Source organism: Pyrgilauda ruficollis, unplaced genomic scaffold, assembly GCF_017590135.1.
Source record: "Pyrgilauda ruficollis isolate IOZ18807 unplaced genomic scaffold, ASM1759013v1 scaffold6, whole genome shotgun sequence".
Taxonomy (NCBI): Eukaryota; Metazoa; Chordata; class Aves; order Passeriformes; family Passeridae; genus Pyrgilauda; species Pyrgilauda ruficollis.
Window position 1 is genome coordinate 10,366,274 of NW_024527710.1, and position 70,180 is coordinate 10,436,453.

The window sequence follows — 70,180 nt, forward strand, 5'->3', positions numbered from 1 at the left end:
GTGGGAACCCGGTACCAGCTGCACAACTGAACCCATCTCTGCAGCTTGAACACAGGTTTTGCCTTCATCACCCTAACAGTTACCGGAGCCCCCGTTTGCTGGTGGAGGGGGTGGCAGGGCAGTCCAGTGGGGCCATGGTCTGTTCCTGGCTCACCTTCGGGGAGCCCTCTCTTGTGCCGGGGGCTCCTGAGCAGGAGGAGGGTCCTCCAGGGCCACAAAGGGGGTGAGGGGGAGTCCGGGGGGCACATGGGCTGTGGGTCTGCCAGGCCCCAGTGCTGGCCTGGGGGGCTCCTGGGAAAGGAAATAGGTGATGTCAGGGGGAGGAGGGTCCTGGCAGGGTGTGAGCTGCCTGGCCATCCCCTCACAAGTGGCACTGGGTGTGCAGAGCAAATCACAGCACTGGTGGGGACTCACCTCCTGCCCCAGTGGCTCTATCCCCAAGTGCAGCAAAGGGAGCTGTTCCCAAATGTCCCTAAGCTGGTACCTCCACACCCGTCATCCTGTCCCAGTTGTCAGCCCAATCCCAACTCCCCTCTCCCCTCAGAGAGCTGGAAATCACTCTGGACTGAGGCTCTTACCATGAAAAGTTCTGGCACAGCAAGGGCTGCTGGCAGTGGGGAGGCTATAGGGTGTGGGAAGACAGGGGGGTGCAGCCATGGCCTTGTCTGCTCTGCGTGGCATCGCAGCATTCCCACCTCTGCCTGGAGCCGGGCCAGTTCCTCCGTGTGCCGCTGGGCTGCCCGTGAGCCTGGGCAACAGGATTTGGTCACTGTGGGCTTTACAGCAGCCATTTTCCTGGCACCTCACCAGGCCTGTGTTCAGGGCCCCAGGGGACTGGGACTGCTCACGGCAGAGAGCCCACCCCAAGCTGCAGCCAGTATTTCTAGGAGCCATCCCCAGCCCAGAGCTCTGATGCTGCAACCACAGAGGCAGCCGGGGGCTGTGGGGTGCAGATGGGGAACCTATTACCTACCAGCATCTGCTCTCCTCTCCCTTCTGACCTTCAGCGCCAGCAGTTCATCTTCCAGACGCCGGTTCTCCAGCTCCACGGCCAGCAGCGCCGCATCCAGACCGTGAGTGCCAGTGCCCGAGGGCTCTGCTGGAACAGCTGGGAGTGCCTCAGGTGCTGTCTGTGGGGCCACGGTTCCTGAGGGGGGACAGGCCTGGGCCTGGTGTTGGCGCTTACCCATCCGCCTGCCCCTGCGCAGCCCCGTGGTTCCTTTCTCCAGCACCGTGGCCTCCAGCTGGAGGTGGAGAAGCTGGTCCAGGATGGCCGGGTCGTGTCCCCCGGAGCGCAGGTAGGACACTCGCAGCGCCCTGCCGGAGCCCCGGATCAGCCATCGCCAGGGCTCGGCTGGGCCCTGCGCTCGGAGCCGCCATGGCCCACAGACCCTCACCTGGCCTCGGCTGCGAGCGGCCCTGCGGGCGGCAGGAGGGTGTCGAGGTGGAGGGTGGTCCTGGGGAGGAGGCAGGCAAATGGGGGGTGACGGAGCCTTGATGGAGGGCACCCCACAGGGCCAGGGCTCTGCTGTGACCCCTCAGGCCAGGGCTCACCTGTGCTGTGCTGTTCGGACCTGTCTGGCCTGGTCCTGCAGGCCTTGGCTCGGCTCGGGCTCCCCCTGCTCGGGCTGGGGGCCCAGAGGTGCCCCGGCTCCCAGTGTCGCCAGCCGCCGGCACAGCCCTGAAGGACCGTGAGGGGCGGGGGGCTCAGCACGGCCCCCACAGCCCCACTATCGGGGGGTTACTGCATCCCACACATGCCTCCCCATCACCCCAAACCATTGCCAGGGCCTACCCTCTCTCTGCTGCTCCAGCTGCCGGGTCCTGGCCCGGATCTCGGCCACCTGGCGTTCGTGGGCTTCCAGCAGCTCCTGCGGCGGCTGCCGGTGTCCCTGCAGTGGGAGCGGCTGCCGGGGGGGCTCTCCCTGCGGCACACGGGGTTCACGGGAAGGAGGGGCTGGCCCCCAGTGCTGGGGAGCTGTAGGGCTGCTGGTGCCCTCCCTGGCATTCGGGATTCACCGTACCTCCACTGGCACCTTCCTAGAAGTGGGGTTGGCCGTGTGGAGCAGGGCCCTCTCACGGGGGGTCAGCACGTCCCCCAGGGGAGCTCCCCATGCCCGGCCTGGTCCCCGCTGTCCCCGCACAGCTGGTGGGACCCCACGAGGCACAAAGGGATGGCGTGCCTCAGTGTCGTCCGTATTTTGGGACATCCCGACCTTGCAGACACAAAGGGAAGAAAAGGGTGACACTCCCACCCTCTCCCATTCCCCCCCCCCATAGCTTTTTCTAGTTTTGGCAAAATAAGCACCAAGGGCTGCCTGTGTGGTGCAGGGATGGGAAGATGGAGGCCTACCCAGCTGAGACCAAGCTGGAGCCAGGATGTGACACCCAATTCCCCAGCCCAGCACCTGTCCCCATCCCCATTCTATGCCAGACCCAGCTCCACGCTACCGAGATGTCCTGTGGTTTCCTTGCCGTGCCCTGTGCTCCTTCCACAGGCAGAGGGTCACCCCCATGGAGGCAGGAGCTGCTGGGTGCTGTGGGCCCGAGGCACAGCTTCTCCATGTGCACCCGCAGCAGCGGTCGGGATCTGAAAGCCAAGTGGCAGCGGGGGCAGAGGAAGGTCCCCATGTCCGGCAGGAAAGCAGAGCGGGTGGAGTCACTCAGGGGGCCACCCTGACAGGCAGAGGGGATCCCCCTGCGGTGCTGGTACCCCGGGACAGGCTGGAAGTGTGCACAGACCTGCTGGTGGCAGCGGTGGCTGCAGTGTTTGAAGCCACTGTTGCTATGCTGGGTGCTGGGCTGGGCAGGGAGGGCCGCGCCCCCAGCCCTGGACATTCCCACTGTTTACCACGGGCACTGGAATGGGGAAAAAATGTCGCTGAGCCACCAGAGCAATCCACAGAAAACAAGATGAGGGAGGCCCCGTTGCCCTGTGTCCCTCTGCGGTTACAAAGTGCTCACTGACAGGCATGCTCGCCCTGGGGCTGTCCAGGAGTGCCCCTTGCCCACCTTGCAGCAGTTCCCATTTAGCTGCTCCTTAGCAGACTTTAAGCTAAGGGGAACCTCCACACAGAGGTGAAATAGCTCCTTCTGCCCTTTCTTGCCACAGGTGTCCAGGCCCTGCCCTTTTTCCCAAAAAAGCTCCCTCCTTTCCATCCTTGCACCCACCTCAGCTCTGCTTGGCAAGTCCCTACAAGCTTTTCCCCTCACCTCACTGCCAGCGGTACCTGCCATGAACTCATTATTTGCTCAGGAAAAAGCTGCCATTTGATGGTTGGGGACTTGCCCTGCCAGGCTCACCCAGGGGCTGCCACTGCCACTTCCAAAATTTCATCGATGTTTAAACCCTGCACAACAAGGAGCTCCTGGCACACACAGGCCAGGCCACGCTGTCCCAGGGCAGGCTGGTCCCACTCCAGAGTGCTCAGCAATCCAATTCCCCCATTCCAAATGGCTGTCAGCAGGATCTGAGGTGAAGGGGTTTTTAAATTTGCCCCATTTCTTGAGATCAGTGCATGCAGATCTGCATAACTTGGTTTAAAGGGATACAGGAAATTAAATTAAAAAAAAACAAAAAATGGATAGGCTCTTCCAGACAAAAGCAGTCGTTGAATATTCAGAAGGAACAAGATGGTTTGTGCAAAGCCATATAGGAGCCCCAGCACTTCCCCAAGCACTATCAGGCAGCCTCAGCCCCTGGACCCTGGTTTCCAGAGCACAGGGATGAAGAAACGCCCCACTGCCCCTCTCCTCTGGGGTTCACCGCAGAGCCGGCAGGAACTGGAGGCACAGGTAGCAGGGTTGCACCTGATAATGCTGAGCGTGTGCCCTTGAATCCAGACGCAAAGATTCAGGACTAAACATTATCATTTTCTTACACCTCTGTCCTCTCAGCCTGGCCAGGAGTAGATTAAGAACACACAGGCACAACCTTGGGACAAACCCCCTCAGGTCAGCAAGACCAGCTTTTGTGTGACTCTGTCCAACCCCCCTGCACAACCCCAGAGCACTTTCCAATCCAAAACATTTGTGCACAAGGTGAACTTACACCAGACACTAAAATAGCTTAGGCCACAACTGAGTTGTTTGTAAAATTCTTTTTAATCTAATAGAAATGTTTTCATGAATTTTTAAAAAAGATTTCAATGAAAACAGCTTTGGATTCAGACATTCCCTTGCCACGTTGTGAACATAAACAGCAGCATTGCACTAGGAACAAGTGACACCGACCGGTCGAGCTTCACCATTTTGTATGAAGCGGAAAAAAAAGCAAACTGCTTTAGTAGAAGATAATTTTGAATTATTTTCTTTAAAAAAAAATCCCCAAACATGGACTGTCATCTCAGCATTGTTCTCTCTCTCCCTTCTTAAAGGAAGAGTTCAGCTCCTGCAGTCTGAGCACTACAGCAATGTTTGCCAAGTGGAAAAATAGAGTGGGAGAAGAAACTGTTTATCCCCAGTGCTACTGAACCCCCAAAGTTGCAGGTCCCTTAGAGGAAAGCTCCTCTTACATAAGAAAGACAATTAGAATTGGCAAACTGATGCAAAATATTTATTCCAAGTTAGTTATTTTTGATGCAGTAGTTTTTCCCCCTCATACAGACTCAATGTGATAGTCACTTTTTAAAATCTGTAAATAATGTTATCAAAATAATCTTAATCTTTGAAATCTCACAAAAAATTTATATTTTACAATCCACCCTGAATATCAAGGCTGCAAGAAGAAGAACACAAACAATTCCTATATCCAAATATTTTACAGCTGTACCCAAAAAAAAAAAAAAAAAGAAAACCACAAACGCCTGGTTAAGTGATGAAGCTCCCCGAGCCGCCAAAAAAAATAAAATAAAATAAAATATTCATGTTATTAGCATTAATTTAACATAATTAGAACTTCAAAAGCCATTTTGTCATCGACAATGATTGTTTTAGCACACCGTTACCGCGCGCTGGGCAATGCGGCGGCACTGTTAGAAGCTTGTTGTTGCAGAGATCAGTCAGCCACTTGTGTCCTGCTCACACGACTGAACTTGTGCACTGCCCCACAAGGGATTTTTGTCAAAATTTGCTAGCTGCACAAACTTCTAGTAAGCATTAGGGCAAAACCAAAAGAAAAAGCTAAAGAAGCCAATTTCTCTCTTCTTTGGGATACAATTATTTCCCTTGTGCATGAAGTATCAACAACAAAAGAAAAAACTGAACAGACTGGAGACAGAATAAACTCTGTTTAGTTTATACAACCCCAAACACGTGTTGAACTATGAACTGAGTTTATTGGGTTGGTTTTATTTATTTTAATTTTATTGTGCCCAGTTTCAGGCATCGTCATCTGACGTTTCGCTGCTACTTGTTTCTGTGTCTGAGTCCTCAATCTTTGTTTTAAAAGTGCTTCCCCAGTGGAACAACAGGCTGGAGCCGCGGCCCTGAAGAAATCCATTCTTCCCAAATCCATTTCTTCTTCGCTGTAGGAATGAAAGTAAGTTTTAAATTGAGCAGAAGTGTGGAGAGTAACTGTCACCAACCCTCTGTGGTGGACATGAATGCCACATTTAACTGTGTATGCACACGGATAATGCAGAATAATCCATTCTACTACAGTCTCCTTTACATGCTTGGTCCTTTTGAACACCCTTAAAAACAAGCCCTTGAGAAGGAGAGGAATAAGAGCAGTCACAAGTAGCAAGAGCTGTAAACATACCTGCTCTGATTTAATCTGGAACTCTTTGAGCTCATCCTCCGTGAGGGGAAGGTAGTTTTCATCATTTTCAGGATATTCCTGCCATCCCATTTCTTTCAATAACCTGATTGTGGAGAAAATAAAAGGGGCATGGGAACTAAAGCAAGGGAACAATGGCAAAGAAAGGAACACTTTGTCCATGAAAAGCAAGGTTTTTGTAGTAAATCACTCCAAATTCATCAGGGAATCTTCTCTATCACACACTTCAACAATCCTTTGTGTTTACCCACCATTTTTCAATGTCTTTTACAAATATTTGACCATCAGCAGCCCTGTACAATGGGTACATAACCAGTCTGGTGGAAGGCAGGGATTTGAAATTCTAACTCAAGGACACTGAAGGAGGACATGAGGCAACCAAGCCAGTATCACAGCTCAGAATCTCCTGAACCTTACTATCTGCTTGCACCAGATGCTCACACTGCTTACTCACTGACGTGAGATACAGCCTGAGATACCAGGTAAATATTTTCCTAACTCTCCTCCACTTTTACACCATGTAAAGGAGCACAGGAGTATTCCAAGTGCAAATAAAGTGTGGTGTGTGTCTTCAAATCATTACATTTAGGACACCTGCTTGCAAATTAACCAGAATCACCCTTGGTTCATGCTGACTCCCACTGTGGGCAGATAAATATCTCTAGGCAGCCTTATTAACACATGGGGATGTGGCATTAAAGAAGCACTGGAATTTAATTACAGACCTTGGTAAAGCCTTGGCTCATCTGTCATTGGTGTCTTGTTTTACTTTCAATAAGACCCCACCCACTCCAGCACTAGTCACAAGGCCCACACACCTCCTTCCCCATACAAACACAGCTACTGCTGCTTCCCAAAAATAAGAGTTTTCTTCAATTTTGTTTCCTTCTCCTCACACAGCCCAAGGATTCACCCTCCTTTACTCCACACACTTTATTCTGCCATTTACTCACCTGTGTTCTGCTTCCAATGAATGGGAGAGGTTTTCCCCCTCCTCCGGCAAAGGGAGAGAAAGGCCATTCTGATGGCAGTTCTCTTCCCAGTTTTCCTTTGGTTCTGGTGTGCTGTTGCTCTCCATCTAAAGAAAAATAAAACCATCAAAGTGTGCTTGCACAGACCGTGCCAACAGCACAGTTCCAAGTTCAAGCTTCTGCCTTTGAAAGTCCAGCCAAGCCTTTCACCTTGAGCCAGTGTTTTCTACAGAAGCTGCAGCAACATGTACCTGGCTGTGACAGGACAACACGGGACGAAGGACATTTGGTGGCCTGTGCTGCTGTGCCAAGGGAGTGAGTGCTGGCATTGCAAAGCCATCACCAGCAGCTCAGAGTGACAGCAAGAAAACGATGAAAATTAAATGCTCCTAAGGACATACTTTAAATACACATTAAGGCACAGATCTATGTATTTGGGGGTCTGAGCCTCTGAGGCTCGAGCCACATTCCTGCAGCTTTCACAAGCACAAAATTCTACTTTTCTGTGAATGCAGTTTGACAGGGAAGTTGGAAAGCAACTTCATGTTAAAAAATTATACTGTTCCTCTCCTTAGAGAATCCTTGCAAAAAAATCTAGATTATTTTCAACATCTGTGACCTTCCCTTCCACCTCATTTATTACTTATCCACTTGCATTTCACTGTGCTACATATCTCCCTCCATCACTGCACTATTTCCACTGGCACATGTGCCAGACCAGTGGGAGTCATTCCTTTCCTCTTCCGGAGCCTGAATTACATACACTGCTCAGGGCTTTTTCAGCCCCAACTCCTTCAATAGTAATGATTGTACACACAGCAAGGACAGCGATCTTACATCATCCAGCTTGTCACATTCCCTGTTTTCTGTTATCTCCCCATTTCTATCATCCTTCAGTGCCTTCAGGAATTCGCTCTTTTTATCAGTGGTCCGGCGCATCAGCTTCGTCAGGCGTGAGGAGCAGATCTCAATGGGAGGGGTGGTGCTGGAAGGACTCTGCACAGGGAAGGAGAACACAGACATCAAACTGCACTGCTGCGAACCTGAGGCCTCTTCAGTGGCTGTGCTTACACCTCTCCAACACTCATCAGTTCCTTGGGTGGCTCTTAACTCCTCAAAAAATCCCAACCTAATGCCAAATTCCCTTCAAAATACTAATGTGTGTTGCACATTCACTTCTCCCATCTATTATTATCGACTCAATTTCTTTTCTTCCCCTAGGGGTCAATTCACATGGCCATGAATATGTTTATTTCGTTCCTTTGTAAAGTAACTCTCTCAGGCAAGCTGGTGCCTACAACAGAGAATTAGGGCAAAAAGCTTCATGCAGAATCCCTGCCCTACAAAAGTTAGCAAATTAAGACTCAGTTCAAATTTGCGTTTTAAGTCATCCTGACAGACTCTACCCTGAAATTAAGCTATGGGGAGGTAATCTCCTTTCAGGGAGTGGTCACATCCTTAACTAACCACAACCGGGTGCAGAACAGGCAGCCACAGCCTTGGAATCCTCCCCTGGAGAGAATGCTGCCAACTGCTGGCTCTGTACACTCAGCCCAGATGGTTCAGTGTGGAGCCAGACACGGACAACCCTGGAGCCTGTGGGAAATCTGCTCAGCTCAATGCAGGAACACAAGGAAACCTCCTGTGCTCTTCCACAACGTTTAAGCTTGCTTAATCTGCAGTCTGTGAACCAGGCCCGCTGGCAGTATCTGGCCATGATCCTGCAACAGGAGCGCTGCTAACCAAGGTGAGCTTTCAATTTTATCTGCTCCATATTTTGACTGGGCATACAAAAGGAATCTAACAACATGTTATGGGAAAGTTCCCAGTATCTTAACCTCCTGCTGGAGTTCATGTTTGGCTACTCTAAAACAATGAGGAATTTAATCATTATTATGGATAACTGACACCAGAATCTTGCATACAAAACTACTTTTTCTTCATGTACATGCTTTGATTTTTAAAAAATCAAGATTAAACCAATAAAATTTCCTGAAGTTTGTAGTATTTTTCTCCCCACACACTTTTTTTAAGCTGCGGGGGAAGGCTGCAAATTCAGGCTCTTCAAAATGAATCTCCTGTGCCAAGAATTTTTATCACACTCAGTGCTCTGAGCAAAGATCAATGGAATTAGACCAAAAACAAGGCAGCAATGGCTGCTTATACTTCTAATGGCTGTTGAATGTGAAACACTGGTGTGAAATAATGCCAGCAAGGAAGTAAGTGCAGCCTGGAAGGAATTTCTCAGGCAGACCTTCCAGATTTTGTCTAATTCAACACAGTAAGAAAGAAATCAGCAGTTGTAACAGACCTGACGAGTGACAGCAACTATCAGGATAAAAAGCCAACACAAGAGTGAAATTAAGCTCTCAACGTAACTGTCAGTCTGACTGCACTGACAGAAGGTAACAATGAACAAAGGAGACTAAAATTAGATGTCTTCTGGTAATCTGAAATACTGAACTTGAAGTCTTTGCCAGTGGCTGTTTTAATCTCTAATAAATTATTGAGGTAATAAACTTAATTTCTACATATCAGGAGAAGACAGTTACAGCTAACGTTTAGTAACAACAGATTTCTGAAATGGAATGAATTTCACCTCAGTTCTGGTTTTATGCATAACTTTCTGCAGAAGGGTTATGTTTTACAAAATATTCTTCTTTAGCACTAAAATAGTAAACTGGCATCTCTTCTAAAGAAAGCTTAGCCCTTTGACTGAAACATCAAGACATCTCAGTCTTTTGGTGTTGCTTTTTTTTTGGGTGTTTGGGTTTTTATGAAGGAGAGCACTACACATCACCTCAGATTTGTTCTGATGTCTATGTAACACGGACGGCTACTCTTGCAGAAAAGTAATCCTGAATTCATTTTAAGAACTCAGGCTGTATTGTAAGCTTGGTTGTCTTAGACTGGCTTTTGGGGACTGGGCCAGTGCTGCCTGGCATCCTTTTAGTTTTCAACACACTGTGGTCTCTTATGAATAAAGATGCTATTTTTACCACTTCTGAAGGAGGTGCATTAGCCCCCTTTCAGAAACAAAAAGCCAGAGACTATGTGTAGTAGTCCTGGACAACCAGTACTATCTGCTGGCCACAGACCTGTGTTTTCATAATCTAAATCTTCAACAGATTCAAAGAAAAATGTATTACAAGTGTCCAGTTTAGTTGAAGTTATTTTTAAGCCCTTTATGTTTAGCTCTCAGGTTGGTACCCAACATCTTCACTGACTGGAGTTTCACAGAAGATCTCCTTGGGGGCAGATAAAGGAAACACTTGCATTACTCCTGTATGATACAAATTGAATGCCTCTCTCCTGTCTGCTGAGGTGAAAGCCCGTTTAAGTTTACATATTTACACTGTCCATACTGTGCTGTGCATTACAAAAAAGGAAAGCTGTCAGCAGCACAAAGAACTTGGTCTAAAGAGAGAGAAAAGCAAGGTAAGGGAAGGAAACAGAGTGTAAGATCTATCTGTCAAAGTGACAGGTGCCTGTGTATTAATTATTGCCTTTAATGACTGCTTGTACACTCAGCTCTGGCTAAGGCAGAAAAGCGCAGGTTGCTGCAAAGTAAAGTCTGCAAAGCAGAAAATCATAAAGATGACAAGGCCTTATTTTAGAAATAATGCCTGTAACAGAACAAGACAAGTGCACAACTAGAAAAATCTCCCAATTCTACAATTAAAACAAGCTCATTTCAGATGTTGTGAATCATCATTTACAGAATCACAAAATCATTAAGGTTGGAAAATACTTCCAAGATCATCAAGTCGAACCTGTAAAGAGCAGCTGTATTGGCCAGGAATTTATCACAGTCTGTTCTATTTTTGTTCTTTTTTTTTCTTGTGCTCTGTCACAGTTATAGCTGAAATATTAAGACATTTGTATTTAAAGGTTCTCACTACACTTCAGACCAAAACTAGGGGCAAGTCAGTTTCCATCTCAGCAGATTACCTCCTTCCAATGTCAAAATTAAAAAGAAACTGTGGCAGAAATATCATATGTACACATGTTAAACTCCTTCAGCCCCCTCAGGTCTGACTGCTTCTGCTGTTGTTCCAGAGAAAGGAAATTAGGCAGATCACCTTCCTTCCCCTTCCTTTCCTATACAGAAAAACATAATGGGAATCAATTTGCCTACCTATTCACATCAGTTCTTGGTATCTGCACTCCCATAACACCAAGCTGACGTGTGTCTTGTTACACAACACCATTTAAAGCATTAGTACTTTTTTTTTTTCTGGAAGGAAATTCTAATACAGTTGAACAAACACCAATGGCTTTACAACCAGATAAACCCCACTTTTATTTCTTCTAGTGTATCACTGATGTGGCAGAATGTGCTAAGAATGTACAAGTGAGTCATCCCTCAAGGGTGCAAAGGTAGGTACCACCTGCAGAGAGGCCCTATCATGTTTATGCTCTAGTAGGTGATAGTGACAAAAGCTCCCACCCTATCCCCAAGCCCAACCCTTACCTCTTTGGGAGAGGTGAGGACTGAGCCACTTGCCAGTACCGCTGGTTTGGTTACAGACACTGGACTGGTAAAGGCAGAGTCACGGGTGGAGGACAGCGAGCCTGGTTTATGTTCACTTCTGTTGGCTTTCCATGGGCTTGGCTGTATTGAAGAGAACACAAAATACAGGGCAGTAAATAAGGCATGAGAAGGGGTTGCTTGCAAGTATTGAAATAAATAAGCAACACAGTGCTGGCTGTTGTATGGATTTCCTTTTCTTCTTCCCTCTCAAAAACAGTCTCAACAGATTTATTTCAACACCCATCGTTTTTCCCCTGGCATCTTCTGTTTTCTCCAAATCACACACAATTCTGGTTCATGGGCACCACCCTTCAGTAAAAGACCATTAAGAGCCCACAGAGAAAATCCAGCATTGCCCTTCATTAACTGGAATCACCACTGTGTAATGCAATTCACCTTACAGCTACCCACATATAGGAAATTAAAAAAAATCCCAATTAAAATGACATTTCTTAGAGGAACACTGCACACCACAAAGAAAGGCTTCCAATCACTTGACAAGAAGTTTCCCTGTGTGAAGAAGATCATCATGCAATGGTTTTGTTTAGAGTGAGAATGAAAATTATTTATTTCCTAGAGCCCTGAAAGTGTCCATCATTGCACCAATTTAGCAACAATAACAAGAAAAAGAAGCAAAAGCAGCCAATTTATTACAGTGCGGGATCACTTGCTGTTTTGCCCTGGATACTCTCTGCAGTATCCCTTTGAATATACTGGCCATTTGGCTGAAGAGCAAAGACTTCAAGATAAGTTTTTGTTACTTGGAATGTTGTTCTTGAAGCTCTCTTATCATTCAGGGACAAACACTGTGAAGTGAGAGTCTCTACAAAAACAATCCTAAGAAGAAACTTGTACCAAGTAGCACTAGCAAGACACTGTCAGAACATTAAAACATACAGGTTCCTTTGACCCACTGGACTTCTGAAGCCAGCTTCAAGTCACTCATAAAATAATTCATGCACAAATGGGATTCAGCTAAATCTGAGATGCAACAGATCTTGCAATCTGCCAGCAATGAGAACAGAGGCACTATTTCATATGTTGTCACTGTCTACTGTGTTCTATGAATTAAAAAAAAAAATACATTGCATGGGGAGGCCATTAGCTTTACTCTTTCCCTCTAACTTAAAAATGAGCATCCCACACTATCATAGATTCTATGGCATTCACAGCACACATTAAAAACATCCCCTTCAAACCTCAGAAATATCCTGATCTGCACAGTATTTATTGCCTGTACTAAAATTAGGGTGCAGTATGACTCTGACAAGAAGTTTCTCTCCACAGCTCCAGGGCTGCACTGTTCCATTCCCACTCTCAGGTGCCCAGTGCTGTTCTCCAGGCTTCCACAAAGGGGCAGCTCGCAGCTCAGACAGATCCAAAGACAGACCCCTCTTGCTTTCCCTGCGTGGCTGAGTGTGACCTTCATGGATTGCCTGACTGTGAGCTATTGGCCATCTCCATTAGCCAGAAAGAACACAGTGGTTTCATTGCCATCAGTTCTCTTCCTTTCTGAACTACTTGGTACAACTTAACAAAACCATTTTTCATTCAGTTTTCCTGTGACAGCTTTCCAATACTGCTGACTTTGTGGAAAGGAATGTTTTGACTTCTCTACTACTGTATGCACTGCAATTCCTGGATAACTTTCTAGAAGTCTTCAGGCTAATGCATCCTACGACAGCTGCTTTAAGGCTGTGACTTTAAGAAGGCATCAATGCACACAGCTTTTCTGGCTAAGGATATGCTACTAACCCACCTCTGGGTTTTGCTAATGGTCACCATTCATTAACAAAAACACTGTTGATGACATCAGCTGATAATTCTTCCCCACTGCAATCCCCACCACAGAGGAATATCACACAGCAATCACAGCACCATGTCAGTGTGTAAACACTTAGAAATTAGCAGTTAAATCATTAAGTACATGTTTATAGCCTGCTTAATGTGACTGATCTCTTGGGCTACACATTAAAAATTAATACCTTTTCCACTAAGCAAAGAACATTTCCTTTGTTATCAATACTGCAATATTTCACATATAAATCCAGGTGTAATTCAGGCCCACTGGATTCAGTGAAGTAAAAACTTCACTAAAAGGAACTTAGGCAGGTACCACTACATATTGCCATAATCTCTGATTTAAATACAGATAAACAATCTGGAATGCAAATGAACTAGATAACATGTAAAGCAAGCTAAAAAAAAAGCCCTACTATTACATTTTGATGGATGCTGAACCCTCAGATCATAGTCAGTTTTATTCCAACTGTGAGTACTGAATAATGTATTCTTTTTATCTGAAGAGTCAAAACCTACATAGTCTAATTTCAGAACATGGTTAGCAAAAGCTTTGAGAGCAGCTCTCTTTGACTGAATTAATGAAAAACCTCTGTCCATGGGCTTCAGAAGCAGCTACATTAGCTAAGAAGATTTTTATGCCCAAATTCTACATTGTAATGCAATGGGTATATCACGACCAGCAGTAACAACACACATTCCTGTAACTTTCAGAAGTGCCTTTTCATCTCTCAATCTCTACATTGGTACAGCATTAACTTTCAGACCTCAGAAATGATCTTTGCGTACAACAGCCAGTAACACAGACAAGCTGTATGCATTGTGGTTCCCTAGAATTCTGTATACTTTCAAGCCAGAGACAATCTAACAGCCTGGTCAGAAACTATATCTCTGGCCTTTTGTTTCAAAGAACACACAAAACATCAAGACTAAACCCAGGTCAGGCTATATCTACACACGTATCAATCAATCTGTAAAAGCAAAAATAAAAGCCACAGGAGGCTCCCTTCTCATTAGAAGCTGCATTTTGTTTACCTATTCTAAACAAGAACATACATGGACGGAAAACTGTGTGTGGAATGAAAAACTTATAAACACACTTTCTAAGGGGTCAATTTATCCCATCTCACTAAGAACTAGATCAGCTGTCAAATTAAGACTATTTTATAATAATTTTAACCACTACAATTTTTTCTGTAGCTGCCAGAATTTAACTTTAAATAGCAAAAATTTACAAAAGGGAAAGAAGCTCTAAACTTGCTTTCTTAAAAAAAGAAGCTGTGAGTCTCTTATTTTGCTTTTATCTTTCAAGTATTCAGAAGTATTCAGAATTTTCTACTGTAATCATAGGGAAGATTTTGTTAGAATGTCACAGCCAGCATTAGTAATTAATACATTTTAGAACTCAAAGTATTTGGACATCTTTTTAAAGAATAATCCAGCTAACATTTTTTTTTAGCTTTTTAAATACTTTCACTATTAATTCTTCAAAATTTCTAATGCATTTATACACGTTGATTCTCCTGAAAAATGGGCAAGACTAAGCCTAGAACTAAGGAAAAAAATTACTTGTTTTTTTTTTTTTAGCACGAGTGTATTCCCTTCTGTAAAAGAACTGTAGTACAAATTCCACTGCTTTTCCAGATTGTTTTTAAGGCTCAACTAAATTACACCTGAATTGCAGGATGTTACAATCTAATCTGATTTTAGCCTCTATTGTTCTGGACACATCAAAGTATTGTAACCCAATAAAGATTATTCAAGGTAGTCATGTGAACAGTTCAGGCACATAGCAGCACACATTCCACCTCTCCAGCAGTGCTCGTTTTGTCTTATTAAGATAAGGATTTGTCTCATGCATGAGGACACACCCATTCAAATAGACTGCAGTGTAGTCAGAGGTTAGCTCTCCCTACGGACAAACCCAAAACGCATTGTAACAGAGAACAACAACTTCAGTAGCAAGTACAGCTCTACTGTAAAAGCTACTGCCCAGAAACTATTGGATTCCAACTCCTGCTACTTTTTGGGGGGTTGATTCCTTCGATCTGCAGTTCACTAATTTGGTTGGAACTCCATGTACCTTGGAAGGAGGAGCTGCAGGTTTAGGAACCAGATTTTTGTAGACACTTGGGACAATGGTGGTGGCTTTGTTGCCATTTGCCAGGTGAGAAACAGGTGATGTAAATGCAGCTGAGAAGGCGGCGGAAGGATCCTCTTTTGAAACCTTTTTGATGACCAGCATCTTGGTAGGTTGCTTGGCACTAGGGGGGTTTTCTGTAAAAACAGAACAAGAGATTCTGAAATACGAATATTCAGTTTCAGAAAAGTTTCAGTACACTGGTCCAGTTCCTCCTTCTCCATCTTAGACACTGCACATCTGATTCTGAGACCATCAGCTGCTCTTCTGTTTCAGCTCTGAGAGAAGATACTGGATGTGGATATCTAAACACAATATTTTTTAATTTAAACACAACAGCTCTCTGGATGCTGAAAGGAAAAACCTACAGTGACATCAGTTAACAGCCTTCCACCATTCTACAGAAATCAGAACAAGTACGAGCATTTTTTTTTGAGCAACATGGATCAGCTTTATTAGTTCACTAACAAAGCAAAAATATTTACCTAACCTATACTGCAAAAGACACGCTGCTTTTACAAACAAGAACAGCTAATGTTTCTCAGGCCAAATAAACACACTTTCAGAAGCATAACAATTAAAATAATACTAATAGTATAAACAGCTAAAAACCCCATAAATGTTGTCATTAGGTTTTGAGCAAAACAACAGCTACCTGACAAACATGCAAAAAGAATACAACCCAACAGTATTGCAAAAAGTGTTTTTGAGTTTCTTTTGCATTTGTACTATTTACAGTATCTAATCCAACTAATCCAACTAGTTAGTAACAAATCTGTGTTCAACTGCTAGAACTGGTACCTTGTTTCAATTTTTTTTTTAAAGGCATAGATTCACAGAGTACATCAGGATCAAAAGCTGTTCTGAGTTTAAAAAAATCAACTAAACTCAAAGCACAGAACTATGACAGCTTTGCTGTATTTCCACTATGAAGATCCCAAGTCAGGAACTAATGTCTAGTTCACGCCAATCTGCTCTGCCCTTCAAGTGATGCCTGTGTGAAACTGTAACTGCAGCACGACAGGAAGCAAACACAGAACAGTGACATTACTGCCACTGGCTGTTTTTTCTGACAAGACAAGCACAGTTTCAAATAGACAAAAAGGCCAAGAGATTACGGAAGACTGTGGGAGGAAAACAGCAAAGGACAGAAAGCAGCAAACTGTCTGCTTTACTTAAATTTTTTAAATATTTTTGAGTGAAAAACCCAGCATTTAAACACTGGTTACAACTTTCTGCTCCATTATCAGCATTGTGTACAGTAACCTTTACCTACCCCATACTCCAGAAGGTGTCCCTAAAGGTTTGTTCTGGTTGTTCTGTCTTCCAGCTTCTGGATTCAAAGATGGCTGTAAAAAAGGCAGTGTAAATTAATATAATGTTATATCACATATAACAAAAATATAATATATATATAATATATAATATAATATAAAAATATAACATTTTGCTTCCAGGAACCCAGAGTATGGGTAGATTTCTCTGAACAGCAGCTGAAGTGGAAGAGAGTGCTTTGCCACAAGACATCTGAAAATCAAGTTTGCCTTCTCCCTGGTTTCTGCTGTATTTCCAATGGAACTACCAGAGGGTCCAGGATAACTCCTCTAGTCTTCTACTGTAATTAAGTAGATTCTACCAACCAGTACATGTATAAAAAAATTAGGTATTTGACCAGCAGCTCAAAAAATAAAATCCACATCAATAGTAAATGAATAATCTATCCTTATTTCATACAATAATTATACATGAGCCAATTAAAAAAAACACCCCAAAGCAACACTAGATTCATGATGTAAAGGAATATATTTACTAACAACAAAAAGCCACATTTAAATTTGTATCCAACCTCAGAGTCCACTTTTCAGGACAAGAGTGCATACAGACTCAGTGCTCTCTGCGCACTTACATGAGATTCAGTTTCAGAATTCAACTTGGTGGAACAACTACAGACATGTCCAAGCTCAAAGCAGAGTGAAGAAAATCTATGCACTCAATGACAAGTGTTCTTGATTAGCTATTCCTCCTCCCCTGTCCCAAATAACCTCAGTTCAAAATACAGCCATCTTTTTCCTCTTTTTAATGAATTCTGCATGTGTCAGTTACTATGGTGACAGCATAACTCTCTAATAGTGAGCATCTGAAATAGTAGGTAGTTCTGTTCTATAAGAGTTAGGAAAAAATGTCACACCATAGCATAAATTCCTGCCTCAGTCTCCAGAAAGTCCTCGGTTTAAGTGCTTCAATTTTTAGCTACAGGTCAGTTTTACAGCAGGGGTGCTCACACTTACAAACAGCCTGCTTTGCAGACCTCTCAGGAAAAGTGCTGTAAGCCACGCAGGCCTAACAGCTATACACTTAACCACAGTATACATCAGTTTCACCACTATGGCAGAGACAGTACAGGAGCTACTAAACAAAGCTTGCTGCTAGCCAGCATGTGGTATTATCATCTTAAAAATGAGGGAAGTAATTAGAGAAGAAACAGCCATGTAGTTGGGGAAGGCATTCATCAAGGCACTGAAGAGGAGAATGAAGTACGTGGAAGAAAGATTTAGACCAAGATAGACAACAAGAGATTGCCCAGTTGCAATCATTGCAATATTTCTAGATTTCAACAGACTTCTGAAAGTCAAAAAAACAGGCTTATAGAAAGCCTGAATTGCAATATTCTTGAGAAATCAGCTAGTAGAAATCCACACACAAGCTTTATTCCCACTCTCCAGCTGTTAACCACTCTGTGATGCAGGCTCTTGCTCCAAGCAGCAGCAGCTGAACAAGAGCATGCAATCACTTCCCAGGCCCTTCACTGAAAAAACCCCAGCAGCTTAAATCAAACTACCTCCTGTGGCAATTTAAGTGTAGGCTCTAGATTTTGGCCTGAAGCAGCTGTGGGTATTCAAGTATTTCACTCTGACTCGTAAATTCCTGAGCAGAAGCCATCAAAGTGCCACAACAATTTTAGCTGTGAACAGCCTTCCAGAGACAAATGCTGAATAAGACAGCAAAAACCTCATGATGATGATACATACAAGTGTACACAGTATCACCAGAACCTCTCATTACAGGAGGCAGCAAAGGCTTTAGCACTGAAGATGAAGACAGAGGAACTGCATCAGGGGAAGGGACACCGTTACCAGAACCTTACAGAGGATACTGTCATTACACTGGTCAAGAAGAGCCTAGGGACAGCAAGAAATAGATGCAGAAAGAAAAACACATGGTCTGATAATATAACACTCTTCAGGAGTCAGGAGAAATAGAATTAAACTGAAAAGAGAAAGCAGAAAAAGTACACATCTCTCAAAGCATTAGCATTAAGGAAGGCACATGGTAAGATGAAAACTGTACGTTAAAGAACTGTTTGATAAAGTTTGAAAAACTAAAGATATTCCAGTAAAAATAGAGTCAGGATGTAAGAGACTATCACACTGATAATACCACATGAATCAAAATGCTGAATAAGACGAAAGTTGGTCAACTGGAGATGTTGATGGAAGAAATGGCTCAAGAAACCCTGATCCACAGATTAACAGAGAGAGAGGAAAACATCTCTGATAACACTGTTCCAGAAGATTCAAGGCAGATGGCGGCTAAAGTCTGAGCATGTCATGAACAAGCTTGGGAAGGTTATCACAAACACCAACACGTATCAGAGTGAAGGAGACAGGAAGACCGAAACAGGCAGACTGAAGATAAACTGAACAGATGTATTTCTAGGAGCAAAAAAAAAGGCTTTGTAAGCAAAGCCATGAAGTCAATACAACTACTCTTCCTCTGTCAACTTACGGGTTTCACTGAAGATCTGTCTTGAATGTTACAATGCCTTCAGTTCAAAATAACCATTTGGCAAAACATATGAGCCAAACCCCCTAATCCAACAGGTCTTCAAGTCCTGAGGGCTCTGGGTACCAATCAGCATCCTATCTGTGCCGGAACAATTTTCTTAAATTTGTTGTGTCTCAAACATGGAATGGAATGCAATTCTAGATCCTCACCACCTATCGATGCTAATGCAAATGAGATCTGAAAAGCCATTTCTTACACCTTCCACTTCTAGTGAGAAGCTACACACTTACAAAATCTTCCTCCTCAAACTGCAAATGCTCTTTATCTTCCTTCTTCTCTTCCCTGGATTCAACAGGCAGCTTCTCTTGAAAGGCGGAACTTTTCCGAGAATGGAAGTTGCCATTCCAGTGGCGATGAACTCCAGTTCCTCCTCCTCCACGCTGGCTCACACCATCGTGGCCCCGTGAGGGACCATGCCAGCCAGGCTGACTGCCAGAAAGCCCAACATGAGCTCCTTTAGAAACACCAGAATCTACAGAATCATGGCGGAGAAGGGATGGCTGATGCCAGCAGTCTAAACAAAAGGAGATAAGGATGCAAATTAAAAAATCAAAACAGTATGCAGAATACTGGAAATATCAGGTTGTTTTTCTTGTTGTTCAGCCAGTGCTCACTAAGGAATTGCTGAGCTGAACTTATTAAGTACTGCGTGATTATATCAGAAAACAAATCAAGCTACACAATGCGCATACAGCTACTATGAAAACCTCCTAACGCCTGAGCACACAGCAGAGAAGAGAATAGCACAACTTCCTCACAGGATGCTTTGAAAAGGTACAGTTTGGGAAAATGTTTCTATTCTGCTGAAGTCCTCATTCTGTAGAATATTTCAAAATGTTTGCTCTCAGGCTGCATTCTGATCCTTCTTACTCACCTCCCGCAGTTCGGAGGGGCCCATTATTGAAAAATCCATCGGAAGAGTTGTGTCTCCTGCGGCTCACGCCAAAGCGGCCCTCTCCCCGTGGAAGATGCTCTCCATGTTTCTCAAAGGTGGCTGCAGGGGACTGCAGAAAGGAATAAGTCATGTAATGAAGCACTCATTTGGATTCTCCAGGAGCCTGTCAGCCCAGCAGTGACATTTGGCTAACTGAAAAAACCACCAAGCCCCACGTTTCTGTATGAGTTTTCAATGCAGCATCCATAACTGCATTGATTAGCTAGCAACATCAACGAGCCCAGATCTGATCAGAACAGCTCACAAATCCACCTGTCTCACACAGAATCACAGAAACCAACACACTGATCTTAGCCGTGGCCAGAGCTGTGAAAGGAGCTCATCTGTCTTACTGTTACCTTGGTTGACTGTGGTGTTGAGAAGTTAAGCCAGGCAGGAACAAAGTCATGCTGCGCCATTTAGGTCCAGTGTCTCCCTTCAATAAAATGAGGCATCAAACCTCATGGCCAGGCTCTGTAAATGAGAAGAGCATTCCCTGTCATCTTAGTCAAACTAAAATAATAATACAATTTATCTCTCAAAGTTTGGCCCATATAAATAGGAGGGGTAAAATGCTGAAGTTTTTTGTATTAAACTTGAGCATTTTTCTTCTCCTGCTGACTTTGTTCCTCTAACTGAAACAGGTAAGAACTTCAACAGTCCCAGTTACTTCCTGTTTACAATTAACACACCCATGAGGTTCATGACAGAATGGGTGTGGAGGGGGAAGAAACAGAACCAATGGCACAGAAAAGCTATACAAAGCAGATGTAAAAATCAAGACATGACAGAATTTGGGGTACCATCGTTCACTGCTATTGTCTCATAGTCTGCAAAGGGGTGATCGCTGCATGTTTTATTCCATGCTGTAAATCAAACCAACTGGTGATGCTAAGAGACATTCAAAGCAGATCAGAGACCTGAAAGACAACCATACGCCAGCTCCTGCCCCCCATGTTCTTTCCAACATATTATAACAATTTTTACTGCTAAAAATGATGAACATTTCACTATTGCTCCATATAACTGAATTTCACTTTTTTTTTGGTGGAAGGTTCTCCAATTTACCATTTTGCTTTATTTTTCAACTTTAATTTATCTAGAAAAAAATCAACACAGTATAAGCAAAGTAGTAAATACATATGATCACTTACCCTGAGTTTGGCCTCGGCAGTCCAACGTCCTCAGTTTGTGTGCTTCAGTGACCTCTGGGTTCCTTCCTTCTCCAGAATTCTGGAAGGCCAGCCTTGAGGCAATAGTGCGTCTCGAAGCAGAGCACGAGAGGCCGCACTTCGTGCCAACTGCGCCCTTCACCCCCTCAGCTGCTCATTTTACCCTCTCTTTGCACTCTCACTACAAAAAAAAGATACCTAAGAAGGTAATTTATATTTAAAAAAGCCACGCCCACGTTCACCTCATTAAATTTCCTCTGGTCGTGGTAGTACAGAAATCAGCCTTTACATTACAAAAAGGTTTGTCAAGTCTGCATGACAACATTCAGAGCAACATCATGGTTAATACTGAACAGATACACTCAAGGCTGCTGGACAGTTCATGATCTGCAGCAGATCAACCTAAACACTCTGGAAATAAGATGTTACCTAAAAATGTTTGCCCTAAATGCTGAGATCTAAACAAGATGCATCTGCCCAAGTGCTCTTAAAATATAAATTTCATTTTTATCACATACATCTGCTAAAAAAAGGTAAAATATTTTAAAAAATGAATGCTAGGATATACTCTAGTCTTCACGTAACTTGGCTAATGCTCCACAGAGCTAAGCACTACTTGATATAAAGCTCAGAAGCAGGCACAAATGTTCTCCCTGTTTTTCACCATTTACATGCTGAAACATAGGTCACATGAACAAAAAAAAGCCAGGTCCAAAAATAATCTCTTCTACTCTATTTTTTGTAGACTGGGTGCTGCTTTTAAAGGGACACAATTAATCCACAAGAGCTTCTTGTTCTACAGTGAAGAGTTCACTTCTGGGTCATAGTCCTCTTCCATCAAAGAGGTGAGACAGGAACTGTCGTCACTGTAAAAAACCAAACACAACTCCATCAATACAAGTGGCATAAACACGACAAAGTATGACTAAAGAGAAGAACAGAAAGGGAAATTGAGCAACTACAGTGCGAGTGCCAAAAGCTATTTGATCTCCGATCAAAACAAAACCTGAAATAATCTAATTAAAAAAGAGTCCCTGAAAAGGGCATTTTTACTTTTAAATGATCACTTCCCAGATTTAGTCCACAAAAGGGCAACAAAACCAATCAGAATAAAGGGAAGACTGGAGAAACTGCATGCAGCTGATGAAAGCGATTCCACACTTCATACCAATTTTAAAACCTGCTGCTCACATAATGAGACTGCAGGTAGACCTGACCATTTCAAATGCCTCATCTCTACATGTCCACATCATTCCTAACCTGCTCCAGTACAGCCAGAGTCCTCTCTCAAGAGGATGATAACAGTAATACAAATGGTATTGCATTAACTTCTCCATGGAAAATACCACCATCAACACCAAAACCTGAGTTACTCTGCTGTGACCTCTTTTTTCTTGAACTGTCCTACCTAACCAGAAGCAAATGGATAGTTTAGTGATCCTGAAACAACTGACAAGTTTTATTACTGTTTTGATGCCACCATCTGTTTCAGAGGATGCATTTAGGTGTGCCTTATTATGCTTTTATATTTGACTTATCCAAGTTTGTTTTCTTTGTTTGGATAGGGTTCCATTCTTTGATCAGTTTTGTTTTGCACTGTGTATGTTATGTCATTCTTTACTTTTAAAAAAAGTTTTAAAGGTGATTTTCATCAATGCTCAAAATAAACACACCCTGGGGGACAGTAAAATAATCACCACCTTGTATCCTCTGGGTCACCCCTTTAATAAACTCCTTAATTTTTATGGGTTTTTTTGGTTTTTTTTGTTTTCCTTTCTGGAACTAGATGTTACTGTTGTATAGAGGAGTTTGGAAAGATGGAAACACTTCTGCACCTAAGCTCTGAGCCACAATCACATTTCTGCAGACAAAGTAAGAACAAGCAGCCTCACAATGCATGTAAACCACCAGCCAAGATGAGGAAAAACCAGAGTGCTCATGGCCACACACGGTATTGACCTGGGAACTTCTGAGCACCCCACCCTGTCCTACAATCTATTGAGCGTCACACACTGCAAACAACTGAAGTTCTAATCTGTAGAAATGTGGTTTTATATTTTATATTTATATTAAAGTGTGCATAATGGACATAGTGGAACATCTGCTGCAGACAGAACAGACTTTCCAACCTGCTGAACTCTGTAAAGGTACAGAACTTCAGATGTGACCTTCTAAGTCTACTACCAAACGTTTGAGCAGCAAGTAGAAGATAAAACAGGGACAAAGTCAATGCAGTTGACTATATTTAAACAAGGTTCATTACCTTCTGAATAAATATGCTTTTCAGAACAAACTGTATAGCAATGAAGCTACGTCAAGCTATTGATAGAAGTTAAAAAATTTAAGAAGTTGATTTAATGAACCTTGAGAATGGTTCACAGGAATGTGAAAAATGGACCTAAAGAAAGCCCACAGAGAACTGTTCTCTGGATTTAAGGTATCTAAATAAATGAACACCACAGAACTGCAGTTTTGAAGTAAGAACAAGGTCTGAGCACAAAATAAAAATACCACAGAAGTACAATACCCAGGCTTCATTTACCAAAAAGGTTCCCAGGTTTCCCTTTGGAAAAGGCCAGGGAAAAGCATATCAACAGTTTGTGTTGCTGTGAGTCTTCCCTTTAAATTTCACCACAATCAAAGCGAAGGTGAAACATTTTCTAAAACTACAAGCACCAATTTATAGATGATCTTGCAGAGGTTTGGGTCTCCTAGCTGATATTCTGATATCACTGTAAGTATGAGTGACCAGGGCAGTTCCTTAAGCAGTGCCTAACAGGCAAGTAGACAGCCTAGGACAACACCTAGACCCAACTCCAAAATTCAGCAGGGACATACACAACTCTTCAGTCATCGCCTTCCTAGGCATGTCGCAGCACAAAGAGAACAACAGATGCCACACTGAAATGCAATACTTTCTGCTAAAGCAAAAACCTTGTTAGATGAAGTGCTGTAAATTATAGTAGCACTGAAACCCTTCGGTCTCCAGGATTAGCCCACGTGCCCCCTTCTCACACGCACTCTGAATCCTGTCCAACAGAACATCTGCAACCTACCTGAGACCACTTCCCTAACCTACCACTCTACTGACAACAGCATCACAAAATCCTAACAGGAAAGACATAAAGTCTCTCCATTACCCTCTCTGACAGCAACCAATAAATTAATGAGAAAAAAAGTACAAGACCAAGAACAAATAGCATCAGGACATCCAGGATACTTTCTCAGACTTTTAAGCCAGAGTTTGTATTACAATTTAATACCAGTCAGAGTTTTATGCAAATCTATTCAGTTGCTTTGTTTTCAGACACATTTATACATTTTTGCCTCCCAAATGAGAGTGGGCACAGTTTATTTGTGCTTTATGTAGAAGTCAACTTGGAGCTATTAAAAAATGCCAGCCTCAATTCAACTGGGTATTTTCTCGTGCTACCATAGTGCCCAACCACATTCTAGTCAGTTTTTCATGATACTCAGGATTTTACCCAAGATACACAGACTTATCAAGTCATGCCTCTTCCAAACCAAGAGTATCCATGGAAGCATTCTGAATATTTCTAATCCTCCTTATTAGCCTTTACCCTATTCTTCAGGTATGCTGTCACCAAAACAGCATCAAATGTTGAAGATTTGGGAGCATGGCCCATTTATACAGTGGCAAAACTGTGCATTCCTAATATCTAATGTACTTATTTTTTCCCCTATTACTACACAGAACTGAAATGACCTTTAACAACTCCTCAGTTCTTCTATTATTGCATTTACAGTTCAATCAAACTGATCTCTGCTTCCCTATGTGAACGTAAGGACAAAGATCATCAGTAGACACTCCCAATTCCAGAAAAAAGCAATCAAAAGTGCTTGCCAATGCAAATCTAATTGATTATCACTTTCCTTTTAAATGAAGTAAAATGTGAATTATTTCTGGTAATGTGAATCAGAAAAAGAGAAAATAATAGTAATATCACTAAATGAAATGTTCTCTAAAGGCATACCTCCTTTCACAACAATAAAATCTGCATTAATGAGCTTTGGTGTAGAAAAAAAAAGTTACCTGTCAACTATCCCAAAATATTATTTCACTCATCAAAATGGGTAAATCTTTGGTAAGTTACCTAAGTAGGAAAAAGAATTAAACTCTTTATTAGCACCTGGGTTCCACTTATTTTTAGAGGTTTATTAGAACTTTTAACAATTTATATTATCACTTTTTACATGTAACATTAAAAATGTCTTAACTGCTAATTCACAGCAACCTATTTTCTTACGTTTTTGTTGTTCCGAAAGTATTTTTCCCTTGTTAAGTGCCTAAGTTTCACAACTAAATATCACTGTGTCATTTTACATGCAAGTAAAAGTGGTATTTATCACTGAGTCAAACAAAATTGTCAGGTGTTCTTTTATATACCAGATTTTATAGTGTATTTGTCTAAACAAATATTAAAAACTGGCATGAAAACAGAAGGAACATACAAGCACATGGAATTTAAAGAGACACAGCCCACAGTAAGAAACGTGCAGTCAGAGACAAACCCCCATTTTCACCCCCATTCTCCAACATCCTTTCCATAAAGTTCTTGCTGTACCTCAGTTGAATGGAGTTGCCTGGTTGTTTTCAGCCTTCAGCTTACTTTCATTTCTGCTCCTAACACAGACTTGATCAGACTTAATCTCTCAACCAGAGTTTCTAAAGCTCTGAATCTTAAGCTGAGCTTTTCAGGTATACCGGGCAGTGGGAGCCAAGGAGGTGCTCAATATGTAAAGACCTACATTGACCAGAACACGAGCCTGGAGAGATGAGCTACATAAAATCAGAGCCACTGAGGTATGAAATTTTTCACTGGAAACAGACCAAGATACTTCAGAAATCCTAAGAAACAGAACAGATGAGCCTTAGCAGTGGTGCATTTTTCCTATTACTTCCTCTTCCATCTCCTGCCTTGGCCTACAAGGCTGTAAAAACACAAGGGGAAGCAGTCTCCCCTGAGTTCCAGGCTGCCTGCTGTGCCTCATGTGCTGTTCCAGCCCCTCTCTGGGAATACCTGGAACTAGGGCTTCCAACCTTTGTCCACATTACGTACTGCAGTGCACATTTCTGAAATGGACACATTTTACTGGGTGCTTTTTCTGCTTCACGGTACCCTGCAAACATCCCCAGCTCCCTTCAGTGCTGTCGTCTACCGAAAATCCAATTAACTGCAGCCTCTAATTCAGTTTCTCCTTTCCTGCAACAGCAAATCAAAGATGTAGAGCCTTTAGCAGAAAACCAGCATAAAAGTAAACTTTTACCCTTCATTACACATTTATCAATCCAGTTAACATTACACATTTATCAATCCAGTTACCCTTATAACAGGTCATAAGGACAACACCTGTCCATCCCTGCCACAATTTCAGTTCACTGCATTTCTATCTATTACTCTAAATAAAACATGTTTACTTTACAGAAGTAAAGATTTGTTTTTCTAACCAGCCAAGTCAATGGTGATTTCAGTAATATTCCTAAAGATCAGATGTCAGCTGGCTTGCAAAAGCATTCACAAGCATTAGTGAACAATTTAATGGATGCAGAAGGCAGAACAGAATTTACTTCTCTCATCAGTTTTCATTCTGTGAAGCTCTTTTAAAGTTATTTAATCAAGCAGATATGCCCAAATATTCAAAACAGACCACTTTCCACTTAGCTACTTTTCAGAGTAGTGTCACTGAATAGGTGTATGTTACTTTATGATAAGGAATTACTACAGTATGTATTCACTAAAATAGCTCTTTCTAATAACCTCCAATTCACCCAACACATTTACAGAAATAGGGAGCCACAGCCTGGGGTCCAACTCTGGAGGAGTCAAAAGTATGCTACTGATTTCCTTAAGGATATCAAAAAGCCTCACATGAAATTTCACTACCCTGAAAAAAAACCCAAACAGAACACAGCTTGGTCTTACATAAACATTTCATTAAGATAATCATATTTGGGCACACAGACTTAAAGAGCATCTAGTTACAGCCCCCCTGCCACAGGAGAGACACCTTCCACTTGAGCAGGTTGCTCACTTCCAGGCATCCACAACTTCTCTGGGCAATCTGTGCCAGCAAATTCCATTTATAACATAATTATAAACTCCGCTTCAACTCTGCATGCATTATTAGGCCTCACTGTAAAAGACAAGTGCAGCATAACTCATTCAGATGTTGTAACAACTGGTGAGCCACAACTTCACAAGTTGAGATCATTCATTTCCAGTAGTATCATAAAGTATCTACAAAAAAACCCTTACTTTCCTTTTGCTTTCACTTCCATGAATACAATTGTCTAGACACACCTTCACCGTGCCTGCATGACTGAAACCCAGCTCCCTTTGGAGAGGACAAACGCAGATGTTCTGGAATGGCACATACAACCGGCACAGCTCACACACCTGAGGTACAGGAACCAGAAGAACTAAATCCCACATACGCCATCACCACTCGTTTTTTCCCACTATATCCCACAGTCAGCCCTCCAAAATGACTGCACAAATATAAAAGACAGCCTTATTAATTAAAAATACTGCAAAAAACATTGTTTAAATGGTATCTGGCTGCTGAAAAAATCTAGTCTCTAAAAACCCAGAGCATCACTCATAACAGGTTTTCTAGAATTACAGAAATATGAGCCCATTTTAGAACACTAAATGATGGATTAAAATGTTAATCATGTACTAAACTAAAATCTTCCCAGATACAGATATTAAATGTTTTAGTGAAAAGCAGCTATTACTGAGTAGATTAACACCTTATTTTTCAAGTTTAAAGCAAATGAATCTATCTTGCAGAGTCATCAAAACTGTTTTGCATTCTAGACAGAACACTGCTATATAAATCTGTATTCCAAGACGAAGACATGCCAGAAGCTTGGCCATACAAAAGTTCTTCCACAGTAACAGGCTAGGGGTGGGGGAAGATCATACCAATGGTTACATACCTGACCATTTATACAAACCAGATGACAAACTTAAATGGACTGAAAATAGGTTAAGAAAGGTCCATACATCTATGTCTTAATCCCCTTTTCTCTACTGACAGTCCTTCAACTGATATCTCACACAGCTCTGCTTCACAAACAACCTGTCCCTTCACATACTTACTTTCCACTTCTCCAAGGTCATGCTGACCCAGTCTTACCTCCTTCAAAACTTCTGGACAAACACATACTCCCACAAAACCACATACTGAACAAAGCCTTAGCACTCTGGTCTTGTGAATACATACTGAGATTTCAAGTGCAGGGAGTAAGGAGACGATTTTTTTCCTTTCTGACAGCAATTAAAGATACAAGAGTAACAACCAAGTAACAGAGAAAAGTGACTTCTAGGACTGTAAAAAAGATTCTTTATCGAACAAGAAAACACCGCTGACAAAAAATATCACCTTTAGAAATGTTATAGATTGAATGATACCTGACCTTCAAGCTTCTGTTGATCCAAGTTTCTGCAAGCAAGGTTACCATACAAGAAGCAAGTTGTACTTAACTCAAAAACCCAAAGCACATTTTGGAAAAGGCAGCATCTGGGGAACCTGTACAGAAGGCTGTGTAAGACGATAAGTCTCTGGCCCTCAGCCAGCAAGTGTGATACATCAAAAATGAACCCTTCCAAGGGGTTTTCATGACTTCATTCCTCAAAGCAGCAAGAATACCAAGATAAAGCCATTTAAAACATGTAAAATCTAAAAGGCTCAACTTCTCATAAGCACAAAATAGGAGAGCACAGACTTTCTAGATATTATGCCTACCATCAATTATTCCTGGGTGTTTCCTACTGTGCAGTCACTGGCAATGCTGTTATCCCCTTATGCCACTCTCCTGTGCCTGTGAAGATTCCACTTCCCTCCAGTGCCCCTTTAACTGTCATTAGTACTGTTTGTGTTAGAGAACTGTGGTATTTACCTGAAATATTAAAACCTGTTTACTGCTCTACCCTGCTGCAGGGAGTAGTGTTTCAGGGACTGTACACCTCTCTTAAACAAGTGCATCTATTGACACTACTGACACAAGCCAAATAAACACATTTGAAATAGTATTAGGCTTTAAATGTGAACAATGCTCTGAATTTTCAAACAGCTTTAGCATTTTATGAAATAACATGTTCAAAATCTGATAATGTATTCTACTATTTTAATCAAATCCAAAGGTCTTTTTAGCTCTTTAAGGAACAAAATCAAACATCTATTTTACTGTACTTTGATCTACAGACATTTTGCAAGTAAGCCAAGATAAGGCTCTGTTCTGCCCAGAGGCTTGCACAGCACAGCACCTTGTCATGGATGCCTTTAAGGTACCACTCTTGTTCCCAAACCCTCATGAGAGAATGAGTAAAAGGGCAATGAAGAGCCCATCTGTGCAGTCTGGCCAAAGCCTTAAGGAACAAAGTCACTCCTACTGCACAGCAGCACACACCAGGATAATGTCTCCATCATCAGGAAAGAATTGCAGATATGTAATTACTGGCTTATCCCCACTGTATGCTACATACATCCTGCCTACCTGTCCTCCAGAAATGTGGATGGAGCCTAAGCAGAAGTTAAGTAAGTAGTTCTCCAGCACCTTAAAAAAAATGGGATGGGTATTTCCCACTAAGGGTATTTTATAAACCAGTATGTTACCAGGGTTATTATTGCTACTATAGCACATTTACATTTAAATATATTCTGTTTGGAGTGGAGAAAAACACATTTCCTTTGGAAAAGAGCCTCAAACGCAACGAGACTATTTATCAAATATTTGTGTCAAGGCAAGAGAGACTACAAATCAAGTAGAGGGAAGTACAGATCTGCATTCCAGATGAAGTATAAGCAAGTAGAAGGCATGTCATTTGCAAAGAGGAAGAAGAATTGGAAGTCAACAAAACAGAGGACATTCAGAAATAAGAGACCATTCTCCTAAGCAGTACTGGACTAATCCTTCCCCTCAATACCATTGCCTGGGTCCTACAAGACCGGTACTACAAACTGGGAAGGGAGGTGCATTCCAGTTATAGGTACTTCCCCTAAAGACAACCTGCCAACGCTGAGGGACAGCTCAAACCTCTGCCCCTCCCTGCATCTGGATTATTTTCAAACCTTTGTACATCAAGACCAGGACAATATGATCAAACTCCACATTTATTTGTCTGTAACTAGGACATGACAAAGACATGTGCACTCAGCACTTTTCAGCATGTGTACAACACCTGCATTACAGTTTGTAAAGTTTACATTGTCTCCAATGGATTTAATTCACTGGTCTAACATTTTCAGCACTTTCTCTGACTGAGAAAGTATTAACAAACATCAATGCAGAAAAGTCACGGAACACAAGTTTAAAACAACTCACATACATTAAAAAAATATTGCAAAAATAATATATGTTCCACTAGTTCGGTCTTGGCTTTAAAAAAAAGGGGAAAAAGTGATCTCTAGTCCTGTGATCTAATGATTTGCTGCAGCTGGGACATATATCCTCTTTGCATGTTCACAATGTTTTCCTGGAGTTCTCTCTATGATCCAGTCCATGAAACTGAATTAAAATAAAGCAAGGAGTTATGGACAAAATGTTGCCCAGCTGGTTTGGGCTTTGTCTTTAGATCTTGAAGAGAATTATTGTGCTGATCTTCTCCAGGTAATCTATGCAGGGTATGTAATTCTTCTATCCTAGTATACTACAACCAATTAGGGAATACAAGCAAAACATCTGGGGGGGGGGGGGGGGGGGGGGGGGGGGGGGGGGGGGGGGGGGCTTGCATGGTTAAGGACCTTTTCCAGAGATTTAAAATAATTTACCCTCTACCCTCGTCCATCAGATATCTTTGAAAGTCAACTAAGTAATGCTCCCTGCTTCACCAATTTGTGCAGTGATCTTCAGCCTGCAGAGGTCAAAAAATTAATCCTAAAATGTCTCATGAAGTATCAGAGAAACAAGTTTGTTATCAGCAGACTGGAATTCATTACACAGCTATATGTACCCTCACTGGAGTATTTTTTCAGAAGCTGTAAATGAAACCAGATTATCACACCAGCATTCTCCAGTGTATCCCTACAATCTGTTTTGGTTATTCCTATGGCTTGAAAGCCTGTCCCTTCATCTAATGCCTCACCTGAATATATTCTGCTACAATTTCAACTCATAACTGCTTGTTTTATTCATGGTGGATGTGGAAAACTGACTAAACTCTCCTTGCAGATACCTTTTAAGAAATATTTTATTCAGACCAAAACTTCAGTATTCCCTGACTGAAAGGCAACTTTAGCAGGTGTTGTTTTAGGGGGAAGTCCCACAGACCACCCTGTATCCCAGCACTGTTTGGCAGCAGAAAAAGGATCTACTACCATATTCTGGGATCAAATATAGCCATATTTTTTTACAAAAAAAAAAAAAAAAAAAAAAAAAAATCAAACAACCAAACAAACAATCCACCCTCAACCAGTCAAATTTTACTGGCAAAGATCAAGCTTTCAAGTTCAAAGCATCAACGATGAAAACTGACGTGACCCACCTACCAAGTGTGACAGCTCACAGGCAGTGACAGGACGTCAGAGCTGCCTCCCAGTGATACCTGCAGGTAACTTTTTTAAGCTGCTTTATATATCACCTGCTTATATCTGATGAAACATGATGTATAAAACCATTGGAGGGCTAACCAATCCATTCTCCCCCAGTCTTTAATTACGGTTTCTCTCTTTCAGACTTCATTATTTTCTTTACAGATCTTGTTACACAGCCATAACTTTCCCAAATATCACATTATTCCAAACTGAATAAGATAGCTCCTGCTGAAGACCTACCACTCCTCAGCAGAATGGAGAAACTGCTTCATTGCCTTATTTAAAATGTTTCTGTATGTTTCAGTATGACAAATGAATTTTCATGACAGTGATGCTGCTGAGTCATGATAATTTAGGAACCATTACAACCCCCAGGATACTCCCCCACAGAACTGCTTCCCTACCAGCTGCTACTTGTCTGTGTAGGCAATACACCAAAACACAGTAATTTGAACCCATCTACACCAAAATGGCTGAATCCAAAGCTATTGTTTTCAGACCATTTATTGAATTTGTCAGGATCACATTATCTGTGTGTTCAGTAAGAACATTATTGCAATACAGGGAAGTGAAACCACCATAAAGTACATGATACAGGACAGACTCCCCGATGTGAACGCTCTTCCCTCGGACATACCCAAGTCTTGCCTTTTTTCTAGATGTTGTGAGGGAAAATGCTCCTCAACTTTTCAGCATTCTGGAACTTTTCCCACCCCCACAGGCTCTCAGCTCCCTAAACACCAGAGGATACATTCCAGAAGACCCAGTCAACCTGAAGACATTGAAGTTATCATTAACCCATTTCTCTACTTTTAACAGGAGTTCAAAGTAGAAGAAAGGCAGTTTCCCCAAACTAACAGTCAAGATCATAACACATTCAATATTTTCAGGATGAGAGATCCTTGCTGAGTTTTTTTTAAGATTAACATCAAAGGTCTTTTCAGATCATCTCACGTGAGTCCTGATTAATCCCTTGATGATGGATGACGCATTGTAACACAATGGCAAAACACTCCTCCTCTCTGCTGAAAGGCTGGAGATCTGTTGTAATCTTAACCATACACCTTCACCAGCAACTTTGTGAATACCAATAATTTCTGTGCCCAGAATAATACCATGTACCTCCCTGGCAGACTCAGTCCTTTATTTACAAGTTAATTGTTCATCACAAACTGAAGATGACAACATTCCAAGAGAGTGTCACTCATTGCCACATACTCTGTATGTTGCAAATATGCTATGGGGAGGGGGTTACACAGATATTCAGAACCTAGAAGAGACACCAAAAATAAAACTTTAATTAAAATGTCTAATTTCTTCCTGTATTGAAAAAAGGGATTCTTAAAACCAAGGACATTTAGACAACATTATACGCATACTTTCTTATCAAGTGCCACTAACATCACACCACAGAGCTGTGATCCTCCTTCCAGTGTGGAGGATAAAACTATGCAAAACACTGAACTGGAAATGATCACAAGATTCAAGCAGAAAACAAATCAACACTGGTATTTTTGCTAGAATGTCTGTAAGTCCTAGAGCTTCAGTTGCTCCTGGCGAACTCCCTAATGTACAAAAGTCCCTGAGGCACAAGGTCACATGCTGTAAAAATATTTCTTTCTGAGCATCATTTATTGCAGAAAACCTCAGTCATGTTTGGCTGCACTGGTTCAAAGCATTTTTGTTAAGCCAGACCTTGGAAGTGCAACTATTTCAGATTAGTCATATTATAGAACTGCATACACCAACACTTTGCAAAACTCATTGCTGTTTAATAATAGAAAGGTCTAAGTAGCATCAAGTGTGAAAATTCTTCTCCTGACTTTCAAAGACCAGTCAGAGAAGGAGTTGCACACTTCAGTCAAGAATTTCCAGTTTGGAGTGATAGAGCCTGATCACTAATATGTATGATCAGTTAAGCCAAAATGCTTCCCTCCCTGCTTACTGTCATGCTCACAGCCCTGTCTAACCTAGAACTTCTAGGTCTGCCCAGTGTTTGCACATACATGTACAGGGCAGTGGACACTTAGTCACTATCAATCTCTACCCAAATCCACTCCCAAAACCATAGATTTATCTTCTGACCATACAGTAACTCATTAAAGTTTGGCACATTTTCACAGGAACATATAAAGTTACAGTACACAAATTAAACAACATCTTGGCTTTCATGAAGTATTCTGAGCAGGACCATATTTCTGCCAACTTCACTGCTTTTCATCAAATATGACGAGCAAAGAGAACATGGACTTTAATTCCTCTTGCTGAAACAAAAGCCACACATGATTTAGTTGGCATCCTGGTCACTACGTAAGTGACAGTAAAATGTCTACTTACATTGCTGAATTTGCAGAACCAAAACTAAACCCCTCCTGCCTCTACAAATAAATTAACACAAAACTTAAAAATCCCAGACAAACTTCCTGGTACACACACTACCTCATCAAGTGCAAAATCCAGTAAGTATGACCTGGCCCTGGATAAGCTGGAGCAACAGTCACCCCCTGGTTTCTATGGAGCTGTGAGGAAAAGCTGTGTCCATGCAAGCACAGCCAGCACTCTGCAGGAGAGAGGTGCTTTAAAGCTTCAGCTCTACTGAACAGACTCAGCCCTTTTCCAAATCTCTTCGTACAGACAAACAAACAAAGCACACCCTGGAGTACACTTCACAGCTAAGTCAATTCAGCAGTTACACAACTAACTTCAAACAACTCGTAACACTGGGGGGAGAAAAAGGTAACTTTAACTCCTGAGCCAATAGTTTTTCTTCACTTTGTAAGGGCAAGAACTACATTATCTGACATCCCACACTCCTGAAGAAATTCACAGATCTAACCACAGCATTTTTCTGTATTAAAATAAGGATCCCACAACTCCTGAAATACTGTTTCCATTTAATGAAAATGCTAGTGAGTATTATTTTTCCTGTAGTGACTTAATTTCCTAATTTAAAACAGGAATGACAAGATTCAGTAACACCATGCAGCAGTCACATATGTGAGACAAGGTGACCATACCCTGTAAATATTCTCAAAGTGAAGATTTCTTTTCCTAACATTCAGAAAGTATGCACTTCCATTTGATTTGTTGTATTTCACATCTGCATTCTGCTCCTCATATTTCTGAGACACTGCAGAAAAAAACAGGATTTGTGGTTTTTTTAAAATGCCATCTGTTCCCTGCATATTTTCACTTTAGGTCCTCGTATGATATCTGCAATGGAAACTTCTGTGTCATATAGGATTAAGGCTATAAAACAGATGAATATAAAATGCAGAGGGCTGCTGCACTTCCCTACAAACAGCTGTAAAAAAACCCCAACACTGTAAGGAAGTATCACCTGAAGCATTTCTATTCCAAATACAAAACTTGTAATAAGTTCTTCTTAAAGGGACTTTCCTCCAGAAATGATGTGAAAGAGTGTGAGAGGAAAAGCTGCTTTTTAGAATTTGGGAGTTTTATTTGCTCCTACCACTGCTCTACACCTGTTTCCTTCCCGAGTCAGAAACTGGAAGTTTGAGATACCGGTCTCCAAATGGATAAGCTTCACGGGGAACCTTTCACGGAAATACCAGCCATCTTCATTCATGAACTAACATTTGCATAAGCTTTTTTCATAACCACCTAACATTTTTATAGAAGCAATGTCAACCCTACAGTAAACTCAGCTTTGATGGCGCTCCAATTATCTCAGCTGTTATCTCCATTCCCCCTCTTTGCTATTTCCACACTTTGCTCAGGCACTCGCAACGTTTCAGAGTATTATCAACATTACTAACACTTGTGTCACTCACAGCTCGGGGGCGGGGAAAGGCAGGCTGACCTACCTGGTCATGTTAATATAAAAAGATCTTTAAGCAGCACTCTTAAACCATTCCACCATTACTTATAAGAATTTAAATAGCTACTGTTCTTCTAAAGCTGTTTAAAAACTCGTAACTTGTGCAGACACCTACTGACTGTTCTAAAATCGTTCCAAAACAGCTCGTTACTAAACTGAACTGAATTTAAAGTCTCACATGGATATTGGAAACGCTAGGCGCGTTCCGATCAAGCCCAGCCCCAGCCCTCTAAGTCAAACCACACAAGACCTTAGGCCAAGGGGGCATCAAACACACCGGACACACGGAAACAACTTTGACGCCCGAAAGAGCCGCCTCACGCTCGGGCCGGGCGCTGTTTCCCCACGAGCAGACACCGAGCGGCACCTGACAAGTTTCGCAGCCTCGCTGGCAGCGGGCAGAGCGAGCCGAGCCCCGGCTGCCCGCAGCCCACGTGTCACTGCCGGCCGCCGACCGCCCCTTCCCGCCGGGGGCAGCCGGGAAGCGCGGCCCGGGAGGAGCCGAAGGGGAACGGCCGGGCCGCCTCGGTTTCGTTTCCAGCGTACCAGCGGGGTCGCCCCTGCCCGGCCCCCGGGACTCACCCGCCGCCCCGGCCCGCCCCCCCGCCCCGGCCCCCGCGCCTCCCGCCCCACCAATCAGAGGCGGCGGCTCGCACCGCCCTCGTCACCGCCTGTCGGAAGCAGCCGCAGACTACGAGCCCCAGAAGAGTACCCGCCATCTCCGCCGTGCAGGTAGGCGGGCGGCACGCCGCAGGGCGGACTGGGATTTGTAGTCCGCCTGCGAAAGACTTGCCCGATGCCGTGATGCCGGAAGACAGAAAGCAAGAATGGCCTCACTGCTCCCCAGGAGAGGTTCTGTCCCACGGGCAGGAGAGGACCGTGTCGCTCCTCTGCCAGACCGGCCGCGGGCCTCGGGCTGAGAGTGACCGGCACTGCTGCCCCCGGTATCGGCTCGGTGGGCCTTCCGCGGCCCGGAGGAACACGATGGGCCGCGCCGGTTCCCGCCCGGAGCGGTAGCGCTAAGCACCGGGCACCGTCGGAGCGTTTATGGGAGCACCGGAAGCCGCCGCAGCTGGCGGGTCCGGGGCGGCCGCAGCGCCCGGTGAGTCCTGCCCGGTCCCCGGTGGGCAGAGCGGCCCCTCCTGCTCTGGACTATACGGATATTCTCCGCTCCCTTCGCCCTCCGGCAGGGCAGTTTGGCTGCGGGAGCTGCCCTTCTCTCCCGGCGCAGCAGGACCGGGAACTGCGGAGTCAAATCCGGGGCGAGCCGCCCACGTTCCCCCGGTGAGCGTCGTACCCCGGCAGGGAGCTTACCTGCAGCTTGCATGGGGTGGCTTTATCTGCTCCTTTTTAAATTAATGTTCGCTTTTCCCGCGCATAAGGAAATGCTCCTTCATAAGCTTTGTGAAGCCATCTGTCAGTTGAAGAGGGAATGATCCATGAACGGGAAGTCATCGCCTGTTCCCTGATACTCGGGTTTTTAACTAGAAATTGTTCTTGCAACAGTTAATACAACTTTAGAATTTCAGTTCATAGAGCTGCTTGAAATGAAGTATTCTGCAGTGGGCAAGTACTGATTGAATACATATGTAATATATATATACACATATCTCTTTAAATATATACCTGTAAGACTCTTTGATAAGTGTAGATTGTGACTGAACTTTGAGCATCAGACCAACTCAGTCATTCATCAGTTTCAGACCTTCTTCTGAATTTTTCTGTTTTAGGGCATTGAGAAAACAAATATGTTTTCTGTCATACAACGATGCTGCTTCAACACACCTTTCAAAGTAAGTTACTGAAGGCTTATTTTGCTGATTTTATTTAAAAGTGAAATAGCAAAAGATAGGACTGCAGGTTTGAAAAAAAAAAGTGGTTTCCAAGTTAGCTTTTCTGGAATAGTTCATCGTTTCTTCAGCACTTTTAAGCAAAGCTATTTCTTTTATAAAATCAAGTTTTATTGTCTCAAAGTCTTTTTTTTCCTATCACTTCTTGGTGAAGTAGTGAGGGGACAGTAGCTGATTTCTGGGGTGACCATATCCTGCTTCTATATGAAACGACTTTATATTTTATTCTGAAAAGGACTGATATATCTTCAGGTGCCTAGAGAATGTGTGGGGAGGGATAGGTGGGCACTGAGTGAGCTTTGCTTGGGCGCTCTGGAGAGCCCAGTTACTCTTCATCACCTGCTTTGGGTGCCTTCATTAGTTCAGTTAAAACCACTTGAAATTCAAAAGGAAAGACAGCTGTGGTGTGACCTGACCTGGAAAACCACTTGGTACAATATTCAGGAGGCAGTTTAGGTACCTGCAGGTCTGCAAGCCTGCACTGTGCAGTGTTCAGAACAAGTTTTGTGCTTGCAGCTGCGGAGGCTACCTGGTGCCAGTCTGCTGCTCCATGGGAGGAATAAGACAGCCTGCTCTTCCTTGGCTCTGCTCCAGCTGCAGGGAGATGCACGTCCTCTCTCGACATCTCTGAGCCTCAAACCACCATCAATCTACACAACCCAGCTCCGGGCTTTCCACACCTCTCTGCCCGTCTCCACGAAGAAAACCCCTGCAGAATCTGAGGCACAATCACAAGAAAGCCTGGGATCACTGAAGGATTGTCCCAAGCCAGCCCTTTACTTAAGCCTGGGGGGGCTGATTCCCTTTGTGGCCGTGCCGCTGGCCATGGCTGCGCAGGGCACCTACTGCCCGGAGCTGGCCTGGGCTCAGGTGGCCTATGGTGCTGCCACAGCCTCCTTCCTGGGGGGAATGAGGTGGGGGTTTGCTCTCCCAGAAAACAGCCCAGCCAAGCCAGACTGGCTGAACCTGGCTAACGGCACAGTTCCTGCTCTGCTGGCCTGCCAGGCCTTGCTTTTCAAAGATGTCAGTCAGGGAGCACTAATGCTCACGGTGGCCTTGGGGATAGCGCTGCATTATGACATTTCCCTTCTTCCTACTTACCCCAGGTGGTTCAAAGTACTGAGGGTAGTGGGAACAGCGGTGATGATATCATCCCTCTTGGCCACTGTAGCACTGAAAGCTTTCTTAGAAAGGGAGCAAAGTGATGGCAAAAATACAGCAGAACATAAAGTAATAAATCCGTAAGGACAAGCTATTATCTGCTAATAAGGTATTTGTATGGAGTTCCAGGAGAGATAAAGACTGATTTGTGCTTAGAAGTCGTATGATGGCAGGGATCAAGATGCTTATTCTTGAAGCAAAATGATTTTCCAACTGATTTTGAAGCTAGTTCAGGAGGGAAGTACTGTAAATAGCAATTACTTCCAAGGCAAGCATGAGTCTGTCCTTATCTGTAGAACAAAGAATCACTCCTGAATGAGATGTTGCTGCTATGGGAATTTAGAATGGAGATTCAAAATGACATGGGTATGAATTACTCTGTGCTGAACTATGAAAGCATCTGCTTTGACTGTAATGTGTGATCATGTTCTGAGGTGGGGAAAACAACAGTAACAAGGTGAAAGCAGTTCTAGTTTGGTGTTTAAATAAGTAGCAGAGAATTATGCAGAAGCACTTCTACTCAGTTGCTGTGTTGTGGAGGAACAAGACTCCTATTCACTCCTATTTTCAGAGGAGGTGCTGAAAATCACAGAATGGTTTTGGTCAGAAGGGCCTTAAAAGATTGTCTCATTCCCATCCCCTGCTGTACACAGGGACACCTTCCAGGAGATCAGGTTGCTCAAAGCCCCATCCAGCCTGGACACTTCCAGGGGTGCTGTGTGGGAAGTCTCAGTGTGATGTCAGGTAAGAAAGGACAGGTGAGGTTTATTTGCAAGCCAAGGTCAGCACTCACCTGAAATGTGTCATTCAGCTGCTGTGCTGGAGTGGGGAGAAGCTGAAGAGGAAGCTTTGTATGGCTGACAAGGTGCCACAGGAGATGGAAGGTCAAATTCCTGCTCAGGCTTACTGAAATTAAAAAGGCTATTTGGGCCACCTGTTCCTAGGTTTTGTTTGGATAGGGCTGCCTGGCAAAGGAAACTGTGTCCAACACAGCCATAAAGATCTGCCATACTCCTAAATTAAAGGACTGTTAACTTATGCTATGACACAAGGACTCAAGTGCTGGCACTAAGGGATCAGATGATGGGACTGAAAGCAGCTTCTGTGTTCTCCCTCCTAAGAATCCATACAATTGGACAGGTACCAATGGGCTTGTAGGTAGCCTGCAAACCCTCTATGATGGGTCTGCCAGAAGCATATGCTCTCTGTACTTGATTCTTCCTAGCACATCATTTAGTGGAAGATACAACCTAAGTCACATGGATTTTCTTTTTTATGTCAGCTACCTCAAGAAACTATGAACGGGATGTGGGCATATTTCTTGTAAGCTTTTTATCAGAAGTATTTAAGTACAGTGTAAGATGCAGGAAGAAAGCTGAAAATGACATCCACATGTGGTCTTAGGGCCAGATAATCCTCAGTTCTGTTAAAGGACTATTCTTCATTGTTGTTCTACACCAAATAAAGCACATGTTGTCCCTTAAAATTTGTTACCTGTTCTGCAAAGAACAGATGCTTAAGGAACCCGCCTGTCCTGGAGATGAAACCATTTTGTATGATGTTTCTGAAACAGCAGCTCTGTACATCAGCCTCTCTCTTTTGCAATCTGTTAGCATTTTTATGTTAAAAGCAATTAAGGGTATCAATTTTAAGCAATTATGGGTATCAATTGCTCTATGCTGAACTATGAAAGTACCCTATGAAACAATATATTTCAGAGCTTTCTGAACATAAAGGAAATAAAATTGAATTTGTGGATGAAAATGGTTTTTCCATTCCTTCATACTTAGACATGGCATCTTTTAAGATAGGTCTAGAGAAGAGTCCTGCCTTTGTCTTGATTAGTTAAAAGAGGTGCTGAGGATCAGAGACCAGCTTCAAAGTTTTATTCAAACATGACAGTTACAAAACCTGGAGAAGGTAACTTCAGACAACTGCAGATTCCCTCAAGCTCCATTAAACCAGGAAGTTTACAGGTAGGGATCAGAGGTAAACCTGTAGTTCCCAAACTAATAAAATACAGCTAAGGTGGTGTTTCTCAAACAGTTCCAAGAGGGATCCTGAAATACAAAGAAGAAAGACTAAGAAATATTACCGGTAATTTCATCCCACAGAGGGCTGAGCAGAGCTGGCAAGACAGTCAGACTCCCAAAAAGTCTGAGTGATTTTACACTGAGAGGAGAAATACACGTGTATTTTACTGCAGAAGCATGTTACTTCCACCACTCAGTCAAAATTTATAACCAGTCTTTCCCCAGTGTTCTACTGGTAAATACGACTTCCAATAAAAAGAAAATGTGACCTATTATATGAAAGTGGCAGTAATACAGCTTACTAAGTTATGAAAGCAACCTATTCAAGAGCATTTCAGTCAGTTCTGAAAATACATTTTATTATGAAAAACAGTTCAAACAAGCTTATATTTGAAAAAAAATCAAACCATTAATTCAGACACATAAGAAATACTTTGAAGTAAAAGATTATGGAACAATCAGAGAGACTCTCCATCATCTAATATGTTTTAGCCCAACTCTATGTTAGATTTTAGGACGTCAATTATTAAGGTACCTCACCGTGGAGGACTTAGCATGTAATAATTTGTTAATTTTACACAGGGGATATTGATCTAAACAGCATGAATGCTCCTTTGTCTACACAGTGCCAGGCTTCCTGTTTTGTGACATTCCAGTTGTGCTTTGGTGATCCAGAATAACACTGTCTATCAAAATTCAAGCAGCCTCACTTCAGACTCCATCCAAATCATCCACAGCTGTGCTGAAAATGCAGCCACAGTGTGAAAAAAGCAACTTCAAATACGTTAATTAAATGAATCTAGAAATAACTCCAAACTCTTTGTACTATTGTTTTACTAAGTGTGTCCGAGCTAAATACAAACTCCTCAAGAGCACACTGGTATCATTACTTCAATACTAAATGCAGCTAATTCTATCACAGAAAGCTCCATTGGCTCAAATTTGGATGAGGCAGGATACAAGATGTAGTGAAGGTGAAGGAGTGTGTCTTGTAGAACAGCAAGTATTCAATGCCAAGTCTCAGCATGTGTGACACAGGGTAAAAACACATTTGACTATGGGGAAAAAAATCTGGGGCCAAAAGCCTTTCCCTGTGTTTTTATACTAAGAGCAGTGCTAAACAGAACAGCCAATCTAATGAATAGCATTTGCATTTAAAATTCACCAGAGCTGACACAAAAAGGAGCTCTACTGGCATCACTGACACCACTGAGAAGAAAAGCCAGCACTGAAGGAGAATGGCATTATTAGAACTGTGAGGACAATCTTCCATAACAGGAAATTCTCATCCACTCACCATTCAAATTTGTGGAGTGGCCAGAAAGTAAAGATCCAATTCATATTTAATGCCCACCATGTCCAGCAACAGAAAAGAGGCTTAAATGCATCAACGTTCTAAGCAGAGGCACCAATTTTATCCTGTGTCTTATCTTCTCTTTTTCTGCCAGAAAAAGAACTAATGCCATCCAAATCACCCATCTGGTCTTACCTATGGGTAACTCCTTGCTGTTGACATTAACCCACTTCCAGATTGCAAGTCTGGCTAAAGTGCCACCTCAGTAACAACCTGATTAATGTCTCTGATGTGTTGGAATTATTTCTTCAGATTTTTACAGGGCAAATTCACCATTTATTTCAGTGAGCTTAATCCAGTTCTAAGAGGCATTCCTACTCTTAACGGAATACTTCCTGAGACAGACACTGGATAAGCCAATTTACTTTGAAGGCTTTTCCTTTTGCTCAGGAAAATCCCTCTGATCTAATTCTCCACTGAAGCTCCTGTGTTAAAAGAGGTTTCTGGCCAATGAAACAGGAAATCTGAGGAGATGTAATTTACTCATTCCTTGAATGAGTAATTTCTTCTTTGTGTTTTACAGCACAGCTACACCTCCCTCGCAGCGGCTGGTGATCATGTTGGCAATTTCAGTCCAGCTGTCCATGTGAGGGTTATAAACTTCAACAGAGTCAGAGGTTACTGGAGCAGCAAAATCAGGACTGGGAGCTCGGCCTCCTGAGGCATAGAGAAGTCCATTCACAGCCACAACACAAACACCAGCTCTTGGGATCTTCATCGATGCAACTTCAACCCACTTTTCCTAACAAAAAGATGAAGAAATTAAGGCAAGCCCTGATTCTGCTAAAGTAACTTTTAAAGCTTAAAGACTGAAACATATACAAAGAATACTGTGTATACACTTCACAGGCTTACATGTGTTATGTGTACAGTATCCAGAGGATTACCAAGACAGGTATGACAACACTTTCACAAGGGGTCCAAATTGTGGTAATCTCTAAAGAGCAGATCCCGTACTGTCTGCACACAACACCCCTCCCTTTCTTCAGTCACTGCAAGATGCAGTCAGTCTCTAAAATAGAGCATGGTACAGTTTGAGGTGGGGGAAACAGGAAAACTGGATTCAATTTCAAAAGCAAAACAGATGGCACATGGGATTATGTTCTGCTTTTAAGAGTAGCTACTCTTCCAAAGAGCATCATAAAAACATGAGCAGTAACAGTCTGGAAATTTTTTTAATCTTCTAGTCGTGCTGAAACTCCACTACATTTTTATGCAGAATAAGATCCCCAAATTTTGCAATAAAAGGTAACTCTTACCTTTACAATGAGTTTTTCCTCTCTATTCAGATTATTGAGCTTTCTATTGCAGAGGGGGAATCTATCCTCTCATCTTAACCCTAACAAGTATTTACCGAACTACAGTTTATCTGTGCATAGTTAAACCATGACAACTACTTAGGACAGACCGTGAGATCACCAAAGCTTTGTTTCACTCAAGATACCCAGCCAGTAGTGAAAAGGAAATGGAAATTCCAGCTTTTTCTTTTTAAAGAAAGGAAGCAGGCTCTATAGCATCTTACACAAAGCTGATGCAATCTACATTTATGAAAAAAAGGGACTCTGCCATACCTCTTCAAATGAGTATCTTTCTACACTAGCAAGCGCATCCTGGGATTCATTCCAGCCTCCCACAGCATAGATACAGTCATTGAGAGCAGCTACACCAAGATAGGCTCTTCGTGTGCCCATTGGAGCGAGCTCAGACCAGCGTTTAGAGATGGGGTCGTAGACTTCAACAGAACGCAGCTCTACTCCTTCACTGCTGATACCACCGATGACATAAATCAAACCTGCAGAAACAGAGTTTCTCCTCTTTTAGGCTTCATAATGCAGACAGAAAATTACTGTCAAACACAAGTTTCAGCCTGGCATTAAGATGGTTAAAGAATGACAGAAAATCCTCCTTTTGCTCTGTAGTAGCATACATAAAGCTTTTGCATGAGCAGCTTGAGGCTTGAGTACTAGAAGCTCTGAGGAAAGCAAAAATTAATTAAGTGCAGGGGAAGGTTCATTCAGAAGGTTGCAACTGCTGACCTGGCCAGGATCAAACACTTAGTAAGCACATTTATTGGTCAAGTATTTAGACAAGTCTGTCTTAAAATAATCTGTGGCAAGTCTTCAGATTGCCACAAAGAGAAACATGCAAACCCAAATATGGAAGATAAATAAAAGTGGTATCAGAAAGAACAATCAACTGCAAAAAGACTAGCTGCATAACCATACTGGCAGCCATGTAAAAACTCTTCATGAGATAAAAGGCAGGAGACAAGAGACAACTTTACAGTCTTTGAATTCTGCAGAATTAAAAATAGAGTATTAGAACAATAAACAAGTGAGGCACAAGCGTGTGAGACTGACAGCTCAATACAAGACAAAGGTAAGAATTCATGACTGAGACATAAAGCTTCAAAATTCAATGGCTGTTGGAACTATTTAGAGATATAAACTTAACAGTATTCACCTTGCATTTCACAGCACCCAAAGCAGTAACGGGGCTTAGCCATGCTTCCCACCACATCCCAACTATTCTCTTCAGGATCAAATCTTTCAATTGTGTTGCCAATCTCTGCTCCAACCCAGCCCCCTGCAAATAACAGCAAACACAGGAAGGAATTTAATGGCACAAAGTTGTGTAGTAGCTGTGTTTTTAGACATACAGTGGACTGTTCCAGGACAAATTCTGAAATCAGCATGCAGTCAGTCTACAATGGAAATAAATTATAACTAAACAATAACTAATCCACAGAGATTTAGTATATATGTTAATATTTATGGACACAGATGTTTTTCAAACTTAAGTTTGTGAATTTGAATCACCAAGATGTAATATTTAAGATCAAATCAATTTACCAGTTCTATGAATTAACATCTTTAACTTCACCTAGAAAAACCCCACACTTACCCAAAGCATAGATGGCACCATAGCATGTGCACACTCCCAGTGCACAACGGGGATGGTTCATGGAAGCCACGGTTGTCCATTGCTTAGTAACAGGATCATAACATTCAGTACAGTCAAAAATCATCGAGTTGTCCTCACCTGCATAACAAAAGCAAGAAGAGTCAGGGGAAATGCAATCTTTTGCACTGCAGATATGGAAACATTTTTTAACTTCTTCCAGGACAGGCAACATTTGAATACAAGATTTATCTTTTGGTGAAACAGCCAACATAGCAAAAGCTTCATTTACACATAGTGATGATTATACATGAATCATCACTGGGAACCACTTTCATCAGTAGTTCCCTGCAATATTGCTAAAAACACCACAGAGGTAAACAACCACAGTGCTGCACGTTTCACTCCTCAGCACAATTGACTGGGTTTTCAAGACCAAAGAATGAGCTCTGCAGTGACAAAAACAGTCTACATATGCATTCTTTTGTGATGGGCTGGTAGAGTTACTCATCACATCCTTGTGCAAACAGACATAATGAGCCTTTCCAGGCAGGCAGTGCACAAGTGGTCTGTCCTGTGCTACTGCCTTTTGTGCTAAGGGCTTCTCCTAGACTGTAAGTGAGAAAACACATCCCATCAGTGGTGGTACACAAAGCCCCCAGAATAGACAACATCTTTGAGTATATCTGCAGTATATATGGTAACCTGTGAATAGCTACACCATGAGGGGAGAACAGCTTAGCAAAAACTGCCAGTACAGGATCCCTAACAGGCATTCACAGAGCAGTGACAGTAGAGAATCAAGGAACTCCAATTCCTTTGTTATTACACCTAAAAATTGTGTTATCCTCAAAACCACTTAAAAGAAGAATAATTTTGAAAGTCTTCATCCATGAGTTCTCTAGCATTCATGTAAGAAAGAAAGCTTATTTCAGCTGTTACCTCCAATGGCATAGACCATTCCTCCCACCACAGCCACCCCCAGCCCGCTCCGGGCCTGGTGGAGAGAGGACACCGTGGTCCAGTAGTGGCTGAAGGTGTCAAATCTCTCCACACAGCTGAGGGCTCTGCTGTCACTCCAGCGTCCTCCCTGCAGTCGGGTGTACCCACCTGCAAAGCAAGTGGAAAGGCCAAGTAAGAGCTTCCTGTTCACCCTCATGCTCCTATATCGAAACCATTAAAATATTACAGTAACAGCCATTAGTCACTCTTAGAAGGAATTGGATTTTTCCAAGTAACTTCATTTTTCCAGCATACAAGGAAGAATGGTTGCCTTGAGGGTCATGGAAATTGTGCTGAGCTGATGCCACAACACTAAAAATACCAGAATTCATGTTTTCAGTAAAATACAAGGATTGGCCAACTGCCTTTGCTGCATAACCATACTGGCAGCCATGTAAAAACTCTTCATGAGATAAAAGGCAGGAGACAAGAGAGAACTTTATAGTCTTTGAATTTTGCAGAATTAAAAATAGAGTATTGCAACAATAAACAAGCGAGGCACAAGTGTGTGTGACTGACAGCTCAGTACAAGCTGGTGTTACTGTCCACGGAGTGAAACAAACATGTTCCCTTCCAATATATAACTGCAGCTTTCCTGAAAACCTGGAATTTCAAGTATCCCATCATATGAACCAAAGTGTCCTGCACAGAAAAACCTCAGCCATCAGAACAAAATGTGCAGTGAATTTGTATACACCATTCCGGCAGTGAGCCCTGGGTAAATCCTCTGCTGATTTGCAGCTTTCCACCCAAGGCAAATTATTTTTGAACAGCAAATCTGGGCTTTGAATGCCATGTCACAATGACAAGAAATGTGAATGCTGGACTCCTGTGCAATTCTAATCAAAGCTGCTAACATGGTAACTCAGCCATGATGAAACGTTTTGGTATCTTTATATATTTTGATTTTTAAAAAATCCTCGAGTATCTCCTTCAGTACTGCATTCTGAGATACTATTTCATTTGCTTTATAAGGTTCAAACAGCCACATTCTAACCTACTGCATAAAGGTACTTCCTGGCTTTCCTCCGGGGACGACCTTTAGAAGCCTGCAGAAAACTGCTGACCTTGTTCTCTTTGGGAGACTTAGAGACTTCACAATATTCTTTCAACAGAGTTTGCAGGGCCACCCGAAGACTGAAATCTGGAATACCTTCAAGAGTAACATAATCAGAATAAGAATAAAATGAGCAGAATTTTTAAAAAAGCACAGTGAAAAGTAACAAACCGTAAGCAACTCAGTTGTACAAAAATTACTAACTTCTCCAAAAATAGCAGACAAATCAATGTTGCTTACTTTTATAAGGCATTTTCAAAAGCATTTGAAGAATAAGGTGTATAAATATTTTCACTCATCATGCTATTAATAAAGAATAGTCCATCAAAGCTCAGTAACTCTGAACAGTACATGGTTTGCTCACATACATGCATCTGATATTCCTTCTTTCACTTACTTTCTATGTATTTTAACAGCCTTTGTGCTGGTAGCAGAGGGAATCGAACAGGCTCCAGTACTTCTACGACATATTTCTTTCTTTTCCCCACATCCTTCAGAATCCATTGCATCGCCGCTGTGAACACCTGGTACTCGTCCTCGATGCTCAGGTCCTCGCTCCGCAGGATCTTCACGAGCTGCTCCTTGGTGAGCGCCAGGAACTCCTCCCCGCTCTGCACCTCCAGGAAGTGCGCGTGGATGTAGCTCTCGGTGAACTCCATCAAGTCGTGACAGGCGATCTGCTCGGAGAACTGGAAGAGGCCGATGCAGTTCAGCGGGTCGATCTGGCCCTTGAGGAACTCGCAGCAGAGCTCCACCACCTCGGTGAGCTGCAGCATGTCCGCGGCGACGATGAGCTCCTGGACGTTGTGCTCCGCGATGCTCACCACCCCTGCGGGCACCAAACCACAGCGGGGTCCCGCTCCAGCCTGCGGCCGCCGGGCACCCTCCCCTCGCCCCCCCGCAAGCCCTCACCTGTGTAGATGAAGTCGAGCAGCGTGTGGAAGGTGTCCGCCTCCACGCCCGCGATCCGCACCACGTCCCGCCCGGACTCCTTCATGCCGCCCGCGAACAGCGCCGCGAAGTACGGGCTGCTGGCCGCCAGCACCAGGCGGTGCACGGAGAACGCCTCCGGGCCCACCTCCAGCCGCACGTCGCAGAAGCTGTGCCCGGCGCGCAGCCGGTTGATCTGGGCCAGGAGGAGGCGGGCGTGCCGCTCGGAACTGGAGACGGAGCTGGAGCCAGAGCCGCCCTTGCCCATCCCGGCACTCGCCGCCATCGCTGCTGCGGCACCGGCACCCGCGGCGCCGGCCTCGCGCCGCGCACGCGCCCCGCTCCTCCCGCCCGGGCGCGTGCGCGGGGAGGGGGCGCGCTCCCCCCTGAGGCGGCTGTGCCTGGACGGGGCGGGCACCGGGACGGGCACCGGGACGGGCACTTCCCTGGGCTCCCAGTGGGCTCTGTGTTTTGTGAGCGCTCCGTGTGTGCCGAGAGCTCTGTGTGCCGAGCACCCTGCCCTCACGTCGGCACTGGTACAGGTACCTCTGTTCACTCCTTTGTCTATGCGCCTGCCTGGGCACCTGGTCCCGTGAGGCCCTACAGGAATCACAGAATCACCAAGGTTGGAAGAGACATTTAAGGTTATTCATTCCAGTGGTCCGCCCCTGTAACCCCTAAACTGCTAAAACCACATTGCCCAGTGCCAGATCCACATGCCTCTTAAACACCTCCAGGGCTGGTGACTCCACCACTTCCCTGGACAACCTATTCCACTGTCTGAGCACCCGAATAGTGAAAATTTTTTTCTAACATTTAATCTGAATCTCACCTGTCTTAGCTTAAGGCCATTTCCTCTGGTCCTTTCACTGCAGGCACAGTAAAAGAGACTGACCCCAACCTCACTGTAACCTCCTTCCAGGGAGTTGTATAGAGCAGTGAGGTCCCCCTCCTCACTGTACTCCTTGAGGCTGAGCAACCCCTGCTGCCTCAGCAGCTCCTCATAAGACATGTTTTCTGGCTTTGTTGCCTTCCCTGGGCATGCTCCAGCAATTCAATGTCTGTTTTAAAGTGAGGAGACCCTGTGCATCCCTACAGACACCTCTGGTCCCTGCTCTGCAAAGAGCTTGTCTGTGGTTAAAACGGGTCCCACACTTAGTCACTGCCTTCACAATCTCTGTCCCTCAGCCCTAGTCATGCTCTAGTAAACTGGGTCCCTGTCCACCTCAGTCTGTGCTTGTGAGAAATATGGCTATGTTGGGGAGAAATTGCACCAGTGCAGGGAACCGCAGAGGTGGGAGGCAGGGACACTGCCTGGGACTGTGGCAGCAGCCCAGTGTTGACAGGGAATAAGCATCACACACTGAGGTAAATGCACATGATCACCGGGTCTGGCAGAGCTGACACTGATTCTGAGAGAACAACATCCCTCCTGAGTTTTCCACAACTGTTCCAGGAGCATGACAGGCAGGCACAGTCCAGCACTCCTTTGTCCATAGTGTCATGCCATGTGTGGGCCTTCCTCTTCATTCCAACATGGATGTTTCATCAGTGTCCTGTAGCAGCACCATGTGGGTCACTGGGGTCAGCACTGATCCTGAGGCAAAGTGTGCTTCCATCTTAGTCTGTGTAATTCCCTGAGTCATGGCATGCCTGAGCACTGATGGGGGTGAACATCACGTACTGAGTTAAATGCATGCAGTCACGGGTCCAGCAGAGCTGGCACTAATTCTGAGAGAAAAGCATGTCCAGAGTTTTCCACAGCTGTTCCAGGAGCATAACATCCAGCCAGAGCAAAAAGCGATCAGAGAGCCACTTGGAAGGCTTCCATATCTATTTACTGTGAGACTGGGAAAGAAAAACATGTCTGCTCACAGTTACAATGGTCATGGCCCCTCAGGCTTTTCTCATGAGTCTGCATTTCATTGTAATAACTTTTAAATGTACTTCTGGAAAGAATCTGAATCATGATACCCTTGGGGAGGCTGCTGGTTTCTCTCTTCATCAGCATTACATTCTAATTACATTTCAAGTTGGTCTTCAAAAAATACCCATAGAAAACATAGATCTAGAGAGAAGGTTTCTGCAAGTACACCATTGGATGCATGCTGATATAACTCTGTACATTTTAAGCTTGGCTAATAAATGCATTGAAGTTTTTCTTTCTTTGATGCATCAGTAAAAGAAACCAGACCCCTTTTGCACTGACATTTTATTCATCGGAAGTGGCCTGTGAGTAAAAGGCTTAAAATTCTCCTAAATGCCAGTGGCTCGCTAGCTGATGTCAGCTGTTAGACTCTTGGCCAGCACTGGGATTTCACACCATAGCTCCAAATTTATGGACACAAAATAATGTTGCTGAGAGAGCTCATATTGCCCCAAAGGCCTGTGCTGTGCTGTGTTCCTGGTTCTGCCCTCAGCAAAGGGCATTTCTTCAGCAGGTGTCTTCTGTGGCCACACAGGAGCTGTACAGGATGGAGCTCATGATCCCATATACTACTGTGAATCTCCCAAAACATACTGTAGATTTTCAGGAATAAATTTGAGAGTACCTTTGACAGTGTGAAATTGCACTGTGTAACGAGGAGGCCTTTTGATTAACCAACACCAAGAATAGCAGTCACTGTAGTGAAGGAATTAAAAATATCTTCAATTTTAATATAATAGACTTAAAAAAATATATTTGCCAATAAGCCAGCTGAATTCTGACTGTGATGATAGGTGACAAAAAAAGGCATGTCCTGTGCTCCTCAACGTGTCCCACTGCCCACACCTCCTCCGAAGTGCTGCTGCCACCCCGTCAAAACAGTGAGAAGATTCTCACAAAAAACTATCCAGGTTTTCTCTTGAAAAACCCCTGTCCCACAGAGGCCCATGGCTGCTCAGATTTCCCTGGCTGAAAGGTTCTCAGGAAAACCTTTCCAGATGCCTGGACGACATTCTGCGGAGCCATGGGAGGTGTCTGTGCTGCTTCTCCCGAATCCTGCAGGTGCCGCTGTTACCGCAGGGAGATGTGTTGGAACATTAACAAAACCGGGACTGCAGGGTGACGTATTGGAACAGTAACAAAATCGGGAGGCTGAAAGGTGTTGCCTGTGCGGATGCTGAATCTTTCCTCTCTTACAGTATAATTTAAGTTTGTCGTTGTTGTGGTTTTGTTGTTGTTGCCCCGCCCCCCCCGCGCAAAATCTAAAAATAGTAATAATTTATTTGAGTGTGCAGTTTTGCCTGACTACTCCTTGTCATAACCTGTCCATTACACCTGCAGTTTTGGGGGCCATTTTGACTTAAAACCCCTTACCATACTTGGCTGTTAAATTCCCTGTTGCAGAGGAGACATGAAACTCAGGCATTGACTATTCGTAGGTACATCAGATCCCATGGGGTGTTTTGTGATATGGAGCCACCTTCCATTGCAAACAGAATGTGCCATAGTTTCTCCCCCAATTTATTGGGTATGAAATCTTCACTTCCTGTCACAAGCTGCATCTCTGCACTTTGCCCTCTGTGCTAAGACATCTGCTGTAACCTTTCAATGGTACAGGCAGTTGTCATTTTTGTTACTAATTATCCACTAGAGTTGCTACTTGTATTGTAATGCACTGGATCTGTCAGAGGAGAGGTGTTCTACAACCTCACCAAAATGGAAAGGAGCTTACTTTGTGTTTTGGTGTGAAGGTCACAAAATCTTCATAGAATACAACCATTTTTGCTCCACTTCCCTAAATTTCACAAGGATTTGAATTCAAACTTCTCCCAGGAAAGCAAAAATTGCAAAAGTGCAGAGCTACCAAGTGCTCATGAGGCGTACAAGCATCTGTAGTACAAGCATCTAAGCTACATCTCTTACACTTCCAAAACACCTTGTCTCTGTTAAGGTCTAGGTTTTTCCCACATGTCCCATTTACTCTGGATGCCATTGCATGCCCAAAGCAATGATGCAGATCAGCAGTCTGTGGATGCACAGTTGGTGGATGCTGTTGTGCATCCCTTGAAGGGGTAAGACAAGGCACGCTGCCGGACTTCACACTCTTCAGCCTGGAGGAGAGAAGAGGCTCCCTGGCTACTTGTAAGTTATTTCTCAAAGACAGCATTGGTTTACCCCATTATCACCCCAATGGTGATCATCACAACTGCTTATTGTGTTTGTCTCCTCAGCCAAAAGCCTCTAATGAGCTACAGACACTATATTCTAATTAGATACCTGCACAAACCTGTTGTCAGCTTATGCTTTCACGTGATACATAAGCTTCAGTGGATAAAGAAGCTTCCCTTCAAGGTCTGAATGTTTCCTACCTCAGTGGGTTGTGCTTCACTGGCAGATAACACATTTTCCAGACTCAAGCCAGGCATGAGAACACTCTGGACAGGGTTGGGCCAGGCCCAAGAGCTATTACCTTAATTCCTGAGGGTTAATGAGTCTTGATGAATATGTGTGTATGTGTGTGGGGTAGAGGTCTGACCTGAAATTGACCCAAACACAGAGAGCAAGAGGAGTCCCCAGAGACAGTCTTTCTGCCCAGGCAGTCCCACAATGCAGGGCTTGTGTGAAAACGTTTAAGTTTTCACACTACCAGCAAGGTGGTGATGGCTCCGTCCATTTTTCAGCTCAACTGTTAATGGCCTGGGACCCTGTACAGCTCGCCTTGCCCCGCCCCTCTCTGCCCCTCTCCTCCCCTCTCCCATCTTTAGAAGCCTTTGTCAATTTTTTTCTGTTTTGAAATTCGTAACTATTTACTATTTTCACTGTAATGTGGCTTGAGGTAAAGGTGCCATTAAGGTAACAGCCTGGTATCAGGTTTGTCAGTCCAGAGAGGTTTAGCACTCTTGGAGTGGGGATTGAGAAACTCTCCCAAGTATTCAGATCTCACCAAAGGCGCAGCAGCACAGGCTACGCTGGCATCCAGTTGGAGGGGGGTGTTGCCCTCTCCAGTGACCAGTCGTGCCCTGGGGAGCCAGGCAGCAAAATTGGGTAACACATCTGAGCCACAGGAGGCTTCAGAGGGAACGTGACATTCAAGGTGACTAATGCACAGATATTGGCTTGTGATTTCAGGAGCACTGGCAATATTTCACTACTATGTGCTCCAGGCTTCACCTTCACAATAGCATTGGGTGGAAAAGGGATTGGTGTGTGATAAAAAAAAATAATAAAACAAGGAAAAAACCCCTTTTTCAGTCCTAAAGTATGCCCCAGCAATGAAAGGATTGTGTCACCTGACCTGCTTGAGTGGAGAGGTTTGCGTTCTAGGTACACTTACCTAGCAGGAAGTTGGGAGGAATTCCAGTGAAATGGGGAATGTTGTGTAACATGCATGGCTACAGTTCCCCACCACTTAGAAGATTCTTGTGTTTAAGCCATAGATCTGGATCAATTCCATGCAATTTGATTTAAAATAAACATCCTGGATGCAGTGTGTCAGATACTAGCACAATATTGTTTTAGTCTTCCTCATTTCTCCTGTGGGAATAATTATTCCATGAAGGAGGAAAGTGATCTAATGAGAGAATTAACTCAAGAGCTTGAACATTGAATTAGTCACAGCTGTCTGCGAGGGCAACCAAGGCGAGCTCCACAGAGACCTCACTGCATTTCCAAGGAAGGAGGCCAAAAGAATACTGGAACTTGGAAAGCAGTTGGTGTCAAAACAGAGGCAGGAGAGATATGCTTTTAGGAGAGAGACTTTCCTCCCTCATTTCTCTGTGAAGATAAATCTCAGTAATAGGGAATCACCGCAACTTTATCTTGGAGATGTTGAAAGCTGCCAGATTGTTGAGGTCTGGTCCTAACTGTGTCCTCACACTTATTTGAAGCAGATGATTGATTCCATAGCTTGGGTCTTTTTTCACTGTAGTCTGGAGCTGACCTGCAGCTTCACACTGAATTAGATCTGCTCTCTTAGGTGATTGTATCAAAGGTGCAGGTTTTTTGGGTTTTTTTTGCCAAAAGGAAAAATGAGTTGTGCTTGAGAATTATCAGTCTTCAGGCATGGGGCAATTCACTCTTGCCGTTAGTAAAGTTTGGCAATGTTTCAAATTGTAATCCAAACCCTAATGGTTTTTGGACTCTTTACTTAACTCTTGTCGAAATCTCAGTGTTTCCTTGGATAATAAAATAGAGCAAACATACAATAGACATGAGCTGTCTGAAGCATGTGGCATTTTTTAAAATAACTCCAAGTTCTGCAAACCTTTGGAACAGAAAAAAGGAAGGAAAATAACCAGAAAATGTGCACAAATTTACTAATTTAATTCCTTTTGAATTATATAGAATTATATTCATTAGATATATACCAAGAGCTTGTTTGTTCTCCTAGAAGATATTGCACTGGTGTTGACAGAGCTCGTGAGCTGATTTCATTGGGAAGATGGATAGAGTTAAACTCTGCCTGATACCCACCACATTCCACAGCCTGTGTGATGCAGTGGGGTCATTCCAGAAGCAGGCCTCAGTGGAATGTGACATACGTCACCAACTCTGAGTAACTGTTAGTGGGATGCCTGTAGGTCCTGCATCTGCTTGCTTGGTGAGTCAGGACTTCCAGAGCTCTGCATACACGGAAGCCTTAAAAGATTAAACCTTCTTCCACAGTGTAACATTTCAGCTGTAAATGGCATAGGTTGCTGCTATGCATCCCAGCTCCTTGGCTGCTCTGCTGTTGCTTTGCCATGTATTTTCCTGGATAATTTTTTTCCAATGGTTTACCTTTCCTCAGCACAAGCATTTTTCATCTCCCTTTGTAGAATTTCAGCTTTGGAGGCTTGATCTAGTTCTTTGGATAGAAAGATCATTTTTATTCTAATCTTGTCCTTCAAAGTGCTTGCAAAAGCTCTGCTTCATGGCTTAGGAAAATATAAGGGTTGACTGGATCAGAACAGATCCTTAGGGATTACTGCAGAAAATCTGAGTTTAACAACAACATACCCATAGTAATCTTTTAATGTATTTTTAAGCAAGTATTATGGTGATTTCATTTGCACTTTGATTTTCTCCAGTTGCTTATCAGAATATTCTATCAAATATTATTAAAATCTTAAAAAGCCAAATTTCATCTATATCTTTATCTTTGGGCTGGTTGTCTCTCAGCAAGGCAAATTAGCCTCTTTGACACTATTTGTCTTATACAGTGCAATGATTATTTTTTGTATAATTTCATTATCCTTCAAGGTCCATGGAAATGTATGGTTTAATAATTTGTTTTGGGTTTTGGATGCTCAGGCTTTTTGCACTATTTTATTTCATAAAAACCTGGAACATCAGACTCAATGATCTTAAAGGTCCTTTCAAACCTGAACAATTCTGTGATTCTATAATTTTTGCATAATAACTTTTGCATGATAATTTAACATCATAACTTTTTCTGAGGTTTATCTTACAAAGTGCAGCTCCATTTGCAATGTGAAAAAAGACTCTGCAACGTAACTTGTCTGTGCTAGTCCTAGTTCTGCAATACTAGCAGTGATCAGATAAGTCTCTTTTTGACACTCTCCCACTGACAGTTTGCTTCTCACTACTTATTTTCCTCTCAAGTATATTTTGAAGATTAATGAATATTTATAAAATGTTTTGAGTGAAACCTGTACATGAAAAATGCAAAAGAAGTTGAAAATATCATAATTACTGATGTTTATTATTTTTTAAAAAGAAAGACTCTATGGCAATCAATATCTGTGGAGATTTATGAACTATAAAAATAGAATGAGGACTCTAAAGGTACTACAGGAAGTTGTGGCCTGAGGAAGAAAGCCTTGCAATGACACAAGGAACAGTGGGCAAGTTTTGTTGATAATACTGACTGTTGAAATATATGCTGGATGAAGCATTTGTATTACAAAAGTACGATGGAATTCTTTTCAGTCTGCAAGTAATTAAGGATGAGGTTCATCATGATCATAAGTCATATTCATAATTTTAAAACAGTATGATAAGATAACATATACTAGAAAACTCTAACAGATCTGTCATGAGGGGTCTCATTTGTAAGAAATCCTGGCTTGTCAGTGAAATTTCAGAAGATTCACAGTATCCTGCCAATGTTTAAGGAAAGAACATTAAATAAACAGAGCAATCAGGATGACCCAGCTTAGATGGTTAACGTGACACCAGGCCCAAATAGCACAGTACGAAAGTTGATTCTTAGCCAGGTTGTAAATAAGTCAATAATTGGCAATAATTTTAATTTTTATCAACACTGTCTTGTTGATAAGTCCAGTTCAATTCATTGATAAGAGTTTTACATCTGTTTCCTCAGATTGGTGTAGGAATTATTTCCCAACCAATTTCCCAAAGCATTTGACTACCATTGTGACATTTTAATAAAGACCTTAGTAAAGTCTAGTGTCACTAAATAGAGAGGCATTTCAGTGGTCTGGGCCAGTGTGGCTCCAGAGGCAGGACACGTACTTTTGGGCTGTGATGCATAGAGGCACCTACCTAATCAGGCAGCATTAGCTGGGGATGTCTGCAGCCACCACGAACTTGGATCTTTCTTTTCCCTGGTTACCTTCAGGGTGTATTGCTGTGATTTGTTTTTTAGCCATTTGTGTTATTTTTCATTTTGCTTAATCTGAGTTATCCTAGTCTTTCTGTAAATGTAAAATATCCACTGATAGCATTTCTGAGTATCACAAAGGTTGTTTAGGGTGTAAAGTACTGTGTGTATAAAGCAACTAGACAGAGCAACAGTGACTTAAGAAGATTGGCATATTCATGTGAAGTTTTTGTAACACGAGTGCAAAGTAAGGAGCTAAGAACTAAGATCACTGTTCACACCTCTGGGACCAAGGAGCTCTAGAGTGGAAAACTGTCCCATAGGGACAACTGAGAAGTTCTTGAATTTTTGTCCTAGAAGAGAGATGACCTAGAAGAAATATGGTAGCTCTGCAAAATTATTTGAGTTACAAAGAGTTAAATGGCTTGCTTAGGGTGCATCATGAGTCAGTGGGAAAGTTATGAATAGGAGCAAAATGATCTTTCTTGGTCCTTTATCTTGCTGTAGAACCCAATGTTCTTCAAAAGCATGCAATAACCAGTCTTATGGGTCATCCTGAAACTAAGCATGGAGGAGTTTGTTGAGAGTGGTTTCAAAAGTAATTTAGTCAGAGCAAAGAGAAAAAAGTGGAATGGGAAGAAAAAGAGCAGAGAAACAGGCAGGAACAATTGTGCTATACTTAACAAAAAGTATGAAGAAAATGTCTGTCCATGGTGATACAGAAAAGGTTGGTGTTAAGGCAGTGAGAGGGGATAATTAATTCTTGAATTTTGAGCATAGCAAAATAAAATGCAGGAAAATTTCTGCTCTGATTCAGGTGCAATAAAAGACAGGAAAGAACAGAGTTAGTGAAATAGATGGAGAAAAGGACTGTCAGAGATTTACAGAAGACTAAATTCTTGTTCTTTCATTCCTAACAGTAGAACTGACAAATTGAGTTAGCACAAAATACAGATGTGGCAAAGTATCATTCTGAAAACAATTCAGTGCTGGTAGGAATTAGTCCATTGTTAAGTGTACTGAGAAGCTGGTTGGAAGCAGAGCATGACCTAATGGGTTTAGCATTACTTTTGCAGCTGTGTGAAACCATTCCAATAAATAAACAGCTCAGTGAAGAAAGTGTGTTAGATTTTTAAGATTCTCCCAGTTAAGAGGATATGCCAAGTCATTGTTTCAACTGTGGAACAGATCCTTAAATACTGTAAGGCAACCAGATCCTTTGGAAGCACCAAGATGATGCTGATTTTCACAATTTGATAATGTGACCCCCAAATTCAACCCTTCTCATGACTTCTGTGGTGATGGCATTGCAAAAGGTAGAGAATGGCAAAGACCTGTCCACTCTGCAGTGATGTCAGAGGAAGTATGGATGCATAACTGAAAGCAGGATTTCCTTAATTTTTACCTGAAAAATCCCTCTGGGACTGGTGAAGATTTTTAGTTTGACTATAACAGTGATGCTGGGAAACAATTACTGATGGGAGAGACCTGACTGGAGCTGTCCCTGATACTTTGGTTTCTCAGAGATCATTATATTTGCAATAATTCAGTGGGAATAATTTCACTATTGTAGGAGACATTTCTACTGCTTTTGCTTAAGGTAAAAGCCCTGTGCAACAGACTGTGCATGCTGTGTACTGACAATATTTGGATCTAGGGATTTATGTAGCACACTATAAAGCCCTGTTTTTAAGATTCAAAATAAATACATTTTCACTGGTCAATAGCCAAGCTCCCTGACCTATTTCTGCCTGAAGATTTCTTCTTTATCTGAGCAGACCCAGGCACAGAGTAACTTGTGACAGGAGTGCTGTGTGCCTGTGCTAATGAAGTGTTTGGGTTGAAGATTTGGTGCATTACTGGCAGGCATGACCTTCCAGAGGTCTCTGGTTCTCACTGTTCCACCTTAAGTCAGCAGGGGCTGCCTGTGCCTCTTCTCTTTGAAAGTCAACCCCTAGATGTTTCCTTCAGGCTTGTAGCTGTTCAGTTCAAGTCACAAGATTACACCTGTGCTAGCCTGTCTGGAGCTTTGTGATGCAGATGCAAAAACGTCAGAGAAAGATTAATAGAACCAGCCATTGATTTATTATGCTCTGGAAAGGAAGGGATAAAGCAGGCTGGCATGATGCCCCAAGCCCAGCCTCCACCACGATTTCTCTTGTGCTGACATATATTCACTAGTATTTATCTTGTCTGTTCACCGTCCTTTTGCTTTAGTTTCTTGAACTTCAGGAGTTTATTTTGGCAGGCACGCTCCTCACTGCTGCTGCTGCTGCTGCTGCTGCTGGAGCTTTCCTCTGAGTTTTTGGAGAGGAGATACTTGATTGCAATCGAGTCCTTCTTGTTCATTTGCAAGCAGAGGCAGGAGGATTCGCTCACCTTAAATGACTTCCCCCACATACTCTGGCACATGTCAGTTCCATTTGCATACATCTGTGTGTCAAATAAGAAATGCCTCAATTACATTTAAATAGAATTGCATTAACATCAGTTTGTATCATATTGATAAACATTTGTCACTTTTTAAAAATTGGTACCAGGATATATTTTTATAATTTACTGTAATTTACTGTCTTGCTGTGTGCTATGCTTCATCTCTTCTGAGATGTCTGAAAATGTTACCCAGTCCCACAACTGGCAAAAGCAATTTGCCTGTTTTGAGAGCAAGTGGTTACACAAAATGCAGGGATCAACAGCTGCCCTTTGTTTCCACCCTGGGGCTGACAGCCCAGCAGCTCTCTGGGGCTGACAGTTAAAGCTGTGTGTGAGAGCCTTTACAACTTGTAGCATGTCAGGACACTCTGACATGCCTTGAAATCTGAGTAGTGCTGAAAGTGCCAGATAGTGCTTTGAATACAGGAATCTTTTTATTTACAGGCCAGAGACAGCCCAGTGGAGTCACAGCTCCGAGGGATCTCATTGTGCCTGCTGCAATGTACTTCATGGCCGGGCAGGACCTCACAGGCAAAGAGAAGAGACATAATTTAGCAACTGCTTGAAGAAAGTAAGTTTTTGTCAAGCTTCCAAGGTGCTTTTTCCAGTGGGGCAATGGCCTTTCTGGCTCAAGAAACTGCAAATTGCAGCTTCTTGTACCCTTATCAAGTGAAGCTGTTCTGTTCTTGCTACTATTGCATTTTGTAAGTCCTGTGTCATAGGACCTGTCAACCGCACAACAAAGATACTGTTTGTTTGTTGAGCTCACATTGTGACAATGTTCTGCCTGCCCAGCTTGAGTTTGTCTGAAGAATATTAGCAAGTTCTTCCCTGTGTCCCCTGTGCAAAAAATTATGTTGTCTTTTTCCTTAAAAACCTATCCTTTATGAATAATACAAAATCCATTTCAAATAGCCCCAAAGACTGTGTAGTCTGTAAAACAGCTTTTCAGCCAATACAATCTCTAGCCAGGGTTTGCACCATGGATGCTGCATGTGCTGGAGAAGGAGTATGGAGATTGGATGGTCAGGGTCAGAAAAGGAAAGCTCCTCTATCTAATTCTTTCCTTGTGTTCTTGGGGCAGGCAGATCTTAGCTCTTTCTTTCCTATTATTCCTGTGATTTTAAGTAGCATTAGATATTTTCTTCCAGCTCCTGTGCAGTTCTGAATTTCTACCTGCTTTTAGCTAATCATTCCAGAAAATATTAAAGCCTGTCACATGGGTTCGTTTAGGTCTTTATGCAAGAGACCTCTATACACCTATACTTGTGTCCTACAGGTTCTGTAAAGTGTTTGTACTTTTCTACTTGCTAAATTGATAATTTTTTTTTTACCTTCCTCCTAATTCTGCTTAAAGATCACAGGATAATCAGAATGCTGCAGCAAACACATGGAGCACATAGCCTGTTTCCCCAATATGTTCCTAAATTACTGCAAAGGATAATGACTCGAGCTTCTTGGAAAATGTCCTAGCCTGTGCATTAACACTGCTTGGGGAGCACCCAGCTGGGAGAATAATGACAAGGATAAAACTGGCCATGGTCAGTTGTGCCTCCTGAATATTCAGCATTTTTTCTTTATTCAGCAGCTGTCCCAAAGGGCCTTAGAACCACTTGCATACATACATATAGGGCTGCTGATTGCTCCTCTGTGTGAAAAAAGGAACTGTCTACAGTGCTCTGACATGAGAGAACCCTTCCATGAATTGAGTCCAAACCAAGGCAGTCTAGTGTTTGTATATCATGTAATCTTCATATGGGAAATGTCTGTTTTTTAAATTTCTCTGTAGAATTTTCATCTTTATGATTACTTGCCATGCAAGCCTATTTGTGGTGAAAAACATGGGTAGTTTAGGGTGTGGCTCCATTTAGTTAAGGAATAGCTGTGCCTGGCTTCAAGTGATAAGACCTTGGAATTTGCTGCATGTTTTTCCCTGCAGATGGTATATTTTCTTTAAGAAATAAGTGCAAGGGAACTCAAGGTTAAAAACTCCTGTCTCTGAAACAGGGACAGCTTGAACAGGGACTTGAGATTATTTATGGAGATTATAATTTTGTTTTTCACTTCATCTGGAACTACTGATGATTTAGCACATCTGGGAAACTAAGCTGTAAGTTTCCACAGCCCATTTGTTTTTGGCCACCTTCCTGAGTTTGCTGATTAGTGTCACTTTTGCAAGGCAGACAGCAATCCAGCACGAACTGGACTGTGTTTTCCACTTATATCAGTTGTTGAACTGACTTCTGGAAGTACATGCACTTGAATTGAATTCAAAATAATGAATCTGCAAGCCTTACTACCAGTGCCTAAGCACTTCACCTAAATTTTGTTTACTTCTTCAATTTGGGCAGTTTTTCATGGACTCAGTGAAGTTCAACTGTTAAAAATATTCCAATACACTTTTGAACTGCTAAACTTACTTGAGTCACTAGAAAAATCCTACCAGACTCTGGAAAGGTCTGTAGACCAGGTTCCAGGCAACCTTGCTCCTGTAAGTCTTGTCAGTTCTCATTTTATACACTTTTGCTCATAAAATTAGTTATCCCAACCATTAAACATTCTCAGAAAGATGGGATGGAGAAGGACAAGATGAAATAGAGAAAAGGGCAAAGATACCCAATAGGCAAGAAAACCTTAAAAATTCCTCAGTAGTTTGGGAATTCATATTCCAATTAAAAAAGACAGAGGTGTGTAGAGCCCCATATTGTGTAAGGAACCTTATGAAAACCATCTTAGTGTCTCTGTGTGAACAAAGTTCATTTATCTCACTTTCTAAATCCCACTGGGTTAAAATATCTGTGTTTCTTGGACTTTTGTTTCACAAGTAGAATGAATAGTGATTAATTAAATTTATATCTACCTACAGTGAGTGCTGTACATAAAAATGAATGCTTGAAAATTTGTATACTTAAAAAGTCTGATGTAGGAATGGCTTGAAACTGCTTAAGTAAAAATAATTCACTGATGGTATTTTACTCCCGTATATTCAGGGAAAAAACCCCCAGAACTCCTAATGCCATAGTTTCTGCTTCAGTTGATCAGGTTTTCTTACCTCATGGTATGGAATGCATTTATCCTTACAGTGGTTTTCTCCACTTTCATCCCACTCCCAGTCTGTCAGCCAGTTACGAACACATATGGAATCATCTTTGCAGGCTTCATACCTTCATGGAGATTAGTGTGGAAGATAAAGTTACTTCTCTCACATTTTTCATTGGACTCAGATTCAACTCAAAGAGATGTCCAGGGGTCTGTTAGTAATGTGGTGTGATTACAGTGCAGCTTAGCAACAGATCTTCAAGCAATGTGCACATTATCTTAGCTTGACATGTGCATAAACTCTGAGCTGTCCAGGAAAACCTAAATTCCCATGAAAACTAAACAGTTCACTCGCTACCTTTTATACTGACAGACTTAACAAAGGGTTCATGTTGTGGGTGTTTTCTGCTTGGTTATCTGATGTTTCTGAGTGGAGGTAATGCTGGGAGGGAGAGAGTGAGTTTCATGAATGCTGCTGTTCAGTATCATAACAGAGCAAAGGTGTGCTAAGGGTGAACTGTCACTTGAAGGAGATGTGGGGAAAGTTTGTATTATGAATTAACATGGGACAAGAAGAATGATGTTTGCCAGGCAGGGGAGTTGTTATGAGGAATGTGCACTAAAATAAGGAAATTCCACAAAAACCAAAATAGTGTAGAATAATAGGATGTCAGCCTCAAAATTACATTTTCAAAGAAGTTAAAAAGAGAAGGAAAGATAAGAGTTCTCTAGGGTATAGGTCTAAAATCTTAAATTTCAAATTATTTTTAATTTGTAAGTGGTAATGTAGGAAAAAACCTATAAATGACCTGGAATGAATAGAATTCTGGCTGGTTGATGTGATGAGAGGTCTCATGACTTACCATTATCCTCCTTTACCCTTATTCTACATAATTTCCTCCCTTCCACTTCTCTTTTATGCTGTACTTTTTGGCTCTTCCCTTTCTTAAGGACTACTTTCTGCAAATCAGTTAACATCTACTTAAATTTAATCTCATTGGCTTGTAGGACTATTCATACCAGTAACTGAGAGTGCCAAAACAATGAGGCACAGCTTCCAGAAAGTTAATATTTAGCATGGTATTCGTAATTAGTGCCTTTGAATAGATTTTCTGTTTGTCACTTTTAGTCTTCAGGGTCATGTTTCAAAAACTGTTTTGATATCACAAGGGCTGCAACCTTACATTTTTAAATGAAATATGTGGGTTGTCATGTGGTCATGAGAACTGGACATTGCAGTAGATTTGCAAATGCAGAAAGGTCAGAAGATGCATATCTGCAGTATCTTCACTCTGGTTTTGTGGGCTATTTGGCGGGAGAAAGAGCAATAACAGATGAAAGGTAACCATGGCCTGAAGTAAACAGCTCAGGGTCAGGAGACATGCACTCTCAATGGGTTCATCCCTGAATCTGCTGTCAGAGGTAGGGGCTCTGCTGGAAATAGAGGCAAAAATTTGAGAAATTAATATTCATGGTATCCATCTGGTTTCCTCAGGAATATGAATAAAATATATTAATTAAAGTGCTTCTATTTTATTCACCATTATTTATCGACTTGTCAAGATGACATGTTTCCTAATCACGATTATTACCTGACTGTGGTTTATTCTACAAGCAGGTGACAGGGCATAATTCCATTGGTAGGAATTTTTCTTTATCCCAATGGAAGTAATTATGAAGTCAAGTTTATGAAAAGTCATGATTTGTGAAAATTCTAATTTCTGCAGTCCAGAAACCCATAAGTTGTTTATTCGAACATTAACTAAATATGAGAAACATAAATACTTAAAAGATCCTCCCTGAACATATTAGTTCCATATGTATAATGAGCAGGATATTTTTATTTTAAAGCTTTTCCACTGTATTTTTTCTAATTAGCTCTTTCTCTTTTATAGGACAGAGGGTTCTTTCACAGGTGAATGAGAAAATTACTTGTACATTGAGCTCTTTCAAAAGCAATAGTTTAAGGACTAGTGAGAGCAAGGAATCCTAAAACAATAGGAAGAAAAGGAAGGCCCCAAGCTACTCAGATGGATTTCTTTTAAATTAAGTCACTGCTCATTGAGAATACTCTGCACATTTCTGGCCACAAAGACATACAGTATGCAGCAGGCACACTCACAGTATGTAGAGAAAGTAGGTCACATCACCAGCAGTGCTACGGCATGCTAAAGGGCCTCCACTGAATAGAACATGAAAAAATGTTACTTTAAATCACCAGAAAGAGTGGGAATTCTGTCCAGGCTCTTTTTTAGCCTGAGGCCTTAAGTAGGGTGAGGGAATGGGTTTGACACTGGCATTAGGCAGGCACAAAGACCAGCATGCAGGGTAATGGGCCATCAGTACATTTTTGATTCAGGCCAGGCGTCTGTGACGCCAACAGGAGCAATAGATCATTGCTCAGGGCTTGTTTAGAGCAGATCCTCTCTCTGCCAGGAGACTCTATACTGGAAAAGGGTCAGTGTTCCTGGGCAGCAGCTCTCAATCACCCCACTGTACTTTCCAGCAACAAAAGTTAAAAGTACAGTTTACCTGCAGGCTCTGGAAGTGCCCAGGGAACACTGAGGATTTTGCAATGTAATATTGACCTACATGATCTACAATTGACCTACAATGATCTACACTTTGGTATAAATCTCTTATACACTAAAGCTGGCTTCAACTAGTTAATAGATGCAAACTAAACTTACAGCACACATTTTCTTTTATCTTTACACTTTCACTAGATATAACAATTTAGTAAAGACTTTTCATGCTACTTGTTTTGGGACACATTTGTTTTAGATAATGTATTCTATCACTTTGCCCATTGGATCTCTTCTAGAACTCACTGGCAACTCCAGCACTTTAATACCCAAATGCAATATTTGGTAATTGGTTCTGAGCTTAAAGATTCAGAGCACTGAGGAAAATTCAAGGTCTCAGTCTTTATCTTCAAGGAGGTCAATAATCTGAATTCAGTTTAGAAGATTAGAAAAAACTTAGCAAGGAAGACTGTTGACAAATCTGTTCCTGAGGCACATGTAGTTTCCTGACACAGAAATAAAATTCATTGCTAGAGAAACCTCTAGGAAAGCTAAGAAATGTATCAGCCTTTCTCACTCACTTCCATTACGAATCCAAGCTATGCTTCTTGTTTCCTCCACTGGCACAAAGCAATGGAGACATATTTGAAGACAAAGCCTACCAAAATTCTGCACTGCATACATGATTTTGCGCTTGGAACGAATGGAAATGGATCCACGTGTCAATAATATTCGAGTTGTGTAATCCCTAGGGAAGGAGGGCAGAGAGCAGCTCAAGAGAACCCAACCGAGTTCTGTATTTTCTGTACTTTTAAGAAATGTTCTTTTTTAACATTTTTAGAAGTATTGTAATGATTTTCCATTATTTTCAGAGTAGCCTAAGGGATCCAGACATTCACAGTCCATTACTTTCATGGAAAGCTAGCACTTATAATCCTATAGTGTGAACAGAGCCTGGGGTGTTTGTGCTTCACACACACGTCCAGACAAGTTCCTCCAGTGACTGGGCACAACATTTGTAAGGTGCTGACTGAGTTTATGTGTCCCATAGTGATGTTTTAAGATCCAACATCTCAAAACAGGGAGGGAAAGGAGAGAGAGGGAGGGAGAGATATATGCTGGATAAGTACCAGTGGAAAAATCTCAGTACCCTACATGGATATAATTCTCCTGCCCCAAGACTAAGGACAGTTGGGTGCTGGGTTGCCCTATCACGTGCCTTGCACTCAAAACATAATGTGATTCTCTGATGCTGTGTTTTGGGAAACAAAATTCAATGTTATTATGCTGCTCATTGCTATTAATAATTTTAGCATTAGTTGGCTGCAGTTGTCTCTGATATTCAGGCTTTTAGAAGAGATTTTAGAGAGTGTGATGATAGAAGGGATAAGGTCAAGGGTGAAAAATTAAGGAATGAAGCTAATTTTTAACAATAATTCGTTGAAATCCCACATGAGTTGATGTCTTTACTGATTTTGTAAGGCATTTTATACATACAAAACAAATGTATCATATAATGATCAAGTATTCAGATTGAAAATGCTAATTGCATAAATGATACTTCACAAACATGGACTTTTTGAAGGGTGGGCAGGCCCCTGCTTCTGCCAGTGCCTGTCAGTGTGGCAGGAGCTCCTCTGTCACAATGCCACTACATGGCACCCTCCCCCAGAGCAGGGCAGTGCTGTCCCTGAGTCACTAAACTCATCTTAGTGTCTCCATCCTGCATTCACAGCCTGTGTCATTATTATTTTGGGGGCAGTAGCTTAGCAGAAAGAAAAGCAGAGATGGCAAACAAGAAATTCAGAAGCAGAACAAGAGAAAAGGTGGTGCAACACCACTGAATCAATGGCATATTAAAACTAAATAAAAATACTTTGATTAAAAAGCTGAACCTACCAGTCATCACAAAAGCTTTGACACAATGGAACAGCCTGAATAGCAGCAGTGTCATTGGGATGGATCCAGCGAGCAGCATGTGGAGAACACCGGTAAAAGCACTCGATTTTCTTTGTGAAATCTTCACAGCTGTGGTGGATGAGAAAAGCCACAAATAAGCTTGTTTCTGAGCATCAAGGCTACAGCCTCAGTTTTCTAGGCCTGCTTTGATGTGGATGCATTACTATGGATTAGAAGAAAAACACAGAAAAGCATCCTTTGGCCCTGTTAATGCCTAAGTTTGAAACTCATTCCTCTGGCATTGTGTATGCCAGAGGAACACAGAGCACAGGCTCTGACCGTGCAATTACCACTGCCAGCTACAGCACAAATGTTTCCATGCATATTTCAGCCCTATTTGTGTAAGCTTTCCGTAAACTTTTGAGGTCTTGAGTTTTCCTGGCAACAGCGATTCCAGGCAATAATAAAATGTAGTTTAAAACTATAGTATAAAACTTTGTCTGTGCTGTAGCCTCATGGTTTCACTATTCTTTAGATTTTTCCCACAGCCCAGCTGAATTTACTTAAAATCGCATACTGTGCTGCTCTCCTGGGAGGGGCAGGCAAGAGCTGTTACTTTTTCACATCTGTTTTTGCTTAATTGTTTTGTACTTTCATCCTTTTATTTCTATAACTTGCCATGTTTCACAGCTTTAACATCTAACGGGGTACTAAAAATCTTAATTAAGGAGACATTTTTCATGGTTACAAAACCCACAGGACTACAAGAATTCTTATTCTACATTTTCAGCCATTTCATTTCTGGACTCCTGTGCTTTTTTTTGGTGAGATTTAGTAATCTAGTTGATGTGCTTTCTAAAGAAAGGAAGAAGCCTGGTCTCTATTCATTGCGGATCACTCTCACTGGTGGGTGATGGTTGGAGAGTTACAGAGGTGCAGGGTGGTTGTCACCTACTGGTGTTACCACCTGACTGGATTGCATTGCTAGATCTGGTTCTATACTGAAAGCAAATTTGAAAAAAACATAACCCTGTGTTGACAAAATGGCAGAAATTGTGTAGACTTAGGGGTTTGTGGGTTTGTGAGAGAGGAGAATAAGAGTCAGAGGTTGCTCAGGTATAGAGAAAGGGTGATGTGAGCTAGGCTGGGTGACATAGTCTCTAGGGTAACCTAATGTCCATCAGCAGCTGGTGGCTGCTCCAGCTCAGATCAGTGGAAGCAGGACACAGAAAACATCAAAGCTGACTTACGATTTACTGAGCTGCCCACATCTGTTCCAGTAGCTGTCGCTTACTTTAATTACCGGGGAACGAGCCAATTGCTCTGTGAAGTCTGCATAGCAACAGGAAGCTGTTGGGAATAAAACAAAGATCTTGCAATAAGTGTTCCTTTTTAACACTGTACTTGGAAGACACAAAATGTAAGATTAATCTGGTTTGAACCATAATATGATAAAGTCTCTTAGTAGTAACTAGAAGATGTACTCAAGCTCTAACAATTTTGGATGTGAAAGTGGCAGTGTAAATGCCAGGTGAGGCAGACTGGCATAAACAGTGCTTTGTCAAGTTGTGCCCAGAGAATCCCAAGAATTTTACCAATGTTCTGCCAGACACTACATCCCAAGGGATACTAACTTTGAAAACTACAAAACACTAAAAAAAAGAGTTGAAGAATTTTAATAAGTACTGTACTTTGCTTACAATAGAATTTTGATGTCAAATTTTCCCACTTGGTGCCTGCTACAATTGATTCTTATACTTAATTACAATAAACCAAAATAGTCTTTGCTGTAAACATTTTTAAGCAGATGGAAATACAAGAAAAGCAAACTGCATCAGAGTTTTGAAAAGAAAATAAATGAAGTCCATGAGAGTTTTACAGCTGACTTTATTAAGACCCAGAATCTTACTCTTGGTTTGCATGCAGCAAAATGCCAGTGAAGGAGGCTTTTCAAATACAATGTATACTGCATCTTATATATTTTTGAGAAATTAGGGGAACTGCCAAAACAATAAGTATGTACAATTCTCTACTTCTTGACCATATTTGGAAAAAAATTAAACCACTCTTACATTTAGAGTAGAGAGTGCACTCTTGCATATTTTTCTCAGGACCTGGCTTCAGTTTTTGGGTGTCCCCCTCCAGACATCCATATTTTTGGCAGGTAGATGATGTTATGACAGCAAGGAGGGTGATAGCAAACCTCAGCATTCTTCTTCAGCTCTTTTTCCTGTATGGAGAGAAGTCTTTGTTTACATCCTTTATTTCTAGGAGATCCCATCACATTAATAGGAAGGACTGCATTTAAAAGACTACATGTATAATCAATTAAAATGTGTTCAGCAAAGATGCACACAGAAATACTAAGACATATTCTCCCTTCCTATTTGTTTATAACTGAACACTTAGCCTTCTGTTACATATTTCTAAGGTTTGGTGGCAAGTGATAAAAGTCATCAATAATTCAGACTACATATGAAAACATGTTATAATTTTCAGTATTTAAGAAAATTATTTAAAATTTCTTCCACTGAGCTGAATTATTTTTTAAACCTTCCAAGAGACATTTGTATGTTTCACTAGATTTGAAGAAAATATTGATTAGTTCTAAAACCTGAAGTGTTTTTTTGCTCACATGGAAATGATGCATAAAGTACAGCTGCAAGTGAGATAGTAGTGTTCACCACCTGAGCTGGATAAATTATATTGAATACTCACCTTTGTTGAAGCTATGCTAATTTATATTTAAGAATCTGATCCATTATTTTCTGCCTCTTTTGTAGAGTCTGGTCAAAAATGCAAGACAAAAATGTTTTGTCTTTATGACCAAAATTTCTCTAAACACAGGCTATACATTAGTCACCTATAAAGATAAATCTATAGCTTGTTACATAAATCAATGCATTATTCTTTGTACATATTATTAATTTAACCTTTCATTCTTTAGTTAAATATTCCTGTTAACTTTTTGGAATAATTTTGTCTGAATAAGCACTGCTGTTCTTCTATGTACCTAGACTTTTCAGGTATAAAGAAAAATTTATACAGAAGAAGAAAACTATCTCTTTGATTTCTCATTAATTTCTCACCTCTTTTGCTTTCCTTCTGGGTGATACTTCTCCCTGGAACAGGAAGGCAGTAATTTGCTTTTCCCATTTTCCACTTTATATACACACCATCTGGCATCAGTGTTCCAGAATTTGTTTGCCCTGGAAGAGTTCCTTGACCCTTTGGAATGCTAACACGAATTTATCTCAAAAGCAGATGCAATGACCAGCACATAATGCCCTTTGATAAAGAGGAAAGTACAAACACGGGTTAGAATTAGAAAAACAATAGCTCTCCTGTATTTCAAATGCCATTAAACCCTCCTGCCTGATTTTTCCATGATTCCTTGTATTACTAATTATTAAATTAATTTCTACAACAGTTTCATGGAGCTCTCACCACAAATTCAGGCTTCAGTAAATTCAAGATATTAAATGCTTCTTATTTCAGCCTGACTGACTTAATTCTGACTGATGGCTTGCCTTGTTACACAGTAATTTTACTACATTCCCTGGAAGATAGTCCATACCTCCTGATTCCCAGTTCTTTGTTCTCTCTTTTTAGGATCCCTTCAAAACCTGCTGCTGTTCACCCTGGTTGCTCTATACCTGTCTCATATGTACCTTACAACCAGTCTCACAAGCACTACAAGAAATGGTTGATTGTACCACTGATAGTGGCTCTTGATGGGATTTCATTGGGAAACCTGCTTTCTGCAAAGAGCATTTGCATCTAAATGTAAACCATTGGTGGTGATGATAAATTGTTGCACTCATTTTCACAGGTTGTCTTGCTGTACTGTAAAAAGCAGCACCCCTCAGCACCTTGCAATTATTTATATGCATAAAGAAAGCAGCATCTGTTGGTTTTGTGTTTTAAATAGAACACTGATTTGTCAGTCACTCTGAGGCCATTATCTACTAACCTTTTTTTTTTGAA

General features: G+C 42.2%; 5 protein-coding genes across 11 annotated transcripts in view; 2 read left to right on the plus strand and 3 right to left on the minus strand.

The window, feature by feature from the left end:
* Window positions 1-4,533: 4,533 nt before the first annotated feature.
* GPBP1L1 (GC-rich promoter binding protein 1 like 1) lies at window positions 4,534-28,581 on the minus strand. The gene is made up of 12 exons (XM_041482994.1): window positions 28,561-28,581; window positions 21,099-21,982; window positions 20,304-20,418; window positions 19,885-20,014; window positions 19,241-19,524; window positions 16,441-16,513; window positions 15,108-15,301; window positions 11,165-11,305; window positions 7,528-7,686; window positions 6,673-6,797; window positions 5,702-5,804; window positions 4,534-5,465 (listed from the first exon to the last, which is right to left on the minus strand). The coding sequence occupies exons 3-12, from the start codon at window positions 20,361-20,363 to the stop codon at window positions 5,319-5,321; spliced, it is 1,416 nt and encodes a 471-aa protein (XP_041338928.1). The 5' UTR covers window positions 20,364-20,418; window positions 21,099-21,982; window positions 28,561-28,581; the 3' UTR covers window positions 4,534-5,318.
* A 7,664-nt stretch (window positions 28,582-36,245) lies between these two features.
* Window positions 36,246-41,897, plus strand: TMEM69 (transmembrane protein 69). The gene is made up of 3 exons (XM_041483074.1): window positions 36,246-36,801; window positions 37,248-37,310; window positions 37,884-41,897. The coding sequence occupies exons 1-3, from the start codon at window positions 36,565-36,567 to the stop codon at window positions 38,610-38,612; spliced, it is 1,029 nt and encodes a 342-aa protein (XP_041339008.1). The 5' UTR covers window positions 36,246-36,564; the 3' UTR covers window positions 38,613-41,897.
* On the minus strand, window positions 40,900-48,167 carry LOC121361952 (intracisternal A particle-promoted polypeptide). Of its 2 annotated transcripts, none has more exons than XM_041483072.1 (8): window positions 47,788-48,165; window positions 47,273-47,704; window positions 46,816-46,971; window positions 45,759-45,926; window positions 44,820-44,957; window positions 44,379-44,501; window positions 43,487-43,707; window positions 40,900-42,657 (listed from the first exon to the last, which is right to left on the minus strand). In XM_041483072.1, the coding sequence occupies exons 1-8, from the start codon at window positions 48,089-48,091 to the stop codon at window positions 42,433-42,435; spliced, it is 1,767 nt and encodes a 588-aa protein (XP_041339006.1). In that variant the 5' UTR covers window positions 48,092-48,165; the 3' UTR covers window positions 40,900-42,432. The 2 variants fall into 2 exon arrangements, with proteins under 2 accessions (XP_041339006.1, XP_041339007.1); XM_041483073.1 differs by lacking the exon at window positions 40,900-42,657 and adding an exon at window positions 42,694-42,927 and having other exon boundaries at window positions 47,788-48,167.
* A 10,196-nt stretch (window positions 48,168-58,363) lies between these two features.
* On the minus strand, window positions 58,364-69,298 carry LOC121362097 (riboflavin-binding protein-like). Its single transcript, XM_041483333.1, has 6 exons — window positions 69,283-69,298; window positions 68,266-68,423; window positions 67,444-67,543; window positions 66,194-66,322; window positions 61,783-61,894; window positions 58,364-58,730 (listed from the first exon to the last, which is right to left on the minus strand). The coding sequence occupies exons 2-6, from the start codon at window positions 68,402-68,404 to the stop codon at window positions 58,482-58,484; spliced, it is 729 nt and encodes a 242-aa protein (XP_041339267.1). The 5' UTR covers window positions 68,405-68,423; window positions 69,283-69,298; the 3' UTR covers window positions 58,364-58,481.
* Window positions 59,150-70,180, plus strand: part of MAST2 (microtubule associated serine/threonine kinase 2) — a 207,375-nt gene continuing 196,344 nt past the window's right edge. Inside the window, exons 1-2 of one of the 6 annotated variants that reach the window (XM_041483321.1) lie at window positions 59,150-59,301; window positions 69,806-69,979. In XM_041483321.1, the coding sequence (XP_041339255.1) occupies window positions 69,928-69,979 (52 nt within the window). In that variant the 5' untranslated portion in view covers window positions 59,150-59,301; window positions 69,806-69,927. Of the gene's footprint in view, window positions 59,302-61,188; window positions 61,222-69,805; window positions 69,980-70,180 lie in introns of those variants that run through there. The other 5 variants (XM_041483319.1, XM_041483328.1, XM_041483326.1 and 2 more) reach the window with 5 other exon arrangements.

What these genes read in the sequence shown, in the direction of transcription:
- GPBP1L1 (XM_041482994.1), bottom strand. Translation starts at nt 20,363, where the DNA reads ATGGCGCAGCATGACTTTGTTCCTGCCTGGCTTAACTTCTCAACACCA. An exon ending in AATGTGACAAGCTGGATGAT is followed by an intron (nt 6,798 to 7,527) that starts GTAAGATCGCTG and finishes ATTTTTCTTTAG; the next exon opens with ATGGAGAGCAACAGCACACC. An exon ending in TCCAGATTAAATCAGAGCAG is followed by an intron (nt 5,466 to 5,701) that starts GTATGTTTACAG and finishes TCATTCCTACAG; the next exon opens with CGAAGAAGAAATGGATTTGG.
- LOC121362097 (XM_041483333.1), bottom strand. Translation starts at nt 68,404, where the DNA reads ATGCTGAGGTTTGCTATCACCCTCCTTGCTGTCATAACATCATCTACC. An exon ending in GTGCACTCTCTACTCTAAAT is followed by an intron (nt 67,544 to 68,265) that starts GTAAGAGTGGTT and finishes TATTCCCAACAG; the next exon opens with CTTCCTGTTGCTATGCAGAC. An exon ending in AATGCATTCCATACCATGAG is followed by an intron (nt 58,731 to 61,782) that starts GTAAGAAAACCT and finishes TTTGACACACAG; the next exon opens with ATGTATGCAAATGGAACTGA.
- TMEM69 (XM_041483074.1), top strand. Translation starts at nt 36,565, where the DNA reads ATGGGAGCACCGGAAGCCGCCGCAGCTGGCGGGTCCGGGGCGGCCGCA. An exon ending in GAGCCGCCCACGTTCCCCCG is followed by an intron (nt 36,802 to 37,247) that starts GTGAGCGTCGTA and finishes TTTCTGTTTTAG; the next exon opens with GGCATTGAGAAAACAAATAT. An exon ending in GCTTCAACACACCTTTCAAA is followed by an intron (nt 37,311 to 37,883) that starts GTAAGTTACTGA and finishes TTGTGCTTGCAG; the next exon opens with CTGCGGAGGCTACCTGGTGC.
- LOC121361952 (XM_041483072.1), bottom strand. Translation starts at nt 48,091, where the DNA reads ATGGCGGCGAGTGCCGGGATGGGCAAGGGCGGCTCTGGCTCCAGCTCC. An exon ending in AATGGTCTATGCCATTGGAG is followed by an intron (nt 44,958 to 45,758) that starts GTAACAGCTGAA and finishes TTTGTTATGCAG; the next exon opens with GTGAGGACAACTCGATGATT. An exon ending in TGGGTGCTGTGAAATGCAAG is followed by an intron (nt 43,708 to 44,378) that starts GTGAATACTGTT and finishes CTGTTTCTGCAG; the next exon opens with GTTTGATTTATGTCATCGGT.